Source organism: Lytechinus pictus, chromosome 7 (genome assembly GCF_037042905.1).
Source record: "Lytechinus pictus isolate F3 Inbred chromosome 7, Lp3.0, whole genome shotgun sequence".
In the NCBI taxonomy this organism is placed as follows: Eukaryota; Metazoa; Echinodermata; class Echinoidea; order Temnopleuroida; family Toxopneustidae; genus Lytechinus; species Lytechinus pictus.
The window spans coordinates 22,366,249-22,438,337 of NC_087251.1; the positions used below are offsets into that span (position 1 = coordinate 22,366,249).

General features: G+C 37.1%; 2 protein-coding genes and 1 long non-coding RNA gene across 7 annotated transcripts in view; 1 reads left to right on the top strand and 2 right to left on the bottom strand.

Moving 5' to 3' along the window:
- The first annotated feature begins 7,680 nt into the window (after nucleotides 1–7,680).
- On the top strand, nucleotides 7,681–12,678 carry LOC135154734 (uncharacterized). Of its 2 annotated transcripts, none has more exons than XR_010294120.1 (4): nucleotides 7,681–7,745; nucleotides 9,607–9,708; nucleotides 10,125–10,243; nucleotides 11,702–12,420. It is a non-coding gene; the product is annotated as an uncharacterized LOC135154734 (long non-coding RNA). The 2 variants fall into 2 exon arrangements; XR_010294121.1 differs by having other exon boundaries at nucleotides 7,698–7,749; nucleotides 11,702–12,678.
- Nucleotides 12,679–29,041: 16,363 nt separating this feature from the next.
- LOC129265910 (calmodulin-like) lies at nucleotides 29,042–45,569 on the bottom strand. Of its 3 annotated transcripts, XR_010294122.1 has the most exons (7): nucleotides 44,763–44,853; nucleotides 41,585–41,618; nucleotides 37,490–37,633; nucleotides 31,619–31,742; nucleotides 30,792–30,907; nucleotides 30,295–30,404; nucleotides 30,203–30,220 (listed from the first exon to the last, which is right to left on the bottom strand). XR_010294122.1 is itself a non-coding variant. In XM_064102217.1 (6 exons), exons 1-6 carry the CDS (start codon nucleotides 44,763–44,765, stop codon nucleotides 30,361–30,363), a joined length of 465 nt encoding a protein of 154 aa, XP_063958287.1. In that variant the 5' UTR covers nucleotides 44,766–45,569; the 3' UTR covers nucleotides 29,042–30,360. The 3 variants fall into 3 exon arrangements, 2 of the variants coding, with proteins under 2 accessions (XP_063958287.1, XP_063958288.1); XM_064102217.1 differs by having other exon boundaries at nucleotides 29,042–30,404; nucleotides 44,763–45,569; XM_064102218.1 differs by lacking the exon at nucleotides 37,490–37,633 and having other exon boundaries at nucleotides 29,042–30,404.
- A 23,535-nt stretch (nucleotides 45,570–69,104) lies between these two features.
- Nucleotides 69,105–72,089, bottom strand: part of LOC129264744 (calcium-binding protein LPS1-alpha-like) — a 17,065-nt gene continuing 14,080 nt past the window's right edge. For both annotated transcript variants that reach the window (XM_064102219.1, XM_054902683.2), the window contains exons 7-9: nucleotides 71,890–72,019; nucleotides 70,806–70,921; nucleotides 69,105–69,597 (exon numbers count right to left, since the gene is read on the bottom strand). In XM_064102219.1, coding sequence (XP_063958289.1) covers nucleotides 69,554–69,597; nucleotides 70,806–70,921; nucleotides 71,890–72,019 — 290 coding nt within the window. In that variant the 3' untranslated portion in view covers nucleotides 69,105–69,553. The remainder of the gene's footprint in view (nucleotides 69,598–70,805; nucleotides 70,922–71,889; nucleotides 72,020–72,089) is intronic.

Genomic DNA, 72,089 nt, shown 5'->3' on the forward strand with positions numbered 1-72,089 from the left:
AGAGGAAATGAAAATAAATCAACTCTACAATCTACTAAAAAAGTGCTCTGAGAGGATTTCGGTGGTCACAAAATGAGCTTGACTAAATCCGGATGAAATTAGCAGACTGGTTTATTTATGACAGAATTTAATCCTGTTTTACTGAAGATGTACAAAAAATTGTGACAATAATTTAGTGATATATTATTTTTTAAATGTAATATATTATTAATGAATGTTTTGTATATTTTTTGTTTTTATTATTTTATTCTACTTTTGTCATAATCTATTAGTTTACCTCTATTTTGCTGTTACTCCTTGAGTGTATTGTATCGGATCATGGTTTCGTTGGCATGACTACCAAATTGTTCGCGCACTTCATTTGTATGCGCGTATCGAGTGTGGACGCTTGTCAGAGTTATCAATAGACAGAGTGGCGAAACCGGAAGTGTGCTCTGATTGGTCCGATATTTTATGGAGCCCCAATTAGTTCCCTCTGCCATATTTTCTGCGCTTGTGATCTTCTGCTTAGTGCATGCCTCCGGAAATTTCAATAAACTACACGTTTTCTCACATTTAGTGATAAAATACCTCGACACTTTCAACTCATGGATATATTTTCAAGACGCCAATGTGAGTATTTTAACATATAAAGTTACCTTTTTGTAGATACATCTGGTGTTATTTTGCATAAATCGGCTTCCAAAATAATGTCGAAAAAAGTGTTTGGTAAGAGAGAAAAATTGCATTTTTTCAAGTTTTGTGTAATCATGTTTTGCACAAATCACCTCAACGTGTTGAAAATAGTGTTTTACAATGACTGTCAAGGTTGAATGATCTTTTAACAAGTTGTTTTATGTTATTTTGGGGGAAATCAATTTATTTTCTACCAAAAACAGTTCATAAAATTTAGCATATGGGACTACCCTTCATAAGACCCTAGCCAAAGATAAGGAGCTGCGCCGCCGGAGCTTTCGGCGGCGGAAACCTTAGCCCACTCTATAGGCCGTAGGCGGTTAATTGCAGGGATGGCGCCACCAACTCAACGGGTGAAGGCACTTTTCAACTTAGTCTAATTTATATTAGACAGGAATAACCGTCATTTCTGGGATTTTATTAAACAATTCGTGACATTTTCTTATAATCCCCATTTATGTATTGATGAGTGAGCCAACACAGTCCAGCGGAACAACCAAAATACAGAGACTGAAGCTTTTGGTCTAATCTAAAGTTAGATCTACTACTTGTCTTAATCTGAATTTTACTAATATTATATAGATGGAAATATCCCATTAGAGGGGAAAATATCCCTATATATTTAGACTATTTTGTTATTAAGGCCAAAGTGTTAAAACTCCTGATTTTAGAAAACCCGTATGCCTAGGTCTAATTTAGACCCTAAGACTAGAGTTAATATTAAGACTGAAGGCAGCACTGCATGCAGTGCAGTTGAGTTGTTACATTACAATTTTTAATCTAACAAAGGAACTGCAGTGCTCGAGTCTATTTACTCTGGACTAGGGTCTAGTGAAGATCTATAGTAGATGTAGACCTAGTCTAGGCCTATTAGATAAAAAAAATCAAAGTCCAAGACCAGAGCTTACCTATCAAGACAGCCAATGATTCAATTAAGATTACTTTATTAATGCAAACAAAAGAAATGATGATTCAAAGTGCTTTGACCTGTGTCCTCACAAGCAATAATGGATCTACATCTACATGTACAAATATCAGATTTGCTGCATGTATGGACCTAGTAGGTCCATGCTGCATGTAACCCATCTGTGTTTGGTGTGTGGTGATTGTCGTGAGTTCATCTAGCTATTACTATGTTAGTACAAGTTCAGGGCCTATACTGACAGTACTCACTACCGTACCTTTATTCACTCATAGAGTACGTTAGCTTTGTGTGATTAATTCAATATGTGTTAACGTATGTATAAGCTTTAACCTTATAACTGTGACAACAACACTTGCTTGGACTGATGACGAAAATGGCACAGGTCTAATAGTCACATTATGGATTATCTGCTGGTAATTGTACTTGCTCACTAATTTTGTTATCATAATGGCATGTGCTTTTAAAGGTCATGCAATTAAGGTAATGACTTCAGTGACTACAAGTTTTAAGCATCAACTTTGGAAATGACTAGCTGAACAGAGTTCCGGGAACAGAGTTTATTAATTTAAAGGTGATTTCTGAGTCATAGACTGTAATCAATAATTATTGTTTTCTGGGGTTGCCACGCAGTCAAGCTTAGCTAAAAGTGGCAACCCCTGCAACCTTCTAAAAATCATATTTGGTTTATTTGAAGATTTATGTCATTTGTATTTTCTGATGTTATGTTTTATTTATTGTAATTATTGTATTATAATTTTTTTTTTGGAAAAATTAATAAATAAGTAAATGAAATGAAAAATATAAATATGTATTAATATAAAATTCAATTTGTTCAATGTTTTGCTTGTCAGTTATCCGTATATTATTATTGTGTTTTTTTGTTAATGTGTTTATGAAAAAGTGTTGCAGAAACCAATAAATGAAATGAAATGAAATATCTCAGCTGATAATGTTTTAAAACAATTTATCAAGGAATGAATGTTAACACAATCAAAAAATAATGCAAGATCGAACTTAAGTAAAATATATGTTCAATCCCCTTTGTAATAACTGTGCAATTTTGAAAGAATGAACAACTTTATATTGATATCAATTTTATGTATAATTGTTTTTTTATTTTCATAAATTTGTCGTCATGGTATTTTCCTTTTTTTCCACAAATGCATCATGTCATTGGGACTATTGTATTACATTTTCAATAAAATTTCCTTGTCATCACCTTATGTTGCAGGATGTACATTTTTATTTCCATATACCCATCTTTTTTAGGTTATATCAAAATGCATTTCAATATAGTGTCTGTTATTCAAATTTTAAATTCAGTTATAAAAAATCTAGTTTATTTAAAATCGATTCAACAGCCTGAATGTCTAATTCACTGCATGTGATAATGTAAATGGGAAAATTGAAAAATAAATTGTTCATCCTTATTTTTTTTCACCAAGATGTGATTTTCCAATTGAAATTTATTTCCATTTTTATTGTCATTCTAAATAGGCTTATATATAGGATGTGCACGCGCAAATCAAAGTTATTTATGATTATAATCAGTTGAGCTTTAGTGGATGTGAAGGAGGGAGTGGCATAACACAATATTACAAACAAAGTATTGTTTGGATTCACCTTCTTGTGCATAGAGAAATGTATTTCTTACATGGAAATCACTTATGATATCTTATTGTTTTCTCTTTCAGATAAATCCTTTCAGGTTATGTAGTCTAGTTATTTTGTCTCTCATTTTAAATAATCGTCCTTGATTCTGTTAAAGCTATAAGCTTTCCATCTTATGCATTACAAGCGTTTAATTAGTTGAGACTCTGTTTTTCTTTTTTCCTTTTTTCATTACACAGTGTTACACCACACAATAGAAAGGGAGAGGGAAATCGGAGAACAGAAGAGAGAGAGAGAGAGAGAGAGAGAGAGAGAGAGACCCAGAGATGAGAGGGGCAAAGAGAGTGATAGATAAAGGGAGGGGTATATTCACAACTAAAAGATTATTGACAGTTTTCACCATTTGCCAGAATTGTCAGATTAAATCAATCAGAGGGAATGGAATGAAAATGTGACAACTATTGCCAATCAGCAAATTCATCATCAAGTGAAATCACGATTACTATAGGAAAATAAAAAAGTGCCGAAAATACACTGTAAAAAATAATGAGTAAAATTTTACCACCATGATGGTAATTATGTGTCCAACCTGTTTTGGAAAGTATTTTACCATGTTTACCCAATGCAGGAAGCATATTGTCCGGTGAGGTTGAAAAATAATAAGCAATTACTTTAGAATGGGCAAAAAAATCACACTGGATAAATAAAAATGCCCCAAAGAAATGCCAGATGTTAGATGGACACATAATTACCCTCCCACATGGCTTACTTTTCACAAAATTTTTCTATAGAGTGCAAGAGTTTATCATATAGATAATAATTTCAGAATGAGCCAAGATGATTTCACTTAGAATAAAAACATGGCAGCCGCTGATGAAAGTTAGGATATGAACAACTATAGATTACATTTCTTCAGATATTTACAAGATATGATAATGATGATCGGGCGCCACTGGTTGATCGCCCCTACTTTTTATTAAAAAAGTTCAAACAAAGAAGAGAAATTAAGTAATTATACCCCTTATTTTTCGATTGATAAAAAGTTGATATAACGCTTGGGTCCTTTGTCCCCTATTTAAAAGAAGATAGTAAATTTCAAAATTTATTGATTAGAATCCACACATATTGGATCATTCTCAATATAACATATGATACTTTTGATAGTGATGATTAGGGGGGGACAACTGCCTCAACTTTTTTTAGTTAAAAAAGAAGAGAGAGAAAGAAAGCAGGATATTCGCCGCCCTGATGATGATGGTAATTATAACGATGACAATGATCATAACAAAAATATTGATTTCAATGATAATAATTAATAGTGACAATATTGATCGTCATATAATAGTAATAGTAATGAAAACAACAATAAAAAAAATAATTTACCAATAACATTCCCCTTTTCGTTATACAAAACATCAAGATAAATGGTTAATTTTAATGTGACATAAGAAAGGGTAAGGTTGGTTAAATTTTTGAATAAAAATATTCGGACTGTTAAAATTATTCGAGATCATGAAATTCGATCTAAGTACAATATTCCTATTTCCATTATTGATTGACAGTCAGTGCAGTGAAAATAGTGTAAGCTAGGAGTTGTCACCTGGGCCCGTCCCCCTAAATCACCACAGATCAATAGCCCATTTTGTCAGGGGACTATATTAAATTATGCTCTAACTTTTAATAGAATATATCATTTGAAAATATTTCAAAATATATGCTTTTCCTTTATATTTTGTGATCACTGTACTTTTTTTTGCTCCTTAATTGTTTATTTTCCACGTACGATACCGGTGGTGTGATTACAAAATTTCAATGCAGTGATTCAGAAGAAGAAAACTGCCCCCCCAGGCCGGGTGACCAGACGTCCCGTATTTCCTGGGATGGTCCCATATTTTGCTCCTTTATCCGACAAACCCCTCCCGGGACGTCTATTTGTCCCGTATTTCAGTATATTGAACAAAATGTAGTTAATACATTTAAAAGTGACGAATGTTCATCAAATAACCAACAGATAATCGATTACTAAACTTTTGCAAGTTTTTTATTTTTTTTAATTTTTAAATATATTAAAAACACACCATATATAATAATTATTTTTGTCAGATGGTTGTTTTTGTTTGCTGGAAGTTTGAATTTTTCCTCTTTCTTTCATTTATATTCTTCTTTCTTCATTATTCTATCCTTCGCGCTGCTGACACTTTTTTGTTCCATCTATCTTTATTTGTTATCTTTCTTTCATGATCCTTTCTCTCGCTGTGTGTTCATTTTTCTTTCGTTCCTTCTTTCTCTTATTTGCATTCTTTATCAAATTTTCTTTTTATTATTTCCTTCCTTCTTTCTTTCTTTAAACTGTTCTTTGCTTCCTTCTCCATTTCTCTCCTTTTTTCTTTTTGTTCTTTTTCTCCTTCCATTATTTTCTCTTCTTTTATTCTTTCCTCCCTCTCTTTTCTCCCTAATTCTTTCATTCTTTATTTTTTTCCCTTCTAATTCCTTTCCCTTATTCTTTCTTTCCCTTCCATCCTTCTTCCTTCCCTAGCTTCGCGATCCCTTCCTGTTTTTCTTCTTTTATTGTTTCTTTTTTTTTCAAAGAATGAAGGAAACATTTCTCTTTCCTTCATTCTTTCTTTCCGCTCCTTTTTCTTACTTTATTTTTTCTTTCTCTCCTTTATTTCGTCTTTCACACATTTTTTCATCTTCCCTTCCTTTCTTTTTCTTTCTTTCTATATTCATTTCAAAGAATGACGGAAACCTTTTTCTCTTTTTTATTCTTTTTTATCCTTTTATTCTAACTTTTTTTATTTTTCCTTTTTCCTTCATTTTCCCCTTCATTTTTTATTTCTTTATTCTCAATTAATATATTTTCCTTCTTTCGTATTTTCTTTCTCTCCTTCATTCTTTCGTTCATCCTTCCTTCCAATTCTTTATATTTTTTCACAATTCTATAACACTGTGTAGCCTTCTATGTTGATTTTTTGTCGATTGTCCCGTATTTCATTTTGTGAAATCTGGTCACCCTACTGCCCCCTTCCCCCGAGTTTTCCAGTCAATTCAATTCAATTCAATTCATTTATTTTCCATTAAAAACTCAATCAAAATAAATACATACAAAATTCATAAATAAAAATCGGAAGGACCCCAAGAAAAGCATAGCTTGCGAGGATGGGGGCATTATGTCTTCAGCATCACCTTGTTAATTTTTCGTGTTCCCATATTCCTTATTTGCCTATTGCCTATTTTCCTCTTTATTTCCATTTTTCATTCATCGAGTAAATCAAGTCTTCTATAATTCATCACATTAATTTTCAATAAAAAAGTGGAATTCATCTTGAATAATATTATTGATAATGCCAGACAAACCGAAATGGGGGATCTATCATGAAGCTCTAAACCAAAGAGAAGAAATTACATTAGATTCATTATCATTTCTTCCGGACCTAGGCTAGTTTGTCGAAAATCAATTATGATAATAGCGATGATTGCCAAATCAATTGCATGTGCGCGCAGAGGGAACTAATCAGCCCCCCATGGCTGACCTTTGACCGCGCGTATCCTGTTTTCAGTGCGCGTGTCGCCACTCTGTCTATTGATAACTCTGACGCTTGTGTGTTGCTGCCCTCTACGTTCGTTGGTTATGACATCCACCAGAATACCGACTTTATCATGTCTCTGAGATAAGATAATATGGAGAAAAGACAATGTTCAGAATACCGCCCCAGGGTACGCCGCTGCCTATAACGTCATCCTATGTGGTCGGTTTTGGGATTACATGCGTTTGTATATAGACAAGATTGATAATTTTATTGTTTTCCAAATTAAGAGTTTGATCTTTTAAGGAGAACACGCACAGAATAATATTAATAGTATTTACAGGCTATATTGAAAAAACCCAAGCTCTGGAACTTATTTTGGTCAAGTTTCATTTGATGTTTATTTGGCGCAGCTTTATGTGCATTGGGTTCGTATTTACCTGACATAGCAGTTGAAGCCAAATAAGTGGGAAAAGGAGCAAGAAATCACAAATCAATGGGGAAAATCTGTGGGGATAACATCAATAAAGCATATCAAGTCCTTTTACGCCTTTTTGGACCCCTTGCGCGCGCCAATGCTCAGCGGCGCACGCACAGTCGCACAAGCGCAGCCTGGTGATATGCATATTAGGTACAGTACGCGCCCGGCCCGAATATGACAACTTGTGCCATTGGCTTGTGGTCTGACCAAAGACCTTATAATATATTACTAGACCGAAAGCTGCGTGCGCGTTCAGCACAAAACAAATGAGATTAGGCTCCGCCTACCGCGATCATTTGAAGACAAAAATAAGCCCTCATTGACATTCATGAGCATGAAGATATTCATAATCCGGCCTTTTCATTGGCTAAGAGCGTCATTAATACGCGATTTCCCCGATTCTTTGTCATCGATACTAGTGGTATCGTGTTACAGAATTAATTATTCATTTGACCTCATTACGTCATCTAATTTATTCATTACGAAACTTTTCTTTCCACACAAAAATGGACCTACAAACACTCCGGTGAGTACGTATAAATTGATATAACCACATTAATTCTGTGGACTATTTACACATTTCACACTGTATTTTGTGATCTTAGGTTATTTCTGTAACTAATTAGAGAGTTTGTTATCATTCTTCTGTTAAAGAAAAGCAGAATTTGGTCTTTGAAATTGAAGTTAGATTGTCATCGTCGCCCGGCCCAGTGCAGCCTGTATGTTGCTTTTCAGTGGTTATGCCGCTGTGTCAACCACATGTATTTTGTACGGGCTCCTAGCCGGCTGGGCATCGAGAGAAAATCGGGCCGGGAGCCCACGATTGATCAAAACAAGAAGAATGAAGCTTATTTTTGTACACTGTATAACGTTAGATCTAGAGGAGATCTGCATCTATCTTCAGTAGATCGAGACTCAGTCAGGAATACTGTGAAGCGGAGTGTGGAAGAAGATATGCCTGTCATCATTGTTTCAATCCTCACTAGATTCTCGTCAGTTTCTATATCAAATTTATTTTGCATAACTTCAGGCTTCTTCTGCATTTAGCCCCCACCCATTTTAATTCTTATTGTTATTTATATAGTTAGACTCGGTATTAGAAATAACATGCTGCTCTGCATGTTTGTCTCACTCTTATTATCAATAGATCAAGATCTAATTTCTGGTTAACAGAGCCTAGTCTTTCTTCTTTATTTTACTTTATCAGTTTATGTTACTTTACTTTTATCCATCGATGCTTGTACGTAGATCTATCTGGGCCTACCTAATTCAAATCTAGTCATCTAACTTATACTTTCCCAACCCTCGACACGTACCCCCAGGGCTTAGGATCTAGGTCTCTAATTTTAGGCCTAGATGTAGGTATGGGCCTAAACGACTACATTTACATGAGTATGACTGTCGGTTACCCAGGGAGCTCCCGCCCGCGCAGCGGGAGCTCCCTGGGTTAGACTGTCGGTGGACCAAGGACTAGATCTAGATGATAGATCTACTCTCGGTCAATAATGGCAATGAAGGTTTAGCCAGGAATAAAAGTCAGACATCAAAAATTTCTAAATCGATATACATCTAGGTAAAGTCACCGAAGGGTTAGCTTTACATTGATCTAGGTCTAGATCTAGATCGAGAGTCTATCGATAGTCTAGATCTAGACCTTATTTAGATAGGGCCTACATGAATGCTGTCACGCAGCACTGATTCTGGTTGGACTAGATCTATACTTCCTTACAAATAGATCTAGACCTAGTGCATGAGATTATGAAATTATGTTGCTAAAATCAAATGAACTAAGTAAGATTCGGAATAAAAAGATGCAGATTTTTTTTTTTTTTTTTTTTTTTTTTGGGGGGGGGGGGCAGACATGTGAAAAAAATTAGAGAAACCTGACATTCAGAAAGTGAGGGCCCGAACCTACCAATATTGCCTAGGGCTGTTTTTTGCATTTTCTAAAGTAGAATTGAAGGATTTCATGAAATTCTTTTTTTTAATGAAGGTTTTCACATTTCAGCTCCCACCCAAACCCCTCCCCCTACACTGTTAGAAAATTTATTCTTAAAATAAAAGAAGTTCCTGCAGCAGAGGTTGAGAACACCTGTAATTTTACCAGATTGCATAATCTTACATTATATCATGTAAAATTACAGGAAATTGGTATTTGGTGTATGGAACCTTACAAATTTCCTTACATAAAACACCATTTTCCTCTTTTTAAACAGACCTGTTCTGTAGAAAACTTCCTGTTTTATGAATTTACAGAACGATTTTGTTATTGCTTTCTGCAAAATCTTGTTTTTTTTCTGTAAAATCAGGGTTTTTTTAACAGTGTACATACGGCCATGAAAGAGATCACTTGACACTTATTGTTCTCTCTTTTCTTTCACAAACAGGTTGAGTTTGAAGAACAAGAAAAACAGTAGAGGTCTACCCAGTACCTATGGTTAAACATGATGATCATAAGTGCATGTATCATTTTGCAGATTCTCATCCAGGTATAAAAGTTAAACTAACCCATAAAAATTACAGATACATTACATGCATTGAAATGAATGTTAACCATGTTTACATTAAATAAAAATAACCTGAGCCACTGCTAAGAGGTAGGATCTATACTGAATATACACTTCTTATATATACAGGCTCTCGACTCTCTCGAGTCTAAAATAGAACCAATGCCAAAAGTTATGTACCTTGGGCAAATTTATAAAATAAGGTCATGTCCTTGATCTACTATTATTTAAATGGCCTTTTTATTTCCTATTTGTTTATAAACAAAGCAATATTTATTTTTCATGTTTTATATTTCAGAAAATTCATTTTATTCATTCTTTAGTGTGATATTCATATTTCATATTTGTAGATTTACAATTTTTTTAAAATCTTATTATTTTACATTTTGTCCAATAAGATGATGCAGCTCTACAACTTCCATGGAGGTGATTGATGATGATAAACAATTGGTGAAGTAGGCCTAATAGAACAGTGATAGGACCACAAAGAGAAATACAACCTACAGCAGTTATATGAGTGAGTTAATAAGTGATTATTTTTAATAATGGGGGGTTTTCACAATATTTTTAGGCAACAAATAGACCTGCCTTTGAAGAAAACATTTCAATTCTGTTTTTGTCTCACCTGCATAGCAGAGTGAGACTATAGGCGCCGCTTTTCCGACGGCGGCGGCGGCGGCGACGGCGGCGTCAACACCAAATCTTAACCTGAGGTTAAGTTTTTGAAATGACAGCATAACTTAGAAAGTATATGGACCTAGTTCATGAAACTTGGCCATAAGGTTAATCAAGTATTACTGAACATCCTGCCTGAGTTTCATGTCACATGACCAAGGTCAAAGGTCATTTAGGGTCAATGAACTTAGACCATGTTGGGGGAATCAACATCAAAATCTTAACCTAAGGTTAAGTTTTTGAAATGTCATCATAACTTAGAAAATATATGGACCTAGTTCATGAAACTTATACATAAGGTTAATCAAGTATCACTGAACATCCTGCATGAGTTTCATGTCACATGACCAAGGTCAAAGGTCATTTAGGGTCAATGAACTTTGGCCGAATTGGGGGTATCTGTTGAATTACCATCATAACTTTGAAAGTTTATGGATCTGATTCATGAAACTTGGACATAATAGTAATCAAGTATTACTGAACATCCTGTGCAAGTTTCAGGTCACATGATCAAGGTCAAAGGTCATTTAGGGTCAATGAACTTTGGCCAAATTGGGGTATTTGTTGAATTACAGCCATAAATTTGAAAGTGTGTTGGTCTAGTTCATAAAACTTGGACATAATAGTAATCAAGTATCACTGAACATCCTGTGCGAGTTTCAGGTCACATGATCAAGGTCAAAGGTCATGTAAGGTCAAAGAACTTTGGCCACGTTGGGGGTATTTGTTGAATTGCCATCATATCTCTATAAGTGTATTGGTCTAGTTCATAAAACGTGGAAATAAGAGTAACCAAGTATCACTGAACATCTTGTGCGAGTTATAGTAGTTTTCAAAATCAGCACTGCTGCTATATTGAATCGCGTGATGCAGGTGAGACGGCCAGAGGCATTCCACTTGTTAGGTTATAGATAGGTGTCGTTTTTATTCGCAGATCAAAATATTCTGTGCAACAAAACATCATCTTTAATTCTGACTATTATATATAATTTATATATGTTAATTTATATATTCATATTTATGGGAAATCTCTGACATTTTTTTTTTATAGAGTACATGTAGTTATAATGGAGAGTGGTATGCAAACTGCATAGAACAGGTTTAAGTGATATGCTTTGTAGAAGTACAAGTTTATAATTAGTAGAAGTAAGATTTCCTATGTTATGTGATGAAGAAATTTATATACCGGTATCGGCGGTATGTATAGTCTTACTTTTCTTAAAACATTTATGTTTTACAAATCATGACAATTTTAATTTAAATTCATTGATTTTCTTTCTCTATTTTTTTCAATCTGCAGGACTGGTGTAACAGATGTTTTCACTCAAGAAACCCAACAAATTGAAAAGTGACTTAGCTTAGGAAGCACTTGATAAAGATGGAAAAGGTTTTTTTTTTTCAAGTCCAATTTTTTTTTTTTTTTAATTATCATCACAACCCCAAATTCATGAAGTATGAAATTTCCTGTCGATTTTCATTAAAACTGGTTGCAAAAGGAAAAGCTATAAACATACAAATAGGAGCGGCGAAGTGAAGTTGAAAGTAGGGGGGGGGGGGCACAGGGAAAATGCTGTATTATGTGAAATTTTAAAGAAGTTGCGAGAGAGCAAAATTTTGACATTTTAAAAAAGAAAATCCAATTTTGTGATAGATTTCGACAAAATATTCAGAATGATATATTTCACCCTTTTTTTTTTTTGGGGGGGGGGGCAAGATTCCTTCAAGCCCCCCCCCCCCCCTCCATCTGTAGTGTACGAAACTGCTTATCTACCCCCACTCACATGAATTATTAAACTTAATGCACAAAGGATTTCCTTATTGTTTTCTTGTTTCAAAGGGCACTCGTCATTCTTTAGGAGCACTTTTCTTGGGTAAAAGGGGGCAGTTATTCGAGAAAGGGCACTTACAAGAAGGCGAGGGGGTACTTTTTAACACTTAAAACGGGCCCTCATGATGAAAGGGCACAGAACACGTTCGGGGGGCATTTTTTGGTAAAAATTTGCACACAAGGAAGAGCACTTGGTAACACCGTCAGGTGAAAGGGACACAGTTCACGTTCGTGAGGGGGCATTTTTCTTACATAAAATTAAAGGCACTTTTCAGTGCTTCAAAAAGTAGGGGGAACTGTGCCACCCAGGATCGCTGCCCCTGCATACAAAAAACATTTTTGTTCGATTCAAAGTATTAACATACGCTTAAGAAAAAAAGTAAGGCTAAATCCTCTGATAATGTGATATTTTTTCTGGCTATTAATAAAATTCACAACTAACCAGAAAATGCCTTCATGTCTTTCATTTGTATTCATATAGTATTTGTACAGAGCTAAAATGAAAGGGATTTGGAATTGGCAAAATTCAAATGAGATGGAGATCGAGAGAGAGAAAGAGTGATGAGAAGGGCCGGGGGTTGAAAAGAGATGAGAAAGAAATGGAGGGGCACATATGAAGAGATAATTTAGAGGGGGGGGGGGTAAGAGAGCACGAATGGTGGGAAGTAGGAACAAAGGGGTGGAAGAGAAATTAGACGAGAATTATGGTAACCAAGAGACAGATAACAAGTGGGAAAAGAAGAAGGAAATATATGTAGGAGAAAGGCGGCACCAAAATAACGTGAGTGGGAAAATTATTAAATGGAAAAACAGAGCAAGAAATGCTGGAGAATAGAGGGGACAGGAAACGTATTAAACATGATAAACTGGGGCCCGTTTCATCATGAGTTACAAGTATGGTAATTATGATTGGTTATATATAGCCGTTCCCATCGTAGTTAACTACGATGGTAACTGCTATAAACAATCATAATCTAGGTTACCACGGTAATCACAATAACAGCGATGTTTAAATACTAGTAGCTGTAATTCATTATGAAACGGACGCCAGATGAAGAAAACAGGCACGGGGATCCTTGAGGGCCGGGGCCGGCCCCTTACGTATTATACCTTGAACAAAAGATTTTTTTTTTTGCTTCTCGAAATTTGTAACAAGAAATGTACTATATTAGTGGTGACAGTTATTTTTTTCAGTAACCATACTCAACCAGTGAAAATTACCATCAAATTGTAATAACCATGTTCTGCCCCCACCCGCCCCCCCCCCCTAGAAAAAAAAAAGAAAACAAGACTTTTGGGTCAGTGCAACAGCCCCCTTTGATCCGTTCGGCGGCCTCTGCCGGCTATTCAGAGTCTAGATTCAATTCAATTATTTTATTTTCCACTTTCAATTTCATATTTACAATTATGATACAATTGACAAAGTAACATTAATCACAATTGAAGTACATACAAAAATTGACAACATTATAAAATTACAATAGACAATTATCAAATCGAAATATAAATGATTGAAAGGGAGGGAGGGCCAACTGAAAAGCAGAGCTTGTATAATGTAGGCCCCCCTAATATTGATTAATTAATATTGATTCTTTACATTTGTTAAAAACTAAGATTGCTGTATATCTTAACATGCGACAATTTGGGGATGGCAAAAGCACTTGAGACCTCTTTAACTAATCACGACTTGAAGACTACTCTTTTCATCTTCCCTTTATAGGCCTATACGACACAATACAAACAATGCTTTGTTTTTAAGTGATATCGATTGTGATATCGATACTTTATTGAGCGCAATGTATCGTCTCAGATTTGCGCTTGCTTGATTCGCTGAATCCTTCGCGTCACGAGCGCGTAACAAAATGAATACATTAATTAATTTGCCAAGTTGACCTTTGTCATTGCGCTGATGTGCGTATTGTCTAATACACGTACAAAACCACAGTCGACGAGGGAGCATCGTACGAAATTAATATTAATGAGGGCTTATTTTAGCTTCTAATGGATTAAACAAAATGGCGGTAGCTTCGGGGGCTTGGGTCTGACACATGTTTATTTAAAGCTAAAACGCGAACGCGAAGTTTGACCAATGAACATCATTCTTACATCATCGTAAAGCTGAGAGAAAACTGCACAATGACTCGTGGGAACTAAGCTGTAAGATACCATCAAGCGAAATTGGATCGAGTGGGAAATCGTTTGTGGTGACATAAAGTAGGATTTTACGTTGAGTTTCATCCTATTTTTGATATGAAAGGGATGTTTTTGACCCCAAAACGCGAATGTAATTAACATCTTTGCAAAAATTTCAATTATTTAATGGAAATAATATGATATCATCAGCATTATATCATTGGAACTAACTTTTTTCATGAATGACAAAATTGTTAACAAAACATGAAATTTCCAATGGTGTTTCCATAGAGTGGTAGACAAGCGCGGAAAGCACGCGCAGTTAGTGTCCCATATGATTCGATATGGACTAAGTAGTTACAAAAGAATTTTTCTCTTTGCAATTGAATTCGTAAATTTGAAAACAATAACCTTTTTACATGCACAAGCATAATCACAGCTGTATCCCCGTAAGGAGAGTGGTAAAACCCTATACTCGCAAATAGCATAATGGTACTCATTTTCGAATTTGAACGTTTATAACAGAAATACTCAGCTGGGAAGAAAGAAAGAAAGAAAGAAAGAAAGAAAGAAAGAAAGAAAGAAAGAAAGAAAGAAAGAAAGAAAGAAAGAAAGAAAGAAAGAAAGAAAGAAAGAAAGAAAGAAAGAAAGAAAGAAAGAAAGAAAGAAAGAAAGAAAGAAAGAAAGAAAGAAAGAAAGAAAGAAAGAAAGAAAGAAAGGAAAGAAAGGAAAGAAAGGAAAGAAAGGAAAGAAAGGAAAGAAAGGAAAGAAAGGAAAGAAAGGAAAGGAAGGAAAGGAAGGAAAGGAAGGAAAGGAAGGAAAGGAAGGAAATGAAGGAAAGGAAGAAAGGAAAGAAAGGAAAGAAAGGAAAAAAACAAAAGAAAGGAAAAAAAGGAAAGAAAGGAAAGAAAGGAAAGGAAAGAAAGGAAGGAAAGGAAGGAAAGGAAGGAAGGGAGGAAGAAAGAAAAAATGAAGAGCGGAAAGAAGAAAGGAAGGAAGCAAGAAAAATGAAGAACGGAAGGAAGGAAGAAGAAATAAAGGAAGAAACAAAGAAGAGGAAATAAGAAAAAAAAAAGAGACAGGATTTTTGATCCATTTAATGTGTATGAAAAATAATAAAAAAGGAAGTACAATTAAAGTGGGGACAGTGTGGCATTTTGGGCCTTAAATGACATAATTTCCATGTAATGATGTATATAGGCATTGTGATTATCATGTCGGACACGCTTCTTTTTTTTTCATCGAAATTCCTTATTCTCACTCATTAGTATGATTTTTATGAAATATGCGAAGCTTGTTTGCAAGCCTCGCATATATATGTATAATAATCATCATTTTCATCATTATGAGGAATATAGACTAAAATACCCGACACAAAGGACTGACGAAGCGAAAACTTACCACAAAACATTGATTGTGGACAAAGAACGTTTTTTCATAAAATACCGAAAATAGCTGTTATGACTAAGGAAAAAAACACAGAATTTTATACAGACTCGCATACATGATGCTTTTACGTGAAGTACACTTCTTAATGTCATATCACGAGGAATACATTGAAATCCATACACTCAGATTAAATTGAAACTATGACGACAGTTTTTTTATGTAAAAATATATATGCCCATCAATTAAGCTTCGAGCTCGCTCGCATGACAGATTCTTTCCATAATGTTGGGACTTCATTTATTACCCTTCACAATGCAATCAGGCGCGGTTTTAAGGGGGGCTTTTTGGACTGAAGCCCCCCCCCCAAAAAAAAAAAAATAATAATAATAATAATTTATTAATACAGTATACCATTCATGTCGTCAAGTGCTGTAAAATCAAAGTTTTTACTATTGAAATTCGATTTTTTTTTCGCTCGGTCGCTAAACGCTCCCCCGCAAAATATCATCTAAATGCAGAATACATTAATGCTCTCTTAAAGTGTGAGTATGGGAAATCAATTATCTCCTATGATACAGTAAACTGCCTTGCAACTTTTTTTTAAATCAACATCCCTATATACTCTACCCACCACGAATATAACAATACTAAAGCCATAAACTTGAAGTTTTAACTCTCATTCCTTATATTTTTCTTAGAAAATGACTCTGTCGCTATATACTCCCTGATTGAGGCTAAACTTATTTAAAACATAGTTTAGAGTCAGGAGTGTCGATCCATGTTTCGGATTATGTCCAAAATTTTCGGTGCGAATAATGCAGATATTTGCAAGTGAAGCACACCAAAAAAATGTTTATTAGTATTTCTAAGTCAAGTTTGATGGTTTTATAGCACTTTTAGATGTTTCTTCAATCACTTTTTTTTTCAATAGATTCATAAAGGTTTAATTTTGTCAAAATTATTGGGCAGGGCAAATCGATATGTTTGCCGCATCACCAATATTTTCATGGCGATCGCCCCTTGCCCCGCCCCATGATAGAAGCAACATGCAGAATGATTTGACTCTATTCTCTACAGTGCTCTATTGTGTAGACTTGTGTTTTACAGGGCAGTGGGTGATTTCAAGTTCGGTGTTCGGTGTTGGTGTTGGTGTTGAGAGCGTAAAAAGGCCGCTGAACCGAGCTCCAACACCGAGCTGGGTTCAGAGGAATGATACCGATTGCGTTATCGATAGCACATGACGTCACGCCTCTGCGCTGCGCTGCTAAATCATCTCAACTTCACGCGAGAAGTCTCGACGACGAAAATGAAATCGGAGAGAAATGCATTAAATTCTCATCGTACAGAATACCAATGTTTTAATTAATTCAAGAATTCGAAAGAGTGAACATTATTCTTCATCAAAATATATACAGCTCAAATGATTTGTACTCATCTTAACTGTAAAAGCTCATTTTACGGGGATGTTTCATCGTGTTCGCCGCCTGTTCACGAGCTTGAGATTGCCAACACCAACACCAACACCGAACTTGAAATCATGATTTTCCCAATCCCTGGGGGTTGGTGTTGGTGAATGGGGAAATTGCACGTAGATCGTCAACACCAGCCGCAGTGCTGGGTTCAGCAGACGACATTAGACACCAACATTCAACACGAACTGCCGGAAATACGTCATATTTTCCGAGGTCAATCCCAACACCAGCCTGATTTCAAGTACGGTGTTGTGGCTGGTGTTGGTGTTGTCACAACACCAACACCAGATTTCAACACCGTACTTGAAATCACCCAGTGTCATAAGGTCGTATTCTTTTGCATTATATATGCATGTTGAATATCCCCTTCAGTAATTTAACGATGTTTTGATGTACATTTATTTGGAAGTTCATAAAGTGCTCAAAATGCAAGGGTTCACTTCAAAAAATTTTCTCCCTGGTCACTACATTCGCTCGTAATATTTTCAAGAGGTGTCACCGACATTAAAATCCATCTCCTTCCATGTTCTATTATACCTATTTACCTTCAAAATTTTGAGAATATTATTCTTTAAAAAAAAAGAACACCTGGAGAGAGTAACAGCACAAACTCGTTTCCGGATATCCAGTCCTACCCCCCTTTTCATTAAAAGCCCCCCGTTACCCCCATCTCACTAGATGGCGATTCCACTGCGATCGTCAAAAATCGACAAAGCGTGGTATAACGTAGCTTGATCGTGCCTTTATCTTTTCAATCTTCTCCGTCGTACCTTGATCTTTTCTGAAGCGGCAAGGATCGCCACCATCTTTTTGGTCGCCACAAAATTTGAACATGTTCAAAACTTACGTAGCGAGATCGCGGAGGTGCTAATACCCCCATCTCACTAGGAAGGCGATCGTGGAGACCATGGCGATCTGTGTAAATCCCGCAAATCGTAGCAGAATCTTCCTCGAATTCAATTTTTAGCCTGCGAGACGATTGCACTGCAACTTCTATGCGACCGACCTGCGCTGAAGGCGATGGTAATACGCTGAAAGTACGACGATGCCACTTTCTTGCGACGATTCGAGGCAGATGTGATGCGCTGCTTCTGCGATCAAAGCGATCGTACAACGAGGCTCATACGCTAATTAGGACCTCGGTACGGTGGTGCTACGAATGAAGCGATTATGTTACGTTCATGATGGGCTCTTGAAACGATTTCAAGCAATCGGCATACTAATCGCGGCACATGACACATTTTTCAGTCGATTGCCAACCTCCGACCAACATGGATGTTCAGAATTTGGTTGGACTTATACATCTTGGCATTCTAAAAGAACATCAGTTAAAAGTTGAATGCGAGGACAGGAGAAGGAGGAGGCCAAAAAGATACAGGGTCCGATCCTGGCTGTCACCTAAGTCATAATATACAATATTTTTAAAATTTCATTCAAAAGATGTCGATGAGCCTAATAGTTAATATAAGGGATGCATCCAGAATTTCATAAAAGAGCATAAAAATCTTTGATATTCTGTTTATTTTTTTCCACAAAGTTTGTCACTCAAAAATATTTGGTAAATTCCTTTCAAATTTGCTGACAAGAAGTAGTCTACTGATGTGAGAGCACTCATAAAAAGGGAGGGGGAGGGGGGCACAATGCCAGAATCTCCCTAAAGATTGCCTTTCCCAATCAATACATTAGTGATCGAATCATTAACAAAATTTGATGTTGTCTACTGTCACTGTGGTTGGAGTTCAATTTATTTTCAAAACATAATCAATTTATTTATTTCTGCAGAGGTAACCCATTTCGTCATCAAGACATGTGAGCGTCTTTTTTTTCTCTTTCCAGCTGGCTCAGCAGTGAGATTTTCATCCTCCTCCTGTACCCCCTCCTCTTCCTCCTCTACCTCCTCCTCCTCTACCACCATGACCACCACATAACCCCTTGATCTTCCTCTTCGACCGCCGGCCTAAGAGGGGTAGCTTGGGCAGCTTTCCCTTTTCTGGTCCTTTTTCTGGGAGGTATGTTTGAAAACGCCGTGGTATCGCCTCGTAATCTGTTGCAAATATGATAATCCGCCACCATCGGCACGGCGTTTTATAGCAGCGCGGACGGTTGTTGCGCAATCGCTGCCCAGTCATCAGCGGCGCAGCAAAAGCGCAACGCGAACGCCTGTAGCGGGCTGAGAACGTGTGCCACATGCCACCCAAAGAAGGAAGCGTCGTGGTGGAAGCTGTGTGAAGCGTGTCGTAAGTTTTGAACATGTTCAAAATTTTGTGGCGACCATAAAGATGGTGGCGATCCTTGCCGCTTCAGAAAAGATCAAGGTACGACGGAAAAGATTGAAAAGATCAAGGCACGATCAAGCTACGTTATACCACGCTTTGTCGATTTTTGACGATCGCAGTGGAATCGCCATCTAGTGAGATGGGGGTATAAAGCGCATCACAATTGAGTCATGAGCGTATTACAAACGACATATTCGTAGCTGTAACGGAGCCCCAACGCATAAAGCGTAGTATAAGCGCATTAAAAGCGGCACCGATCGCCCGTGGTTTTCAGGCCCGTTCCCAAGACAATTCTGCTACGCTGCTTCCGTTTACAAGGCGACTCGACACGCTTCACACAGCTTCCACCACGACGCTTCCTTCTTTGTGTGGCATGTGGCACACGTTCTCAGCCCGCTACAGGCGTTCGCGTTGCGCTTTTGCTGCGCCGCTGATGACTGGGCAGCGATTGCGCAACAACCGTCCGCGCTGCTATAAAACGCCGTGCCGATGGTGGCGGATTATCATATTTGCAACAGATTACGAGGCGATACCACGGCGTTTTCAAACATACCTCCCAGAAAAAGGACCAGAAAAGGGAAAGCTGCCCAAGCTACCCCTCTTAGGCCGGCGGTCGAAGAGGAAGATCAAGGGGTTATGGTGGTGGTAGAGGAGGAGGAGGTAGAGGAGGAAGAGGAGGGGGTACAGGAGGAGGATGAAAATCTTACTGCTGAGCCAGCTGGAAAGAGAAAAAAGACGCTCACATCCCGGGGGGGCACTCAGTATATAATGCATAGTGGGTATGTGCCGCGGAGGGGACCCCCATTTTTACACTCAAATTTCCGTTCCGAGGCATAGCATTTTTGTCTTATTGAGAAAAAGAACAAAGAAAGCCGCTCCAAAGCATAGCATTTTCTTCTTCTCGAGAAAAAAGAAGAAAAAAAATCCGCTCCAGGGCTTCGCATATATTCCGGTACGCCGTGCCGGTCGCAATTTTGGTGAAAAGCGGCCGCAGCTCGCTGTCCGACCATCGCCTCTGCGCTAGCGCGCCCGTCAGTCGTGCCGCCGGGCTAGCTGCATGCACGTTCCATAGGGATGCATACGCACTCGCACGCAGGCGACCCGTTCCAAGGACCCCCGTTTTCACAAACATTTGTAGTTCCGAAGCCCGTTCCGAGGACCCTCCTTTTTACAATTCGCCCGCTCCAAGGCCCCCGTTTTTTGTCTCGCCCGCGGCACACCCCTACCACTTTTTTGGTCGAGTGCCCCCCCCCCGGGGCTCACATGTCTTGATGACGAAATGGGTTACCTCTGCAGAAATAAATAAATTGATTATGTTTTGAAAATAAATTGAATTCTAACCACAGTGACAGTAGACAACATCAAATTTTGTTAATGATTCGATCACCAATGTATTGATTGGGGCATTGTGCCCCCCTCCCCCTCCCTTTTTATGAGTGCTCTCACACCAGTAGACTACTTCTTGTCAGCAAATTTGAACAGTTGAAAGGAATTTACCAAATATTTTTGAGTGACAAACTTTGTGGAAAAAAATGAACAGAATATCAAAGATTTTTATGCTCTTTTATGAAATTCTGGATGCATCCCTCATATTAACTATTAGGCTCATCGACATCTTTTGAATGAAATTTTAAAAATATTGTATATTATGACTTAGGTGACAGCCAGGATCGGACCCTGTATCTTTTTGGCCTCCTCCTTCTCCTGTCCTCGCATTCAACTTTTAACTGATGTTCTTTTAGAATGCCAAGATGTATAAGTCCAACCAAATTCTGGACATCCATGTTGGTCGGAGGTTGGCAATCGACTGAAAAATGTGTCATGTGCCGCGATTAGTATACCGATTGCTTGAAATCGTTTCAAGAGCCCATCATGAACGTAACATAATCGCTTCATTCGTAGCACCACCGTACCGAGGTCCTAATTAGCGTATGAGCCTCGTTGTACGATCGCTTTGATCGCAGAAGCAGCGCATCACATCTGCCTCGAATCGTCGCAAGAAAGTGGCATCGTCGTACTTTCAGCGTATTACCATCGCCTTCAGCGCAGGTCGGTCGCATAGAAGTTGCAGTGCAATCGTCTCGCAGGCTAAAAATAGAATTCGAGGAAGATTCTGCTACGATTTGCGGGATTTACACAGATCGCCATGGTCGCCACGATCGCCTTCCTAGTGAGATGGGGGTATAAATGCCCTCGTCTACATCTATAACACCCATCAGGCCCTGATGCGCGTTAAAGGACAAGTCCACCCCAACAAAAAGTTGATTTGAATAAAAAGAGAAAAATCCAACAAGCATAACACTTAAAATTTCATCAAAATCGGATGTAAAATAAAAAAGTTATGACATTTTAAAGATACGCTTAATTTCACAAAATAGTTATATGCACATCCTGGTCAGTATGCAAATGAGGGAACTGATGACATCACCCACTCACTTTTTCTTTTGTATTTTATTATTTGAAATATGAAATATTCTAATTTTCTCCTCATTGTCCTGTGAAACAAAGTTTTATTTCTCACTGAACATGTGGAGTTACCATTGCTTAACATTATATTGTTCAGTCAAGTTGGTCCTTATTGTCATATTTGACAATAATTCAAACAATAAAAAACAAAAGAAATAGTGAGTAAGGGACATCGATTCTCTCATATGCATGTGACTAAATTGTGCATATAACTATTTTGTGAAAAATAAGCGAAATTTCAAAATGTCATAACTTCCTTATTTTACATCCGATTTTGATGAAATTTTCAGCATTATGCTTGTCTGATTTTTCTCTGTTGATTCAAAACAACTTTTTTTCTGAGGTGGACTTGACCTTTAAAGATGAAAAATTCACAAGCATTTATAAAATGTGATTTTTTTTTCGCTCGGTCGCTATTACAAATATGTGTTATGGGGGAGGGGGACTAGCTGCTTAGTCAGTATAAGTCTACACACAATAGGCTATTTTTATTGTACTGAATAAACCAACGTCTAGAACCGCTCCTGAATGCAATGTTACAAGGAAAACGACGAATGCACTTCGGAAGACACAAAATTATTGAAATATCGGATTTTAATACGAAAATAGGAAACTTTTCAAGCTTGTTCTCTGCGCGCGCTCACATTTCCTCGTTTTCAATGTACTTCATATAAAAAGTCTCGTCCTATCGCCTGTCTTGATTAAAAAACATTAAGATGGTAATTTCGTATGCATAAGTTTTTATTGTCCAAAATGCCCTTTGGAAGTCTCATAATTCTGGAGATTCCGGAAGCTTCACCCGAACTGGTATCGCACTTTATTGTTTCGACTCACAATGGATTTTGAGAAGAAAACAAGTGTACAAATAATTTGCCATTGCTTGCCATTTAATTCCATACGAGGCATCAAAACACAGGCAATATGCCTAAATAACATAAAAGGTAATGAACATCAACACAATCTGAATAATGTCGTGAGACATAACAAAAGACTACATATGCATTAGAACTGTGGCATACTGAAAGATATGGTCACGTGAACACCAGGAGGGTAGTAACTCCTCCCTGGGGCTGTTGATCACGTGACCCACCCGCAGGATAGTAGTTCCCACGGGTATTTCCCCTAAATTTTGGTATAACCAACATCTTTGGAGCATATACTTTGATATTAATATTGGTGATCTGTCAGGTTTCAAACAATTTGTTTCTGAACACAAACCTTCTATATATAAGGCTATCCTTTCATGCTCCTTACCATTTACGTGTAACAACCAAAATCAGCCACATTATGTAATATGCTTCATTAAGTCTGAAAATACATATAACATGTACATCTATATATCCATACTATGGTTGTATCCGCAACTATCTGTGCACGCTTTCTTGATAAACGCTGTAATTGCCCGCCCAACCTTCCAACCTTATGCAGGCCAAAGAGCTACGTTCAGATTTCCTGTGCTCCTAATTACCAACATAAAATCAATATCTCTCCCAACCTCCCAACCAATGCTGACATCATTCTTCCCAACCTCCCAACCATGTCCTGTTTCACAGGAGTATCATAAATCTTGATAGACAAAATTTCCTAAACATTTCCATGTAGCTAATTCGCATCATAGAGCTCAAGGACCCAATGTCTCTCCCAACCTCCCAACCATTAGGTGATGTCTCACAGGAGCATCATAAATCGTGATACACAAAATTTCCTAAACATTTTCCATACTCCTAATTTCCATCATAGAGCTCAAGGACTCAAAGTCTCTCACAACCATGATGACACAATTCTGCCCAGCCTCCCAACCATAATGCAGAGCCGCCAACCTGAACAAGAACATTTCAGTACTGTATTTTCAAGGCTGAAAATCATTATTTTGGTGAGGAAATTAGTATTTTCACAGGAATGCCATAGGACAACACATAAACTGAAACTTAAGAAATCAGTATTCTTCTCTATTTTCAGTACTAAATACGGAAAATCAGTACTACTTGGCAGCTCTGATAATGTAACGTCCCACAGGAACATTATAAATCTTGATACACAAAATGTCCTAAACATTTTCCGTGCTCCTTATTTGCATCATAGAGCTCAAGGACTCAATTTCTCATCCAACCTCCCAACCATGCTGACATAATTCTGCCCAACCTCCCAACCATACATTAAAATCTCACAAGAATATAAAAAGTCGCGAAACACAAAATTTCCTATTTATTTTCCATGCTCTTAATTCCACCAAAGAGACTCAAAACTCAATGTCGCTCCAAACTTCACAACCATGCAGACATAATTCTGCCCAGCCTCCCTACCGTGGTGTCTCACAGGAACATCATAAATCCTGATACACAAAATTTCCTAAACATTTTCCATGCTCCTTATTTGCATCATAGAGCTCAAGGACTCAATGTCTCTCCCAACCTCCCAACCATGCTGACATAATTCTGCCCAACCTCCCAACCATAGACTTAAATCTCACAAGAATATCATAAGTCGTGAAACACAAAATTTCCTAATTATTTTCCATGCTCTGAATTCCATCAAAGAGACTCAAAACTCAATGTCGCTCCAAACCTCCCAACCATGCTGACCTACTGTCGTAATTCTGCCCAGCCTCCCAACCATCATGTCATATTTCTTATGAATATCGTAAATCGTGATACACAAAATTCCTGGATATGGTTATTCTCAACAGTAACTCAGCTCTACGTGTAAAGTCAGTTGGTGTGGTAACACACAACAATCATTTATTGTTACACTGCAATGCTCACAGTCATGTAGCCCCCACACACTGTAACCTCGTGTGTCTAAATTTTGTACTGACGTTAGGTCCTCTCCTCTAGATATTATAAAATAAAACCCTGATATCATAAAACAAAAATACATAGGGTGGGAGGGGAGGGAAACTTGTTGCCTCGATGGGATTTCAAACTGCAATGGCTTTATACAAGCACATGTCATTATAGAGCCGGGGTAATAGTATGGAGCGCTTAGAATCATTTGTATTAAGCGCGATATGAATGCTGCATATTATAATGCAAGTTCCCCGCTGTGATTAATTCACATGATATGCAACTAGTGATCAGATGCACGTTCTAACTCAATTTAAACTATTTACATAGTTAAGCACCTGACTTATTCTTCAATAAAGCTAACACTTGTCTCTCTCAAAATTTTACTGATCACTAACAATGATCATTACCTTACCAAAGTAGAAATAGGTGTTAATTCAGTATAAGTTCTTTATGAAGGCTTGCCGCATGGTGTAGATGCAGATTGGCTACATCTTGCATTTAGTAGATATTGCTTGTCATCAAAATATCAACGTTTTATGACATACAGTATAATATATCATAGAATTGCTATATTTCAAATTTTTATGCAAATAATCATTAAAAATTTGATGTTTAGTGTAAGTGGACCACCATGTGGGTGTACTGGGAATGCTGGATACATTATATACACAACAACAAAAGTAAGTCCCCCCTTAAACAAACATCAATAATTTCCGAACCAATGCGAGTTTTTAATATATTTTTACATGAGCGTGTAGGTAATTTTATAAGCTACCCTCTGAGTAAATGTTATGGACCTATTTCACTTCATGCTTCAGTAGGCACCGTCAGAAGGCAAAAATCTCCCTTTTCAAAAGTCACAAGCCAAATATCATGACTTTGATTCCATTTTATTGGAACCAATTCCACATTCTCATCATAAAAAAATTGTCAGAAGGCTTGTAAAATGTACTCTCTAAAAAACGATACAACTTTTTTGGCTAAATTTCACGGTTGAATAAACACAAGTCCAAATTTGCTATAATTGGATTTTTTACACATTTATATCAATAAAAATGATAGAATATGATGACAGTTATTTTTGGAAGAGTTTCAAAACAATATTCATCGTTTCACGGTTCAATGAACATTTATTGAAAACAAAAAATACGATTTTCAAATATCTTAGGCAAGTATTGGTTCATTTTGAGAACTGAAAATGATCTTTTCTCAACTTTTTCGTTATGTTCACGACCAATTAACATGCTTCAATGATTCAAAGGCGTTTAATTAAATATCCACGCTTGAATGAACATGTGGAATGCGATTAGCTCTTTTTTACGTTATTGGAAAAAAATGCAATTTGCTACAATGGATATCTGTCACAAACCTCCTTGCATAGTTCATTTGATTTGATTTTTATGAAAATCCCGATGTTTAATGCATCAGTGAGCACACAATATTCGAAAATTATGCAAATGAGAAGAAAGTTCAAGGCCTTGGCCCCACTCTGTGTCGTATCGAATGGTTATTTTGATGTGCGCGCCTTTTGGATAGTGTTACTCTGAAGCCATGTACGAAGTTTCATGAAATAACTATTGGCAGAAGTAACAAAAACCGTCCATGAAACAAACCTTCGTTTCATATTTGTTAAAATTATGACTTCGTTTCTCATAGACCTGTGTACATTATGGGTGCACATGTTTAAGAATAAGTAACCCCTTATTCAATATGGTGGAACTTTTTTTCACGGCTGTCTTTAGCAATGTCATTTGGCAGTAATGTTTATCAACCTATGGGCAGAATTCTGTGCAAAAATGAAATCGATTTGTCTATTTATGGATGAGTGAGCACGCATCAAAGTGGAAAAATTGGTATTTTCAATGTCACAGACTAATTTTAAAGGGTAATAAAGTGAATATTGGGGGCATATTCGGTTTCAAATAAGACTTTAATTCCTATTGTTTTTATCATCCATCATTTCTATCACCACACACTTTCCAAACTTTAAAAATTTTCATGGTTGAGCGAGCACATTCGAAAACTTAGGAATAAATACTCTTTATACTGCATAAATGTATTATTTTCCTAACAATTTCTCATGATCAGTTTAATTTATGGACAAATCAGTGATGGGTCCAGAATTTTAAAATGGGGGAGGGGCCTATAATCGGGGGAGCCACCAACATTTTCAAATTTTAACATGATCTAACAAGTTGTAGAAGATACAACCATAAACCCCTATGATGATACGTTACAATACAGGGGCCGGGGAAGGGTTTTCAAAGGGGGGGGGGGGGGGCTGACCATGCAAAAAATCACAATCGTATGGTCATTTCTACATTTTTGTACATGCTTTTGGAAAAAAGTGGGGGGATGAAGCTCCCCGCCCAGCCCCCCCCCTCGCTTCTGAGGCCCCTGCAATATATTGTGCTCACTCAACCATGAATATATGATATCAAAATTGTGTGTGGAGTGGTTAAATGATGGATAGTAAAACAGCATAATACCATAAAATTCACCTAAAGACAACATTTGCCCAACTTTGTATGTGCACAATCTGAAAAACGACTCTTGTGACTTTCAAAAATGGTCATTTTTAATTCAATCTTTAATTACTCATGCATGACTCAACCGATCAATCTTATTTTTCTCCGGGAGTTGCTTAATGAGTGTAGAAAACCATCTACGGAATATCATATCTCAAAATAATTCCGTTCAAAAGTTACAGCAATTTGATTTAGGGGGGACTTACTTTTTTTGTTGTGTATATAACACAAAAATTAAGATTTCGTTACTAGCTCGAAAATTGACCCTAAGATTAGTTTTAGGAAGCATTACAAAATTCAGTGTAATTGTAATTTTGTTATTTTGACGTACGATTTTTTTTATATATTAAATCTCCTGAATAAAAAAATAAACACGAAAGATGTGTGCTGTAACATTAATGATCAGAAGGAATATTGAATGATAATGCTTGATTAGTATTTTCTATGTTTGATAAAGATAGAGACTTTATGAATGGATACCTAACCATGCTGACTAAGCCAATAGACCATAACTCGCCACGAGTCCCAGGAAGGGGGGCGGAAGGTGCGGGCGTCCGTAAGATATGAAAATACCCTGAATGAACCCCTGTATAAGCCTTTATTACCAATTACGCACCCTGCACCCCAGTTAAATGAGCGATTACTTTTTTGTGTGCTTGTCAAGCTTTTCTGGTGACGAAATGTCCTTCATTTTGGACTGATGACCTTTTCCTTTTAAATTATTTTTAGCATGTACAATTTTTCGGGCATTAAAAGTCCGACTCTGGATCCGCGCCTGTGTGGTGTCCGTAATAGAAAAGAGAAAAGCTGACACCAGAACGAGCTGAAAATCCCTCTTATTAACTGAATTACACTCTAATCCATCCCCGCCTCCCTCCCAAAAAAAAAGGGACATAACAACCGAGTATAGGCCTATTATTCACATCCGTCATGCATCTAACCCAGCGACATGTGAAAAATGACGTGAAATTAAATATTTCTGATTGACAAATGTCTTTTGGACACAAGGACGACTGTTACGGCACATTTTGGTAAATTTACCAAAATGCTCCTTAACAGACGGCCATTACAAAAGCATAAAAGATGATGGTACCATAGCAAGCTGGAATTATTTTGCTTGAAAATGTTAGCCGACACACCTCATAGAAATATGTTGAGATGTTACCTCGAATACCCCTCCCCACCGAACTATTGATATTTTAACGAATATCTGAACAATTAGAATAAAGAAATACATTTAATATTGACTTGGCCAGAATCAAAATCCTCAAAAACAGTTTTTAGGGTATTTTATTGTTAATCAAAAGCATTTCAGATTTAATTTTGTTGCTGTAAGTTTAGAGGAATTAATCCAATATGACCGATAAGGGATATAATTCTCCCTTCAGGAATACTACACAAAAATCAAAGGATTTTACCCAAGATTATCATTAAACTTTTTTAAATTACTTTGAAACCATAACAATCTCGGTCATTATGGTTCAAAGATTATATAGAGCTCGGACGTTCAAGTATGAATATACTCGTGAATCTGTGCTCTTTCTGATCGACTTTGATATAAATGTATATAATATCTACACATATATATATAAATAAATAAATAATATATATATATATTTATATATTCATATTCAGAAATATAAAAAAAAAATTGGGGAAGGGGATTTATATTTGGCTTCATTTTGTCACTGATCATTACTATCAGTCACAAACAGTCATTCACACTAATAGACAAAACAGACTACGCATTTCAATGAGTGAATTATGAAGAATCTCGTTCTTTTATTGTGAAGTTAGTGAAGATTTTAAATAGAGGCATGCTCCATAAAGTTTATAATGATGCTTCACATTAATGTAATAAAGAAATGATATATATTTGTAGCTAAACTATGAAATAAAATATGTGTGAGGCCCACAGGGATAATACGTGTCTATCACCCATTCGCGCGTATCAACGTTTTATTTAGTGCTATAGTATTGAATTCGCACCAAATCAATTTCAAAACGGTAATCATTCTTGGTGAAGTTTTTGAATTGCTGCCTCCATGGTTTCTCTGCAACGTGGACTCATGCCATGTATATTATATGTCCATGCAATTCAGCCTGCTCAAATGTGTACAAAGTTTAGCACCGCTATACATAAACCTATTTTATAACTAATAAGTGGGTAATATTTTGAAAAAAGACAGCATTGCATCGCCCATCCCCCCTCCTTCCCACACACAGCAAAAAAAATTATACAACGCTGTTTAATATATGAACCTTACAGCAATTGTTTAAACAGTTTAAACAACTGTAAACAACTGTTTAAATCTTAAGCAACAAAGTTTAATTTTCAATATCTAATTTTCAATAAATTAAACATGATCCTGTAACACAAGGAGAAAACAAGCCGACCCCATCTTGCGTTTTCCTCCTTTGATTTGAAGAACGAGGCTTAGATCATGAAAAAAAAAAGAATGTGAATAAACCTTACATTACTTTACAAGCGAAGAAAATAAATTTGTTAAACAAATACTGTAAGGTTCATATAGTAAACAGCGTTGTATAAAATCTTAAACAGCGTTTTTACTGTGCACTCTCCACGCCAAACTTTTACTATTGTGTATTTAAGGTTAGAGGTCATTCACAATGGAGATAAAAAGAATTGACAAATATTTATTTAAAAAAAAAACAGGGTTGTAGAAATTATAAAGTTTTATTAGCCAGATATAGTACAATGAACATCTAGAGTAGAGCAATTTTGTACTTAAAAATTAGATTAATTCTAACTGAATATAATCGGAAGTTCTAAGAACTAAGAGATATGACCGATAATGGATATAATTCTCCCTTCAGGAATACTACACAAAAATCAAAGGATTTACCCAAGATTATAATTAAACTATTGTTTTTTTAATTACTTTGAAACCATAACAATGTAGTAAATGCATCAGATGCGGATGCAAATGATATATCGAACATAATCTTACTATATAGTAAGATTTTGTTGATATATCATTTGCATCCGCAGCTGATGATATAGTCATTCTGACTCTGGTGTTTTAGTGTTGGAAAGCAGGCTTGGGCCGTTCATCGTCTTTATGAAGTGGAAAGTAGAACATTCACCAACATCTGGACGAATTCTGAATTGACGAAACAAACAACATAATTACCAATCTTACCTGTTATATATCAAATTGGATGTTTGAACCTTAAAATTTGACATGATTATGTGCGAGAAAGGTAAATGGCCAAAAAAACTACATAGGTCACAGGTTATGTAAAAATCTTTCGGACCTCGACCTCAAGAGTGTAGGCATATTTGTTAAACGTAAGAAAACGAAATTTTAAAAATGAAAAGCGAAGGAAATACACTTTCAGACTCGGAAATGGTCCTGTAAAAAAAGATTATGAAGTTTCTATGAAATTACACTGCGATGTCGAAATATAGAGCAAAAAAAGCGGTCGTCAGTGATTCTCCCAGATATACATGAACACTTCTGTTCATCCCTTCATACTCAACTACATACCTTCATAGTTGACCAAACCGTCACCATTCTTGTCACATTCCTTGATCAATTGATCAGCTTTCTCTTTAGACATGTTGATACAAGCCTCGCCCAAAGCCTCTCGCAACTCCTTAGCACTGAGCAAGAAAATAATCAATTATTATTTATTAAAATATTTTCAATTTCTTAATTGTTATCAGCATCATCATCAAAACAGATGGCTTATGTGTAGTGTGGAAAGTAAAACGATTCAAGCAGTACGCCTGTTTGACAACTAAAACAGTTTTCTAATGCCTATTCCACAAAAAAGTCACCTTTTTTTCTTTATGGTCGGAAGAGCTCGCTCGTCACCCCCAACCCCCTTCCCATCCCCGGATCCGTGCAAGGTGATTACAGATAACTAAGAGTGGGTAGCTTGGTGGAGTTAGCTGAATCATCAAAAATATAAATTGCAAATACAGAAACTGAAGAAAATAATTAAGAAGAGGAAAAAGGGGGAAATGGAAGGAGAAGGATCAAGAATAGGGGGAAGAATATATTATAAATAAGAAGAAGTAGAAGTAGAAGTAGAAGTAGAAGTAGTAGTAGTAGTGGTAGTAGCAGTAGTAGCAGAAGAAGAAGAAGACGAAAAAGGAAAGAAAGAAAGAAAGAAAAAAAGAGGGAGAAGGGAGGAACAAAATGAAAGGGAAAAAGGGGGTAATCTATCCCAAAATTAGATTTTTGTACTTAAAGATCAAACTTTTTGTTAGCTCGCTTTTTACCTCGCAACCTTTACAATTTTCTCCCGCTACGCCAAGTCTGGGCCCCCTCAAAATGTCTGCCCCTTCCCAAATCTCTGTCTAGCTCACCTGATACAACCGTTGTCATCTTTGTCAAGTGTTTTGAAACATCCTCGAATATCCTCTTCACTGTATGTGGATTCCGCTTGTGGTATCATCATCAAAAATTCTTCAAAATCAATTTTTCCGTCGTCTAGTAGAAGAAAATATCAAAAGTTTCAATATGAATTCATGTTTTCTGGGTTTCCGTTCCAAATAAAAAAATATACCAGGGGCAACATATATAAGCGGGCGGGAAATGGTGGGGCGGCTATGGACGTAACATGCATATACGGCTCCACCTCCCCAAGAAAAGAGTGGGAGGACAAATTATTTTATTAGAAGGCATATAATATAAAAAGTTATCTATCTTTTCACCAATGATTCCACGCGCACGATTAAATTTGCAATTTCCCTATGCATAGCATTCAAGAGTGTTATAGCTTTCTGAAAGAAAAAAAATATTTGCAAATGTTTGTAAGAGGTTTGATAGAAATTTGACAAGCAAAAAGAGGGCTTCACTACAAACTGAATGTCATTTTGGTTACGAGAAATTTGACTCCAAATTTGACAAGCCAAAAAAAGGAGTTTCACTCATTTTTGTAATATTTTTCAATTTCTGAACACCTAAACGAAATTACAGGGGCTGCTGCTAATGGAGAATAACACACGCAGCACAGGAGGGGGGGGGGGGTGCCTTCATTGACGAGTTCATCATGACAAGAAACACACGTGTAAAAATGGTATATATTTCGCTATGAAGGCTACGTGTTCAGGTCGAACAGTAATGTGCAAGTACAAGTGTGCTCAACAGCTATTTATTTCCTATGCAATACTTTTATGTACATGCACACATCTAGGATAATAAAATGTTTTAAAGTTTAAAGAGATGTTAGTATCCCGCAATTAGTAACCATCTGGAATAAAACTATTGGAAGTTGGTTTCAACTGATTTGAGTAGATATAGGTGTCAACATTTACCCCAAAAATCTTAGGATGAATACGGGGTGGGAAAAGTGGTTTTTTCAAGGTAAAAGGTCAATGACCTTTTTAAATATACTGTATAATGGTATCTCCCAGATAAAATATTACAGAATGGTGATCATGGTGTCAAAATGCTTGTAAGAATCTGTGCATTTTGACACCATGATCACCAACCTGCGCCTTTTCATCTCAGAGATACCATTATACAGTATATATTTGACCTTGAAAAAATACTTTCCCACCCCGTATTCCTTAGTTTTTTGGTAAATGTCGACTCAAATAGTTGAAAAACCATTTCCAATAATTTTATTCCAGATTGGCTATTTTGGGGTCTAATTTAGGGATACTATGTCTGATCATACTATCTTCAAATGTGCTCAATACCTGGACTATATATTAAGCAGTTTAATTATCATTAAGTGGTGTTAAATTATCATTGTATTTGATGTTTTTTACCTGCAAGTATTCATGAAAGTTATATAAGGTCATGAAATTTCTGGAAGGGATTAACATAATATTTCATCCCATTTTCATGGAATCAAATCAAATACAAAGTTAACTGCAAGCTTACTCATCAGTTGTATTTGTTTGCTTCTCTGATGTAAATGTAACTCAAATGTGCATATATACATATTGGAAAAAAATTGCCGGGAGATAGTGCTGTTAAACTATCGCTGTAGGCCTACTCTGGTTCAGGGGGGTCAAATTAAGGGAATACTTGTCAAGGGTACCGTTTTGCTTCCAATACTTGTTAAGCGGTGCATATTCAGAACATCAAAAGAATACTTATATGGTGCTTCTCGAAACCCCATGGACCGTGATGGACGCACATGATATCTACTCGTCAATGGATGCACCCCTCCCCCTCCCTCACGAAAATATTGGGGGTGCTTCAGCAGGGCTATACTGTGGGGCCCTAATATACGTGCGTGGAATATTAATTAAGAGGAAACCCTGATCATATTTTTTTTATAAGCAGGGGTGGCGGGGGGCCTTAAATTCCCCGTAGGAAAAACAAAATGGAAAGTGCTATTTCTTCAAAATGAAATGTGCCCTTTAAAGACCCTTTTCAAAATGAAATATCCTTTTTGAAGTATAATACAAAATATATTTTCGGTTCCAAAATCGCACATTTTTAGCTCGCGCTTTGCGCTCGTATCAACTATGTTTAGTAAAGCCCCTTTCACAATTGACGTATTACCATTTGCGACCTTTGGTCGGCTGCAACAGGCATCAATTGCTATTCATCTCATAAGATCGCACAGAGGCTTTCACAAATGCAAAAGCTGTCGTCAGTGGCGTACCTGTGATTTTTCACAGGGGGGGGCAAAACCGTCCGCCAAAAAATTTGACAAGGCAAAAAAAAAAAAAAAGGTCTTCAATCACAAATGTACGGAGCCCGGGAAGGGACTTGGTAAAAATATTTTTATCTCGTTAAAACGAGATAGTTATCTCGTTTTAATGAGATAGCATCTCGTTAAAACGACATAGTATCTCGTTTTAATGAGATAGTATCTCGTTAAAACGACATAGTATCTCGTTAAAACGAGATAACTATCTCATTAAAACGAGATACTATGTCGTTTTAACGAGATACTATCTCATTAAAACGAGATAACTATCTCGTTTTAACGAGATACTATGTCGTTTTAACGAGATACTATCTCATTAAAACGAGATACTATGTCGTTTTAACGAGATACTATCTCATTAAAACGAGATAACTATCTCGTTTTAACGAGATAAAAATATTTTTACCATGTCCCTTCCCGGGCTCCGTAGAAACCACAACCTTAGAAGAGTTTAATTTAAACCCGAATTCAGTATACGTAATTTGTTGAGGGAGGAATGCCCTTACCCTATTTTCTCTAGGTTTTATTTCGGAAAAGTTTGATTTGTGTTATAAAAGACAAAATTATAAAATTATCTTGCCCTTTTAATTTCGTGCAGTTTATATTACAATTTTTATTATTTTTTCTGCCCTCTTTTATTTATTCTTAACCCCTATTTTGTAATACCGAGGAACGGTCGCATACATGCAAATGCAACGGTAGCGCAATGTTGTAAGCCGTGTTGCGATCGGTCTTGCAACAGTCTTATTGCCTATATTATAATCGCACCCAGTCGCAAGACTGGTCTCTATAGATCGCTAGCACATGTGCAACTGTTGTACGACCTCCAGTCGACTAAGTTCAGATGCGACCAGTCACGACCATCGCGAGTTCGTGCGATCGTCTACAACGACTGCGAGTACTCGCAAGACACCAAGAGATCGATCGTGCAATAAGAAAAAACTGTTGCAGGCGGTCGTAAACTGGACGTATACGTCAATTTTGAAAGGTGCTTAAAGCCCCTTTCACAATTGACGTACGACCTGTTTACGACCACCTGCAACAGTTTTTTGTTGTTGTTGCACGATCGATCCCTTGGTGTCTTGCGAGCACTCGCAGTCGTTGTAGACGATCGCACAAACTCGAGGTGGTCGGAGGTGATCGAGAGGTGGCACAACTAAGTATAGTCGCATTTACTCGACTGGAGGTCGTACAACACTTGCACATGTGCTGGAGACCGTACAGAGACCAGTCTTGCGACTGGTTGCGATAATACGAGACTGTTGCAAGACCGATTGGAATTTACGGCCTACTATTTTCCACTACCGTTGCATTAACATGTATGCGACCGTTCAGCCCCTTTCACAATTATCGTCCGACCAGTTTACGACCGCCTGCAACAGTTTTTTCATGTTGTTGCACGATCGATCTCTTGGTGTCTTGCGAGCACTCGCAGTCGTTGTAGACGGTCGCACGAACTCGAGGTGGTCGCGACTGGTCACATCTGAACTTTGAACATGTTCAAAATCCGAACGCGATCAAATACGATCGATTCACTCGCATCAGGCCGTACCCGTGGTCGTACCATCGGTCGGGCGATCATCGTGCGAGTGTTGTTCAACGTTGTACGACTTGGTGCGAGAGGTGGCACAACTAAGTAGTCGCATTTACTTGACTGGAGGTCGTGCAACACTTGCACATGTGCAAGCGACCTACATGTACAGAGACCTGTCTTGCGACTGGTTGCGATAATAATATGGGCCATAAGACTGTTGGAAGACCGATCGCAACGGCTTACAACATTGCACTACCGTTTCATTCGCATGTATGCGACCGTTCCACTCGCAATCTCTCGTGCAACACTCGCATGTGATCGCACGAGCACAATAAGAGCGCGCCACAACTGGGCGTTGTGGCGTGCGCCTGTAATCCAAGCTGTGGGGAAGTTACAAATTGATGCAGAGGTTCGAGGTTCGAGCCCTGGTCACGTCTTTCGGATGGTGACGTTAAAGGTCGGTCCCAGACGTAAATAATCATATCTGATTGATACACGTCTGACAAAACTCAAATACACACAGAGCATATGCGACTTACTCGTGCAATGGGGTTTACTGGTTGTTTTTGTTGTACGACAGCTGTTGCAACTGTGAAAGCCTCTGTGCGATCTTATGAGATGACTAGCGATTGATGCCTGTTGCAGCCTGTCGCACGACCAAAAGGTCGCAAATGGTCGTACGTCAATTGTGAAAGGGGCTTTAGGTACTCGATGTTCTTGGTTATAAAATGTGCTCAGAATTTTCAGTTTTTAAGTTGGAATATCACAAGTTTTTGGCTCGCATCAATTATTGTTTAGTGAGGTACTCTACATGTTCTTGGTTACAAAAAGTGCTTAGAATGTCCAGTTTTCATATGGGAATATCACGAATTTTCATCTTGCTCTTCATACTTGCATTACTTGATTTGTGAGATATGTATCCCATTCATCAGTCACTAAATTCTTAAGTTAGATACACATCTTTTTCATAACAAAAATTTCTCGGAATATTTAATTTTCATGGCTTATTTCAGGAAATGTTTAAAAGTTTGAGCTCGCGATTCGCGCTCGCAAAGATGCCATTTTAACAGTAATCAGCGCCATAATTGACCAAGAAGAAATGTTCACAACTTCAAATTTGAAATTTTCTTTAAAAAAAGCCTGAGTATATATTTTTTTAAACAGAAATCACTTCAAAAAGGCATTGCTCAACTTAATTCCTACAACACACACAACTACTTCACGCAAATGATCTCATGGTGAAAATATCAGTTTGCTCCAAAATGCCAATTATCACATATAAGTGCCCTTTGGGGGCTTTGCCCCCCCCCAAAAAAAAAAATACGTTCCATCGCCCATGCTTATAAGCATCATACATGCTTCACAATAAGGCGATCAATTTTCCATATTTTCAATTCCCCCCCCCAAAAAAAAAAAATGCAAGCTTACAGTTTTGTTGAAAATCATATTAAATTCACCAAAATTGTGCAAAGTATCCTTCAATCTCACTACAAAAAAGGTGTCACTGTGGAAAGCTTGCAATTTTCCTCGAAATAAATTTTATAACTCGTATTGGACCCCCTGGACATATTCTCAGTATATACAGACCGAAGTGCCATCGTAAATTTGTGACTTGAGCCCCTCCAAAAAGATGGACCCCCTTCAGCTGTTTGCCCCCCCCCCTTCCCTGTGATATATTCTATAAAGTAAAGCAATCATAATTTGTGGTAAAGAGTAAACATTCATAGTCAAATCAACACCTCACAGTGCCGGGATCATCACTTAAGGACGAACCATATGGATTATGAGTGCTACCTACTTGCCATTTTGAAAGAAATCTTACTCATCCGTTTTCTTATATTTTTATAGTGAACTACAGGTCAATCATGCAACTAGATAGGCAAAATCAGAAACAAGCATTATTTTGTATCATAATCATAGTATGCATGTCATATGATCGTGAAGGGGTGTCTGGAAGAGTTACATGTATATGTATACAAGTTTCACTCATCAGTTTGCGATTCCTGATATAAATCTTCGTTATGGACTTACTGGTCGTATCGGCTTTTGCTACGTAAACTTTAATTTCCTCCTCAGTTAATCCACATCCACATTGTTCCAGCGCAGCAAACAGCTCTTTGCTATGGATAGAGCCGTTTTGATCACTGTCAAATGATAAGAATATCCCCCTGCAAACTACAAAAAACAAATTAACGATTTCTTATTTAGTACACAGTATAAAGGGAAATTGGGACTTAATCCAAATTTCACCATGACGTCAAGTTTGCTTTCCTAAACGAAAGCCATGGAAACCTCCCAAAGAACTCACGGCCAAAATCCATAAAGAATAACGAAATTATGGTTCTATCAAGTTCTCATTTTGTGACGTCATATGCCGACAACGCCCTTATAATCATATAATTTGATTATTTTTAATCCATCAGAATTCTCAGAAAATTCATTAATTATTTGCTTTTGCATAAATTATATCATCAGACAAGTCAGTAAAACAAAATCAAGCAAAATTGTCATCCGTCAATTACACGGTAAACAAAATTTAATAACACGTATGAATTTCTTTTCAAAATGTCAGACACATACACAACATCGATTTCTATACAAATTATCATCATAAACATTACAAAGTAAAACAAAATTAAACAACATGACTATAGATTTCCACAGAAACGTATTACTATAACAACCGATCGATTACTGCGAAGAGATAAACATGTTTAAACAATCAATTCTTATAACAGTATTCAATTTTTCAAACAGAAAATATTAAAGGAATAGTCTCCCTAGCAAATATCTAATTTAAATTAGAGAAAAATAAACCAAACTTCATGCTGTTAATAACCTCAAAATAAGATGCAAAATAAGACAGTTATGGTATCTAAAATCTTTGCTTAATTTCACAAAACAGTGTATCACTATTTGCTTTTTATATTTTGTTATAAGAAGTCATATTTCCATTTTCTCCACATTATTCTTCGAAACAAGAATTGACCCCTCCCAGAATTCAATTGCCATTTTAATTTAATAAAGTTTTTCCTTGTCAAATCAGCAAAAATTGAAATATTGTGTTATACAAACAATAAAACCTAAAAGAAATACAAAATAAATAGTTATCATTTGCTCCTAACTGCGTTGTGTACTCTAAATTACAGGGATTTAAAATAAGTCCAGATGGACTGTAGCTAGGGACCAATCGATTTCTGAATTTAGTTTTAATCCTAACGACTTAAATTTAAATCTCAAATGATTTAAATTTAAATCTTTCGAGATTTAAAAATGAATCTTAAGGATTCAAACTAAATCCGGAATTCGATTGGTCCCTAACTACAGTCCATGTGGACTTGTTTTAAATCCCTGTAATTTAGATATAGACAACTATATCTCTTTTTATTCAAATTAACCGTTGTTGGGGTGGACTACCTCATCAAACGTTAAATATTCAGTTTAGATTTTAATGAAGACATTTCAATTATCAAAACAATGCACGCGAATAAACTGGTAAATGAGATTGTATAAAGTGTTTTTACTCCATAAAAATGGGAATCTATTAGATTTAAGACATATGGGGTAGGTGCTCGCATGTGACGTCACAGGGTCGAAATTTCAAAATTGTGAATAGTTTATCTGATGGCTTATCGCCGGACCTCCATCATTGTGCTTTTATATTTTTTCTGTTTTATTAAAAAAGGACTTGATATCGGGATGAACTTCCCCTTAAAGGAGATTTGTTAAACAACAGAGAGACGTGTGACTAATGATTCATATTTGAGCGTTCTAGATTTGCTGTTATATATTTCAATCTGTCCTAATACCAGACTATTATTTCGTTTCTTTGTTCACGTCAGTGTTGAAATCAAGGCCCAAACCATCAAGGCCGAGGCATAGAAATCCAAGGACAAAGGCCAAGGTGTTATATAAGAAAATTATGATATCAAATTGAATATTTTTCATACGCAAAAAATAAATGCATAAGACTAAGATATTTGATGAGCTGAAGATTTCTAATTCTATGAACCATAGGGAAGGCGGGGTAAAATGAGCAATTTTTTGCGTTTTAATGCATTTTAGGACTGATATGACTAAATAATCTTGTAGAAATAAGTACCTAACCTTAAAATCTAATTCTTGTGAAATTTTCTACCCCCCCCCACAATGAAATGCACTGTAACCTTTGAAAAAAATGTCAAATGGCTTAACTTGCCCCACACGAGGGGTACGTTAAGCCACAAAAACTATGTACGAAAGCTACGGGACAAGAACCATATGACAATTTTGTTTAGTCTTTTCACTTTCTATAGTTCTCTATAAACACTAACATCCTCTACAAGTAAAACTTGTGAATTTGATTCTTTCTGCCTGCATACGTGTTTTTATATATACATTACCATATGAATTACCATGGCTCAACTTGCCCCATGTTTGCCCCATGTTTACCCCAGGCCGAGCTTCATGTGATACGACAAGAATGAGGATCCACACCTGGACTAACAATATTGTCGTCTTTTGTCCTTATCACATTTAAAGATGCATGTGGGTAAAATGCAATTAATATCTATATTTCACACTTTCTAACTTTTTTGGGGCTGAAATTTGTATTTTCCCTTTGAAAAACTACTTACTGTTTCAATGTTGAAAACAATGTGGTCGGTTAAGGGTTATGCAATGGGATATCAATATCCCACACTCACAATCACAATGTCTGACTCATTCATAATTGGCCTGGGGTGGTGGCTCAACTTACCCCGCCTTCCCCGTATATATATTTTTCACCTGTAAACGAGACACAACATACTATAATACAGGAAATTAGGGGAATCGGGGAATTTTTAAATGTGGTTTCCGACAAAACAGTGGTCTTTGATTAAATAGGGCCCATAAATTACATGAGTCATTTTCGGAATTTGTCTATTTTTTCCATGGACATTCAGGTGATATGAATTCGCACGTGTCCTCACACTTTGGTCTATCATGCTTTTATAACAGGTCTGTGGGCAATAATGTTCTTAGAAAATTCTCATGATTCGTATAGAGTAGGCGAGTGAGCAACTGAGCACATGCACAATGAAATTATCAAATCCATCTCAGCTAAATATTGATAGGAATAAATTTAGAAAAATAAACAATAACGCTTACAATGTCATAAAATCTGATATAATGTGAAAAAGTAAATGGCATTTTAAAGAAAATTATTATCATTTTTGGTATCCAACCATAAAGTGTTCCTCAAAATAATAAGAGGAACTCGGGTCCCGTGCATTCGTCATTCGGTCAATCAGTGTGCTCAGATTTGTTTGCTCATTTGTTAGGAATTGTGACATTCATGGTTTTCCATAATTATGATTGAATCATTGGATCAGTTGCTATCGTTTTGGATGAGGCCCAGACAATAGGGAGTTTCCGCAATCACTTCGCACACGCTTCTATAACGCAGAGAATCTTTTGTCAAAAGCCCTTCAATGATAAAACAGACTTTGTCGAAAATCGATGAATCAAAACAGAAGTGTCGTCCTGGGTAGCGTTTCATGAAAGGATTCGTCGGACGTTTTATCCGACAAGTACCATTTTATCCGACAGTTACTATAGTAACATTGCCTCTCGGCCAATCAGAATCAAGGAAAGATGTCAGATCTGACAACTTTTCGGACGAAAATGTTGATGAAACGCTGGACTCTGGACAAATGACATTTTCTGAAATTTTTCGTTCGGTCCGAATCTTCGGACGATTTGCTGTCTCGATCCTTTTAATTTAGAAAAAAAACCTCTCAGCTGTCCTTTGCGATTTGACTTGAACGTCAAAGGAATAATTGGTGCGTTGTAGAAAGCGTCTTCGAAGTGATTGCAAAAATACGCTATTATTTTTTTGCTCATCGACGTATGGAGGATTCAAGTCAGAGTAAATGTATTGAAAATGCCCGTCAAATAACAAAGGCAGTTGGGAGGTCTTTGTCGAAATTTGGTGAACCGCAACAGCCAGTTTCGTCCTAAGCTACTTTCGGTGCTGAGGAAAAATTGCAATTATGTCGTTCCTCCAGAACTGCCGTTTTGATATTCATCAATTTTCGAGAAAGACCTCTTTGTTTTGCTTTGTCATGCTGGACATTTTACAACGTACTTTCAAATGTTACTTACTTTCAATTTCTTCGGCTGTATAAAGAGAAGACGCCTGCATTGGAGCAAGAAGAAAAATAAAACGAAATAAATTACTCTAATTTTCATATATTTCTACAAATGCAGACTCTCTATGATAAAATATTGAACATTTTCAAGATATTCCAGAAGGTAAAAGCGGGTTCAAGAGAAATGTTGATTGTGTATATTGACTCCGATTATCTCGCAGAGCGAGTCAGACAGACCAGACCTAAACATACTGATCAAGCTTGATGGTGGAAGGTCAGTAACCTTCGGAAATGGAAACCGAGCACGCAACCAGAAAATAAATATTCGCCTTAAATATTTATGCGTGTTTAGTTTATCAGGGAATTCTTATTAGCAATTTCCGGCTCTCACAAGGTGGTGTAGGAGGGAGAGGCCCCCTTTTCAGAATTCCAATCATATCTTTTTAATGCATAGCAGTAGAAAAGTGATTAGATGCCCAATACCAGATCGTCACTAGACCTACATTAATCAATAGAAATATGAGGACTAATCATATTCATTTGCATATTAATGAGCGTCAGGAGCCTTATTTGCCCCATCGAAATGAGGCAAATGAGGCCAGCCCTTGATTAAGAAACTATTTTGTGTTGCTATAAAGTAAAAATGGTTCAGTTGGTTTGATATACAATCACTGAACATTTAATAGTATATCACAGGATTAATATTTAATTATTTTCATAAAGACCCCATTTAAAGATTTATTTATGAATGCTATCCAATAACATGGAAAGAAATATTGTCAGATTATGTTTTTAACTGTCAGTTATATTATGTTTCTACAGTCATGTTCTATTGGAAATAGTATACGTAAGCAAGTGTGGAGATATCTTCACTGCATTTGTATTGTTTAACAGAACTGATGTAACCATATACAGTACTCATTATGTTTTAATGCAGAGGGTCTCATTTGCCCCATCAGGCATATGAAGTTCATAACTAGGCTTCCAGTCAAAAAAGAGGGAAAGTGGCGACTTTTACTAAAGTATTAGCATGTGTAACAATGCCTTAAAAAGGTAAACTAAGATAAAAGCTGATATACATCGATGGATGGGTACAGTACATCGCCACTAATTTGAGGTGCTGCTGAGTTTGTGCTCGTCAAATGGGCTATGAGACATTTGTTTATACTCGAGATCTGTCTCAAATACCACACAAACAGCATTCCGTTGACACTGATAAACTTGAGCAGTGGGCTAAAAACTAATTGGGGCCTTATTTACCCAGGGCCTCAATTACTCAACTCTCCCCTACATATTTATCTGAAGATGTGCAGATTGTGGTAAATTGCCAATCGTCTATATACCGCAAACTCGTCCACTTACCGAATAGTCTACTTTAATGCCATTCCGTCCATCAACATTTCGTCTAACAACCATTTGGTCCAATCATCACTTCGTCTAATCACCATTTCGCCTATGACCATTTCGTCTCATAACCAGTTGAGCTAGGCCTATATATATATAACATTTCGTTTTCATTAATTTTACACAATACACTTAGTCGAAGTGGATCAAATAAAATGGTATATAAACTAAATGGCTATTGGACCAATTGGTTATTAGACGAAATGGTGATTGGACGAAATGGCAATTAGACCGTGTGGATAGTGGACGAACTGATGGTAGACCAAATTATAGTAGACGAGTTGGCAATTGGACGAATTTGCAATAGACGAATAAGAAATAAATCCAGATTGCAGTTAAAATCTCAAGTTGACGACAAGGGTTCTGTTGCATAAAAGCAGGGGCGAGTTGGGAAGGGTAGGAAACTCAGACACATGCGTTTGAAAATCTATCGGAATACAAAGGCATTCCAATCACTGACAAAGCACTCAACGTGGGATGATATCCCATGTGGCGTGCCGATGTTAACCCTTCGGAGCCGTATTCACTACTTTTGTCTAGAAGCATTGGTTTGGATAAATTTCTTTTGCAAATTTCAAATAAGTTATGGACAACAAAAAGTAAAGCCCTTGTGATATTTTCATGCAAAAATAATACAAAAGATTCGTGAAAACAAGACATATATAAAAATGTTAAACTATACTTATAAAATTGACTAATTTCAGCATCTTCCGACAATTAGCGCCATTAGAGCTCACTCATGAAATTATGAACATAATTTGTACAGTAATTTATGCGTGTTCTTGCGTGAATCTGAGATAATTAACTTTTAATATTACTCGAATTATGGTTCTTTCTGTTCGCTGATACACATTATACCCATAAAATGTACTGATGCATCATTACGAACTGGACAAGCCAATTGGAATCTGACTTTATCTTGTTGCTCCGAGAAACTGTCGCCTGAAAAAAAAGTGCCCATTATTGACACGTCTGAATGTGATTGTTGAGACTTCTGTTTTATCTTGTCGTCGATACCATTGGATGGTAAAGTTTCATAATGGCACTCAAATAGTACGAGGTCATAATGGTAACTTTATTGCAACGGGGCCCTTATATATAGCAACACTGAAATCCGGTAAAATAGAGAACATCCAGTAGCATTGATCATAAAAAGTGGGTGTATAGAACGTCCCTCGATCTTAGAATTGGAATGCGATGCAGGAACAGTGACATCATGGTGAATCCCATGATGGACCTATTACAAAGGTCCAATGATTATCAAGGAGAGGTAGGCCTATATTTTGTCAAAATGGAATCGGCAACTATTCATTGTGACAGATCAAAGTGATACACAAGTTGAACGCGTAACGCTTTATCACCGAAAAACGCTGTTTATCGAGTGAAAACAAAGTTTATCGAGAGAAACTATGTTTATTGGGTGACAAAAATATGCATGGATAAACTCTATATTTCGCTCGATAAAAATTTTCGGCGATAGAAACCGTATTTCGCGATAAACACTGCATGTAATTCGCGATAAACTATAGACAAATATGAAAAGAATATTATTCAGATGACAATGACAGCCACAGCTAAGTGATTCATTAACTACCCGATGAATGTCCATTTTTATAGGTCTATGGTGGAAGAACAATTATCAACTAGGACTATGAAATAAAATGGTTTGAAGATAGGCCATTTTTACATCTTCGTAATTATACCCGACCTGCATGGAACATTGCATCGTAAGTCATGTAGGCGAGGAAAATAAGTTTTGAATTATGATTCCAACTTGGTGAACTTACCATCTTAATAGACTGGTTTTACTCTGCAAACCTAAAGACGAAATCTGTCTGGACCTGTAGCCTAGGCTGTATTCTTGACTTGTGACAAGGGTGTGGTGCTTACTTGGAGTTTTATTGAATGGGTTCAATGAGTCAATGCGTGTCGAAATAAATGCTGTGCAGCGACGCATTTACCGATCAGTACAAAATGTATTCGCCAGAAAATAATATAGTCTAAATAATAGATATCTTTCCGTTGAAAGTATGTTGTAGGACAATGACGAAGTGTATTAGCATTCACCTCAATGGGATTAGTAAAGGCAAAGTGATACAGCATTAAGAGTTGAAAGGATCAACATTTTATCAAGGAGATGTATAGGCCTAATCAGCCACTCCTTCTTTAAAAAGGAAAAAAATCTGTACAGAGCAGTCTCACTGTTGATTAATGCGATATATTACTACGCCACACGACATGACCACTAAAGTGGTGATGACCATGGGGCCGATTGCACGAGAGGGTCTTTGCAAGAACAGTCTTCCGTGTCGCCCATGTACTATGTGTCATGTGAAACGCATATCAAATAACCTGCAAACATATTTCATTCGTCCGTTAAAGTAAACAAAATTTTTGTTTATAAAATTATGTGACATCTCATGAAATTGAAAAAGAAATGATTTAAAAAGCTGGCTAAAGAATTTTATTCGTTTATCATAAATTTCAGAAATATCCCGCATACACTGTACACCGCGTCATAAAAGATGGGCGACACGAAAGACGGTCCCTGGAAAGACCCTGTCGTGCAATCGGCGTCTGCATTGTCCAAAAAATACAAATCAACAATGCAATTCGTTTGGTTAATTTGAGATCCTTAAAGGGCTAGCGGCAAACTTTGGTGTGTCTGCTGACCATAATCTGCTCATAATATTTGATCAGAGAATTGCTCATAATTCCCGCCCCCATAGCGCCACCTTATGGGCACTGTTGCATAAAACATGAGAAAACTCTGGACATTTCTCACCACACACGCTACAATCAGTCAACTGAAATTTGAATGTAAATACCTCACTCGAAGAGTATTCAATATATCACTTAAAAATGAATTGGTGGTTTAAAATAAGTAGATTTGCCTTCCGTTTTAAAAGAACAAAATAAATAACAAATAGAAAATAACAAGAATTCTTGTCATTCTGAACACTAGAAGCTAGCCAGGTCCTAATATGAACATTATTATTGACCCACTGATAATACTAGAGTAATATTTGAGATTGTTTTAGAGTGCATCGTTTTTGTGTTAAAATCAATTGCGTAATAACCAAATTTTGCTACCGGGTTTTTTTGGGGGGTGGGCGGCGGCGGTGGTGGTAGTAGAAGTCGTAGTAAAAGTTTTCATGACAATCTAAAAACTATAAGCATAATCACAAATTCTTGCACCATCAGCCTTACTCCTTTACAAACATCATTGTTAAAATCGTGCATTGACGAGAAGGATGTCGAGAGCAGGGGAAAGGTGATGCGGGTCCCCCCCCCCCCACACACACACAGGCAGCGGCGCTCCCGTTGGGAATAATAAGACTTTTCGCATCAATTCCTTTAAAAGTGCAAATCAAATCACAATGGAGACCTGAGAGGCATTTGTCGAAAGTTGGTGGACCGCGGGACAGCATCGGAATCTCTTGACTCTGGACAACGACATAAATTGCAATTGTTTGTCCCAGGGGTGGATCCAGCCTTCGCCAATAGGGGGGCCATATTTTCCCCGATCGGCCGCTCGAAGATGAATCTTTGTTTTTTTGAAGGGGTATTCCTAATAGTTACTTCTTAGCTTTATTCTTATAAATCAACATATATAATAATGCGAGCGCGAAGCGCGAGCTAAATTTTTTTTGTTGAAATTTTATGTATTTTTCCTAAACTTTGAACATTCTGGGCAATGCTTGTTATCCTGAAAAAGATGTGTATGCAATTAAATAATAACAACGAACGCAAAGCGCGAGCAGAAATGTACTGATGGAAAAGGTACCTGTTAAAGACTGCTTGCAGTAAGCCATGAAGGCGTTACATATTTTAAAAGTCAAATAATGCGAGCGCGAGCTGATTTTTTTTGGGGGGACATTTTTACCTAAAGAATTGAAAATCAAAGCACTTTTTTGACTTATTTAACAGATTTAACTAAACAATCACTGGCGTAAATCCCGGGGGGATGGGGGGGATATATCCCCCCCCCCACTTTTCGAGGAGGGGGGATGGCCTGTACAATCATCCCCCCACTTTTTACGAAAGAAATAAAAAAAAATCACAAGAGATAATTGTTTTATTGGTGAAAATTCTTCCTAAAATACCGCTTAACAAATAAAACAATATTATTGAATCATAAAATGCAAATAAAGAGCCAGTTCACCATTTCCAAACGAAATACTTATGTCCTTATTATAACATTGAAGAGAAACCCCCGTTTCTTCCAATTCATCAATGTTGGGGTCTTTGGGAAGGGATTAAGATGGAATGTCAAAAAATTTTGAATGTAATCTCTAATAAAACCATTAAACCATCATGGGGTAAAAAAATAATAATATTGGAGGGGTATTTGCCATATGGACATACAGTGGCGTAACTACGGGGGGGGGGGGGGCATGGGAGGCACATGCTCCCCCCATCGGCTGACAAAAAAAACCGGGGAAATGGGGAAAAAGAGAAAAGAGGGAGAAAGGAAAAGAAACGTAGTGGGAAAGAAGAAAGTATTATTCATTATAATGTTATATTATATTATAATTATGTTATGTTACATTACATAAGAAACATTTTTATCATAACTTTATGAAACATAATTTGCCCAGGGCCTACGTCTTCATTGTTCCTGGTGCTCGAATTGTCTGTTCAACGATAATCCTGTTGTACTAAAACATCCCGTTTTCAAGTCAATATAAACCAAATATATTTCCTAGCACTTGAGTTATCATTGTTTTATGTAGTGACATAGGCCTATGCTTCTTTTACATGACTCAAAAAGTGATTGCCCCATGTTAAGGTCTTCGTATATATAAAAACATTTCCTGTCCGTGATTACGTTCGCATTAGTGGATTGGTGAGATATGTCTGCTCTTCATGAATTCCTAAAATCAGTCCTTAAAATGTCCCTTTTTCTGATATGAATATCAAAAATTTTCAGCTCGCGCTTCGCACTCGCATCATTTGGTTAATGAAATACGTATGGTCCAAGTTAATTCCTACAAAGAAACCTTAGAATGCCCCACTTCAGGTCTGAATTATCTAACTTATCTAAATTTTCTGCTCGCGCCTCACGCTCGCAATATTTGATTAGTGAGATGCGTATGATAATCATGATTGCAATGACTACAAAAAGTGTTTCATGTGTTCAGATGTAATTCTACTAAAATCAGCAAGCGCTTGGCACTCGCATTAGATGACTATGGTGAGATATGCATACTCTTAATGGATTCCTAAAATATATTCCTTAAAATCTCGCTGTTTGGGGTCAAAATATACGAAAATTTCAGCTCGCGCTTCGCGCTCGCATTGTTTAGCGAGACAGGTAACTATCATGATTACGCAAATTTGATTATAATGTCCCTTTTTAGGTGTGAATATTAAAAAAAATTCAGCTCGCGCTTCGCGCTCGCATAATTTGATCAGTGAGATACATATCCGTTCAATGACATTGTCCTTAAAATGTCTCTATTAGGTCAGAATAACTAGCAACTGAGCGCGCTTCGCGCGCTCACTCAGTGATTCAAAGATTTTGCTGGTGCCCCCACAATGCCGTGACCCACGGTACGCCACTGTGGACTTATCAATTACAATTCCTTGCATATCTAAAAACATGATTGCAAAAAAAATGCCAAAATATTTCAGTCATCCCCCCCACCCCTCAACACGGATTTACGCCAGTGTAAACAATAATTGATGCGAGTGCGAAGCGCGAGCGGAAACTTTCGAGATTTAGACCTACTGAAAGACACTATTCATGTTTTATAAATCATGAAAAGCATGAGTAATAATTGGGGATCTTCCTTACATTAATAATGCGCGGCGCAAAGCGCGAGCAGAAAGTTTTTATATACGTTTTGAACTGATCGAAAAGGTTAAGGGCTGCTTGCACTTAGCCATGAAGACGTTGCATATTTGCACATGTGGAGCGTTGTAGCCCAGTGGATTAGTCTCCTGACTTTGAAACAGAGGGTCGTGGGTTCGAATCCCAGCCATGGCGTAATTTCCTTCAGCAAGAAATTCTTCCACATTGTGCTGCAATCAACCCAGGTGATGTGAATGGGTACCTGGCAAGAATTTATTCCTTGAAATGCGTGTGCGCTGTAATCTTAGTAATTACGGCTGCCAAGCTACAGCTGGGGTAATAATATCCAAGTCCTTTGGAAGCACATATATAGAGACATTATTAATAATGTGATATGCGCTATACAAAAACTGTATATTATTATTATTATATTTCAACAATCAAATTATGCGAGCGCGAAGCGCGAGCTGAAAATTTTTGACATTTCTACAAAGAGAATGGAAAATTTTAATCAATTTTTGTAATCGTGAACAGGATAGCTATATAACTAAACAATTTATGCGAGCGCAACGCACGAGCTGACACAAAAATTGAGATTTAGACCTACAAATTCATGTTTTGTAAATCATGAAAAGAATGAGTAATAAGGGATCTTCCTCCTTAATAATGCAAGCACAAAGGGCGAGCAGAAAAGAAAATGATATTGTGATCTGAAACTGGCAAATGATTTAAATAGAGAACAAGCTGAGAATCTGAATAAACATGCGCGTGCGTGTTTCATATTTGATTTATAGGCCTTCTAAATACAGCCTTTATCATGAAAATCAAAGCGAGCGCGAAGCGCGAGCTTAAACTATTTGATATTCCGATCTGAAAAAAAGAGTCAATTTCTGCTCTATATTTCAAACACTTTGTAGGAAAATTGTGAGGTGGATATGAACTGCACTTAAGAGCTGATATTTTTCATTATTATTACTTTAAATTTTGACATCCTTAGGATATATATGTCATCAGATATGAAAATGATGACTATCTTTCTATTAATTCCTCTTGCTGAGCGCGAGATGAAACAAAAGGGACAATTTGAATTTTAAATTAATATCTTATTCATTAATGCCTAATGAGGGCGCGAAATCTGATGATATTATGGCCTGAAAACTGTACATTTCAAAAACAGCTTTATAATAAACAATTCATGCGAGCGCGAAGCGCGAGCGGAAAAAATCAAGATTTATACCTAAAAGCCAATCAAAATTCGAGTGTGCAGCGCTAGCTGATACGTTTTGACAATCAGACCTGAAAAGGGATGTTTTGAAGCTTTATGGAATACACGATAGGCACCTGCAATCAAAATTTGCGAGCGCGCAGCGCGAGCAGAAAATGTTAATATTCAAACCATTAGACATTTTTACAGAACACTTTTTAAAAATCAATTTGTAAATCACACGAAATAATGAAAGTTCGATTTCCGAGGTGAAACATGTTTTGTATTATTGACTTCCAAAATTGATATTTAAGCTCCATATATTAAGACCACCTAACAGGCAATGTGAGCGTGAAGCGCGAGCAAAATTTTATATTGCAACGGGGCCAAGCTTCGCGCTCGCATTATTATATATGTTGATTTATAAGAATAAAGCTAAGAAGTAACTATTAGGAATACCCCTTCAAAAAAACAAAGATTCATCACAAGGGCTTTACTTTTTGTTGTCCATAACTTATTTGAAATTTGCAAAAGAAATTTATCCAAACCAATGCTTCTAGACAAAAGTAGTGAATACGGCTCCGAAGGGTTAACATCGGCACGCCACATGGGATATCATCCCACGTTGAGTGCTTTGTCAGTGATTGGAATGCCTTTGTATTCCGATAGATTTTCAAACGCATGTGTCTGAGTTTCCTACCCTTCCCAACTCGCCCCTGCTTTTATGCAACAGAACCCTTGTCGTCAACTTGAGATTTTAACTGCAATCTGGATTTATTTCTTATTCGTCTATTGCAAATTCGTCCAATTGCCAACTCGTCTACTATAATTTGGTCTACCATCAGTTCGTCCACTATCCACATGGTCTAATTGCCATTTCGTCCAATCACCATTTCGTCTAATAACCAATTGGTCCAATAGCCATTTAGTTCATATACCATTTTATTTGATCCACTTCGACTAAGTGTAATGAAAATTAAATGTTATATATATATAGGCCTAGCTCAACTGGTTATGAGACGAAATGGTCATAGGCGAAATAGTGATTAGACGAAGTGATGATTGGACCAAATGGTTGTTAGACGAAATGTTGATGGACGGAATGGCATTAAAGTAGACTATTCGGTAAGTGGACGAGTTTGCGGTATATAGACGATTGGCAATTTACCACAATCTGCACATTTTCAGATAAATATGTAGGGCCGAGTTGAGTAATTGAGGCCCTGGGTAAATAAGGCCCCAATTAGTTTTTAGCTCACTGCTCAAGTTTATCAGTGTCAACGGAATGCTGTTTGTGTGGTATTTGAGACAGATCTCGAGTATAAACAATATAATGTCTCATAGCCCATTCGCGGAGGAGCACAAACGCAGTAGCACCTCAAAATAGTGGCGATGTACTGTACCCATCCAGTGATGTGTATCAAATTTTATCTTAGTTCACCATTTAAGGCATTATTACACATGCTAATACTGTAGTAAAAGTCACCACTTTCCTTCTTTTCGTTTGACTGGAAGCCTATGAAATTTACATGCCTGATGGGGCAAATGAGCCCCCTGCATTAAAATACAATGAGTAGTGTATGGTTACATCGGTCTTTGGTTACATCAGTTCTGTTAAACAACACAAATGCAGTGAAGATATCTCCACACTTGCTTATGTATACTAAAAGTGTTCATTTTCGATTGAACATGACTGTAGAAACATAATATAACTGACAGTTGAAAACATAATCTGACTATATTTCTTTCCATGATATTCGATAGGATTAATAAATAAATCTTTAAATGGGGGCCTCTAGGAAAATAAGTAAATATTAATCCTGTGATACTAGTAATGTTCAGTGATTGTATATCAAACCATCTGAACTATTTTTACTTTGAATATAGCAACACAAAATAGTTTTTTAATCAAGGGGCCTCATTTGCCCCATTTCGATGGGGCAAATAAGGCCCCTGACGCTCATTAATATGCAATTGAGAATGATTAGTCCTCATTTCTATTCGGTAATGTAGGTCAAGTGACGATCTGGTATTAGGCACCTAATCACGTTTCTACTGTTATGCATTAAAAACATATGATTGGAATTCTGAAAAAGGGGGGCTTAGTTACCCCCACTCCCTCCTACACAGAGCCGGATATTGCTAGTTAGAATTCCCTGATAAAATTAAACAAGCAGAAATATTTAAGGCGAATATGATTTATTTTCGGGTAGCGTGCTCGGTTTTCATTTCTTTACTGACCTTCCACCATCAAGCTTGATCAGTATATCGGTCTGGGCGGTCTCGCTCTACGAGATAATCGGAGTCAATATACACCATCAACATTTCTCTTGAACCAGCTTTTACCTTCTGGAATATCTTGAAAATGTTCAATATTATATCATAGAGAGTCTGCATTCGTAGAAATACATGAAAATTAGATTAATTTATTTCGCTTTATTTTTCTTCTTGCTCCAATACAGGCGTCTTCTCTTCCAGCCATAAAAATTGACTGTAAGTAACATTTGAAAATATGTTGTCAAATGTCCAGAAAGACAAAGCAAAACAAAGAAATCTTTCTCGAAAATTGATGAAAATCAAAACGGCAGTTCTGGAGGAACGACATAATTGCAATTTTTCCTCAGCACCGAAAGTAGCTTAGGACGAAAGTGGCTGTTGCGGTTCACCAATTTTCGACAAAGACCTCCCAACTGCCTTTGTTATTTGACGGGCATTTTCAATACATTTACTCTGACTTGAATCCTCCATACGTCGATGAGCAAAGAATAATAGCGTATTACTTGCAGACGCTTTCTACAACGCATTATTATTCCTTTGACTTTCAAGTCAAATCACAATAGACAGCTGAGAGGTTTTTGTCGAAATTAAAAGGTCGAGACAGCAGATCGTCCGGAGATTCGGACCGGACGAACAATTGCAGAAAAATGTCGTTTGTCCTGATTCCTGGACGACACTGCTGTTTTGATTCACCGACTTTCGACAAAGGCTGTTTTATCATTGAAAGGCTGTTGACCAAAGATTCTCTACCTGTCTACGTTATAGAAGCGTGTGCGAAGTGATTGCGGAAACTCCCTACTGTCTGGGCCTCATCCAAAACGATATCAACTGATCCAATCAATTGATTCAATCATAATTATGTAAAGCCATGAATGTCACAATTCCTAACAAACGAGCAAAAAAACTGTGCACACTGATTGACCGAATGACGAAGGCACGGGACCCATGTTCCTTTTACTATTTTGAGGAACACTTTGTGGTTGGATACCAAAATTGACAATACTTTTCTTTAAAATGCCATTTACTTTCTCACATTACATAAAACTTTATGACATTGTTAGCGTTCTTGTTTATTTTCTAAAAATTTATTCCTATCAATATTTAGCTGGGATGGACTTAATATTTTATCGTGTGCTCAGTTGCTCACTCGCCTACTCTTATACGAATCATGAGAATTTTCTAAGACATTATTGGCCACAGACCTGTTATAAAAGCATGATTGACCAAAGTGTGAGGATACGTGCGAATTCATATCACCCGAACGTCCATGGAAAAAAATAAACAAATTCCGAAAATGACTCATGTAATTTATGGGCCCTATTTAATCAAAGACCACTGTTTTGTCGGAAACCACATTTTAAAATTCCCCGATTCCCCTAATTTCCAGTATTATAGTATGTTGTGTCTCGTTTACAGGTGAAAAATATATATACGGGAAGGCGGGGTAAGTTGAGCCACCACCCCAGGCCAATTATGAATGAGTCAGACATTGTGATTATGCCATATATTGATGACCCATTGCATAACCCCTAACCCCACCACATTGTTTTCAACATTGAAACAGTAGGTAGTTTTTCAAAGGGAAAATACAAAGTTCAGCCAAAAAAGTAAGAAAGTGGGAAATAGATTTTATGTGCATTCTACCCATATGCATCTTTAAATGTGATAAGGACACAAGATGACTATATTGTTAGTCCAGGTATGGATCCTCATTCTTCTCCTATCACATATATATATATTGTTTTGAAGCTCGGACTGGTGTATAAGTTATGCCAGCAAACATGGGGCAAGTTGAGCCATGATAATTTACATGGTAATGTATATATAAAAACACGTATGCAGGCAGAAAGAATCAAATTCACAAGTTTTACTTGTAGAGGATGTTAGTGTTTATAGAGAACTATAGAAAGTGAAAAGACTAAACAAAATTGTCATATGGTTCTTGTCCCGTAGCTTTCGTACATAGTTTTTGTGGCTTAACGTACCCCTCGTGTGGGGGCAAGTTAAGCCATTTGACTTTTTTTTTCAAAGGTTACAGTGCCTTTCATTGTGGGGGGGGGGGGGGGTAGAAAATTTCACAAGAATTAGATTTTAAGGTTAGGTACTTATTTCTACAATATTATTTAGTCATATCAGTCCTAAAATGCATTAAAACGCAAAAAAATTGCTCATTTTACCCCGCCTTCCCTATGGTTCATAGAATTAGAAATCTTCAGCTCATCAAATATCTTAGGCTTATGCATTTATTTTTTGCGTATGAAAAATATTCAATTTGATATCATAATTTTCTTATATAACACCTTGGCCTTTGTCCTTGGATTTCTATGCCTCGGCCTTGATGGTTTGGGCCTTGATTTCAACACTGACGTGAACAAAGAAACGAAATAATAGTCTGGTATTAGGACAGATTGAAATATATAACAGCAAATCTAGAACGCTCAAATATGAATCATTAGTCACACGTCTCTCTGTTGTTTAACAAATCTCCTTTAAGGGGAAGTTCATCCCGATATCAAGTCCTTTTTGAATAAAACAGAAAAAATATAAAAGCACAATGATGGAGGTCCGGCGATAAGCCATCAGATAAACTATTCACAATTTTGAAATTTCGACCCTGTGACGTCACATGCGAGCACCTACCCCATATGTCTTAAATCTAATAGATTCCCATTTTTATGGAGTAAAAACACTTTATACAATCTCATGTATATATTGTAAACTGTCCAGGGGGTCTAAAGTAAGTAAAAGAGTTGTAAACATTGACTTTTATATTTAACATGTTCAGTTGATAAAATGCAAACAAATAGCATAAATATAAATGCAATTTAGCAGAATCTTAGGATTCAAAAGGAGGTGGGTCAATCAAGTACAATAAAGACATAATGTTTGAGAGTCAACGGACCCCTCTGTAATACTATTCAGTTCATTTTATTTTCATTCAGCATTGACACAAGGAAAGGAATTGGACTTGATCTATATCTTTCAGTGCGACATTTGAATTGTGTCAGCATATTACTACTGTTATTTCGCAAATTCCATCTAGTCTCCCCTCTTTCCTTAGGGAGCCAGTGGCGGAAAGTGTCAGACTTCAAGAGGGATTCGCCAAATTTGAGACAGGTTTCGTTGCGTCTTATCTCTAAGGTCTCGAGGTTGGTTTGCTGGAGTGCGCTTTCGTATGATTGATAAGAATATCCTAGGATCAATTTAAGTACTCTCTTTTGGACTCTTTCAATGGCAGAAGTGTGTGATTTAGTTAGGCTAGGATGCCAAACGGGTACGCCATATTCTAGTAGCGGGCGAATGTATCCTTTGTAGATCAAGACAAGATCTTGGCCGAGTCACTCCTTCAGGAACTTGTCCATGCGATGCTGAGAACTTCGCTTGAACTTCCTCATAGCAATCCATCTCGTAGGAAAAGGGGGAGGTCAGAATGGACTGGGGAAGTTTCAGAAGCCTATCAAGCAGCTCTTAAAGGATGGAGGCAGTGGAAGAAGGCAGGAAAACCCAAGAGCACTGAGATCCATGAGATGTACCTGAGATACAAGAAAGCATTCAGGAGTAAATTCCGTCAGTCAAGAGCTCAGCAGCATAGAAGGCTTCTTACTAGTATTGAGCATGCATCCAAAGCCAATACAAAGCTCTTCCATCACCTGATAAAGAAGCAGCGCCCTGAGAAGAGCAAACAACTTCAAACTGACAAGCTTCAGTATGATGGAAAGGCATTCCAAGGGGATGCGATGCTTGATGGATGGAAACAGTACTTCATGGATCTGGCTCAAGCACCCCAGGAAAACAGCGTAGATCTGCATTCCCTTGAAACTGGCCATCATGAAAACAAAGAGTATTTGTCATCTATGCTAGCCCTCGTCATCACATCAGATGAGCTGGATGAGGCTATAAGTAGTCTCCAAAAGGGGAAAGCAAGTGGGCTAGATGAAATAACAGAGCATATACAAAACCTTGGAGAAACTGCTATGAGACTACTACTCTTAATATTCAATGTGTTCCTGACTAATGCACACACCCCACTTAGTCTTAAGAGTGGAATTGTGATTCCAATCCATAAGGGCAAAGGCAAGAGCATCCAGGACCCCAAGAACTACAGGGGAATAACCATAACCTCTTCACTCTGCAAGCTACTGGAATTGGTATTGAAGCCTCATCTTGAGCTTTCACTTCACCTGAGTGACATCCCGGATGAACTCCAGTTTGGTTTTCGGAAACAACACCCTTGCATCCTCACATCACCCTGCCTGGAACTGATCATTGAGCTTAACAGCAACAACAACCAGCCTACCTTTGTGGCATTATTAGACGCAGAGAAAGCTTTTTATAAAGTTTGGCATGAGGGATTATTCCAGAAATTAGATGCATCATACATCCATCCACAGTTTGTTCACATGATCAGGTCTTTATACAATGATCTTCACAGCCAGGTCCTTTGGGATGGGTTCATTAGTGAGCCCTTCTATATAGAGCAGGGAGTTAGACAAGGGGGAGTCCTATCTCCGCTACTCGGTATTCATCGACGACCTGATGAAAGTCCTCCGGGAAAATAACTTGGGGTGCAACCTTCTGGATAGGTATTCCGGCCTCCTCGTCCTAGCAGATGACGTCGCACTGATCAGCTCATCACCGAGTGAACTACATGAGATGTTGAATGTTACCAACAGCTACGCCAAAAGTTGGAGGTACAAGATCAACCCTAATAAAAGCTGTGTAGTACCTTCCAACAATAAGGGTAAACATGCAATTCAGCTCCCGTCATGGAATCTCGGAAGTGACACAGTAACGACATCTTCCTGTCATCCACATCTTGGCATCATAAAATCAAGTGACAAGAGAGACCCAGCAGAAAAGATCATCTCGAAAGGCATACAAACTTTCTATGCGCTTACAGGAAGCGGAGCATACACAGGAGGCCTTCTACCACAACACTGTGCATCCCTGTGGAAGGTCTATTGCATCCCTCGTATGCTCTATGAAGCAGCAGTATTACACCTCACGAAAGGGATGGAGAAAAGACTTGATCAGGCACAACATCAGCTGTTCAAGCAAATCCTTGGTCTGCCTAGAACAGCAGCAGATGAGGTTGTCTTTCTTCTCACTAGGCTCCTTCCTCTTCGTTCTCAAGTTGACCTTGAGAAGCTCCTCCTGATTGGACAAGCACTGGATCTCCCCCACACCAGATTTGAGTATAGGACTCTTCTGCATGCTGTAGCCAAGACTACCCCCACTATCAAGTCCTGGCAGCTCATCTTGGACAAGTATAATCTCCCTGACCTTCACTCTCTTCTGCTCAAACCATCTCCTACATCACTTGGAAGAAGATCTCAAATAGGGCAGTTACAAACAAGATTTAAGATGAGGTACTGGCTGCTATTCAATCAAAATCTACTCTTTCGCTGTGGAGGAACATAGATATACCAGCGTCAAACGCACTATACCCCAGCTCCAGTAGCTCCCAGTTTCTTAGACGAGCTGTTGTCATCAGGTCACATCTAGTGAGTCAGACCTATCCAACTCAGTGCAGGCTAGTTTTGATAAAGAAGGCTACTTCTCCAACGTGTCGCCTATGTCATCAAGGTGATGAAGACACCATCCACTTCATAGCTAGCTGTCATGTGTTTGACACTCAGCGTGATGAACTCCAAGTGGAAGTGAGAAAATTAGGCCTTCCTGCATCAATCTGCTCCTTATTTTGCCAAGACTGCTGTGGAGACTATGCTAAGTCCATTCTATCACCTGTCCATCCAAAACTATCTTCTTCCATGCAAGACAAGCTGACTTCTAAACTCTTACTCTTCCTGCACAAAATCCACATCTTTCGTACCTCCTTTCTCTCTTGAATGTGTAAATGCAGTATATCACCGATGCCTATTCTACTCTGAGGAAGTGCTTTGTGCTCTTTGATTATTTATGCAACAATACAGCAACCAGCTGTAGATCTCCGGGATCAGCGGAGGAAGAAGAAGAAGAAGAAGTTGACTTCTTTATAAATGCACATTGCATAACTGATGCAGTCATGGTCGGTTGCCATATTTTCAATAAAATAAAATGCAATCTTACCTTACTTTTGGCCTGGATGAAAGGAAAGTGAACATGTGTCCAATTACTGATTTGCATATGTGCATTCCCTACATTCCATGCAAAGAGTAAAGGAGAAGTCCACCCCACCAAAAAATTAACTTCAATTTAAGGAAAAATAAAGTATTGCAGAAAATTTCATAAGAACTATGATTCAAAATTTAAAAAATTACTATTTTGACATTGAGAAATTTGCCTAATTTTACAAAACAATTATATGCTCATCTTGGTCAATGTGCAAATTACAGAACCGATTATGTGACAAACACACTCTAATTTCTTGTGTTATTTTTTTGTTTGATACATGTACATGACATGTATATTTTATTTTAATTTTCTCATTTTCTTCAACAAATTTTGAGAGGGATTTTAATTCCTCCATTAACATTCGTAGTTTCCATGAATGTAACATATTGTGATTCGATAAAGAGTTTTTATATCAAATTTGCTGAAATTGATATAATAAAATGCAACCAAAATTTAGAAAGTAATGTGATGTGAGTGACATAATCATGCAACTCTATTTGCATACCATTGTTTTGTGTATATAACTGTTTTGTGTTAAAAAAAGGGAAATTTGTCTATTAATTCAAGGATTTTTTGTTGATGTGCACTTGACCTTTATCTCACTTCCCTTCCCACCCCTGCCCAAATAAGTGTAATCAAGAACTTGAAAATGAAAAGTGATTAAAAAGAAGTAAGATTTAATCATAGTTATTAATAGCTCCATGATTTAATAATACAGGCCTAAATAGAAATTCACCTGAAAGTAAAAAGAGAATAAAGCTGGGTAGGAACGGGGAAAGAATATGATTTAAAGAAAAAGCAAAAATATATCCACACCACCCCCTGAAAAAAAAATCGTTCCGGCGGGTTCGATCCAGGTCCCTGCACACGACAAAACATTGTGCTTACGTAAGTCGCCACAGATAGCTTTCATACCGCGGGAGGGGTTTTTAATGATATATCAAATGTTGTAAGTCTGTGCGCCGCTGTTGACCAATCAAAACGCGGCGTTCGGAGCGAGACGACCCACGTGACGCGTCTGTCGTCTGTCATGGTCGAATGTCGGGCTACAACACGCAGGTCTACGGGGATTTTCGGTGGAAGAATCGGACGACGATTCCTTCGTGCGAGGTCGTGATGAGCTGCGACGGCGGCAAGTCCGTGAAGAGTGGCAGGCCCGACACGCGGTGCGATTTTTGGAGCCCGGGCGTGGCGGATCCCGGGAGGAGATACGGTTCAACCGATCACCCCCCTCCGGGCTTAGTGTATTCATGTAATAGACTAGCAGAGCCCGTGGAAATTCCACGGTTTTTGGGGGTGTGATTAAGTTAAATAGAATTTGTTGTAGACAGGTGACAGGTTTATTCAAGATAGGGAAAGAAATAAACATTTGAATTGTTAAAGAGAAGGTTGTGGTTTGAAAGGAATGTGAAAGTTAGGTTTTATTTGAAGTCGTAATTTGTTTTGAAAAATATATGATTGATTAACGGTAATAGTAAGAAAGTAAAAAGTGATAAAGAGTATAGGATTATGGTTAATAAAAGAGATACAGATAAGAGAATTAAAATGCTATTGAAGTTGGACGAATATGATATTTAGTTAAAGTAGCGTTTAAAAATATTGCCCCTCATTTTAACTATAAAAAGGGAAGTTTAAAAAGTATTTGGTTTTGGAGGATTTACATAACCCTTTTATTTACTTGTTCAACGTATTTCATTGCATTAGCTGATATTCATTTTATCGCCCCCGCTTTTTATTTTTTTTAGTTTTATTTTTTTACTTCTTTTTATTTCTATTGGTCCCAAAAAGTAAAGAAGGAAGAAAACATTAAAAAATGACGCAAGTTTATTATTTTATTTATTATTATTTTTTTTGTCCCCTTTATCACTAAAAAAAAAAGGATTAAAGAAAGAAAATGATAAGGAAGTATAAAGGAAAGGAAGGACGAAAGAAAAGAAAGAAGAAGTGAAAGGTAAAGAAACGATAAATAAAAGGGAAAAGAGAAAGAACAAAGTGAAAGGAGTCAAAGGGAAAACAATGTAAAATAAAAAGAAAAAAAAAAGTATGAAAGCAATGGGGGAAAAACAAAGAAGCCGTAGTTGCGATATGGACTGAAGTTAGCGATCATAATGATGTGAACCTGTCGCGTGGACACACAGGCGGCGCGGCGCAAACTGCCCCATCCTTCGCGAGACAGGTTCACATTATTATGATCGCTAACTTTAGTCCATATCGCAACTACAGCGAAGGCGAAGTCCAACTGATAATTCAAACGAAGGCGTCGAGATCGGCTGAAATTCAGGTTATTGATTGATTAGACATTTGGGAATATAAATTATTATATTGTGCCAAAATTAATTGGCGAAAATCGCCCGGTGCGAAAGTGCATTTCAGTTGTGACAGAATGCCAAAATCTCATTTCACGTTCACTTTAGATTCTACACATGATTCAAATCAAAGATCTCGCCATGTTTTATATATTTGTCCTTTTAAACGGTATTCGAATGTGGTTACGCCTTGTTTTTGTTTTCCACAGTAATTATTGCATGTATGAACAGAAGTGAAATATTTGTTGTGAAGCACTGTGTGAATGTTGTGTGATCATGGAGCTATGGTGTGATGGTATTCTAATTAATTCATCATTTTTGTTATAAGACTGTAAACCTGGTGGATGTGAGGGAGTGGCCTGGATGAAAGGAAAGTGAACATGTGTCCAATTACTGATTTGCATATGTGCATTCCCTACATTCCATGCAAAGAGTAAAGGAGAAGTCCACCCCACCAAAAAATTAATTTGAATTTAAGGAAAATAAAGTATTGCAGAAAATTTCATAAAAACTATGATTCAAAATTAAAAAAATTACTATTTTGACATTGAGAAATTTGCCTAATTTTACAAAACAATTATATGCTCATCTTGGTCAATGTGCAAATTACAGAACCTATTATGTCACACACACACTCTAATTTCTTGTGTATTTTTTTTTCACCTGAAAGTAAAAAGAGAATAAAGCTGGGTAGGAACGGGGAAGGAATATGATTTAAAGAAAAAGCAAAAATATATCCACACCACCCCCTGAAAAATAAAATTCGTTCCGGCGGGTTCGATCCAAGGTCCATGCACACGTCAAAACATTGTGCTTACGTAAGTCGCCACAGATCGCTTTCATACCGCCGGATGGCGCGTTTCCGTTTTACACCCTGGCGAAGGCATTTTCCGCAAAAATAGCCACAAAGCGACTAGTGAAGAGTCTACTCACGTCGCTGGTTGCAGCGTGCGACACAGGCGAGCCCCACACCACCGCATGCAATCTGCACAGTTACTGATCATATCAGAGCATAGAGTTCCTCGGCACTTCATGTTCAGAGAGCAGTCATATGGGGTCATATGAGTGAAATCCGAACATGCTTTTGCAGTTACGTTTTTTTAATGAAAAGTTATGAAAAAGTTTTTTTTCTAAATATAAATTATTAACTAAATGAATAGAATGACAGACAAAATATAAATAAAAATAAACAGATACATATAATAGAAAGAAAATTGAAGTTTGATGGATTGATACACTTAGATGCCGAAAGATAGATATAGAAGACTGATAAATAGATATAGACATAGATAGATAGAAGTAGAGAGAGAGAGAGAAAGACAGAGAGATGGATAGATAGATAGATAGATAGATGGGGGGGGGAGAGAACTTGAGAGATGGAGAGATGTTATAGATAGATAGATAGATAGATATATGGACGGATAAAAATAAATAGAGAGAGAGAGAAAAAAAGACAGACAGATGGATAGATAGAGAGAGAAAGAGAGAGAGAGAGAGAGAATCTGAGAGATAGATAGATGTTAGATAGATATAGATAAAGAATGAGAGAGACAGAGAAGATAGACAAATTAACAGATAAATAGATACTGTAGTTACATAGATAGATAGAAGATAGATAGATGGGGGGGGGGGAACTTGAGAGAGGGAGAGATGTTATAGATAGATAGATAGATATATATGGACGGAAAAAGAGAAATAGAGAAAGAGAGAAAACAAGACAGATGGATAGATAGATAGATAGATAGATAGATAGATAGAGGGAGAGAGATAGAGAGAGATAGATAGATAAAGAATGAGAGAGACAGAGAAGATTAACAGATAGATAGATCATGTAGATACTGTAGTTACATAGATAGATAGAGATAGAATTTGAGAGATAGATAAATAAATAGATAGAAGATTGATAGAGAGAGAGAGAACTAGAGAAATACAGATGGATAGATAGAGAGGGAGAGAGAGAGACAGAGAAGATTAATAGATAGATACTGTAGTCACATATAGATAGATAGATAGATAGATATATAATTTGAGAGATAGATGCATAGACGGATAGAGAGAAAAAGACAGACAGATGGATAGATAGATAGAGAGAGAGAATTTGAGAGACAGACAGACAGATAGATAGAGAGAATTCGAGAGATAGATAGACGGATAGAGAGAAACAGAGAGAGAGAAAAAGACAGACAGATGGATAGATAGAGAGAATTTGAGATATATATATATATATATTGGATTTTATTGCAATAAAAACTATCAAAATACAATCACAAGCAGTCAAAGACTGAAATAAGTGAATGTTTACATACAAATAGAATCATAATTAAATATAAAGTAAACATTATAAATACATATCAAATACAATACAAATTCATACAGATAAAAAGAAATGTATCATAAATAAATACAAAAGGCCAAAAGTAAAGTGTCACCAAAGAAGAAAAAAGCGGAATGAAAGATTAAGAAGAAAGAGGTGAGAGAAGGGAAAGAAATTGGGATAAGACAAAGAGAAGGGAAAGCAAGAGGTGGAATTTGAAAGAGAATAGGAGGCAACCTTCAGAAGAAAAAAAAACTCATTATGCAATACAAGACATTTAACAATGGTAACAAGTAAATAAAGTAGTAATTAAATCGAATTGAGCACAAAAAAGGGAATAGTAGAGCTGAGGAAATAGACTCCCGAAGGAAGTCGAAGCAGTGTTGATATTGCACATGAGTAGATTAACATATGGATAGAGAGAAATAAAAGAGAGACAGATGGATAGATAGAGAATTTGAGAGATAGATTTTAGATGGATAGATAGATAGAGAATGAGAGAGACAGAGTAGATAGACAAATTAACAGATAGATATATCATGTAGTACCATAGATTGATTTATAACATAGATAGTGGATAGACAGATATGATAGATATAAGGATAGATATAATATGAAAAAAAGTAATTATGTGTTTTATTTTTCAATATTTTAGCTATTATTCGTTTTCATTCATATAAACGATCATGTGCGATAAAGTAAAAAAAAATCATGAAGCCAACGTATATAGTTCAGCGGAACAACCAAAATACAGAGACTGAAGCTTTTGGTCTATAAGCTCAGCTGCATTTGCACGTATGTTCTGCGGATATCTTCGGTGCGGACTTTTGGATCGCGCTCAGCTGATTATGTAGACAAAGTAACGTAGACGTAGACTCTTCACTAGTCGCTTTGTGGCTATTTTTCCGGAAAATGCCTTCGCCAGGGTGTAAAACGGAAACGCACCGCCGGATGGGTTTTTAATGCTATATGAAATGTTGTAAGTCTGTGCGCCGCTGTTGACCAATCAGAACGCGGCGTTCGGAGCGAGACGACCCACGTGACGCGTCTGTCGTCTGTCATGGTCGAATGTCGGGCTACAACACGCAAGTCTACGGGGATTTTCGGTGGAAGAATCGGACGATGACTTGGGCGTGCGAGGTCGTGATGGGCTGCGAGTGCGGCGAGTCCGTGAAGAGTGGCAGGCCCGACACGCGGTGCGATTTTTGGAGCCCGGGCGTGGCGGATCCCGGGAGGAGATACGGTTCAATCGATCACCCCCCTTCGGGCTTAGAGTATTCATGTAATAGATGCTCAAAGTTATAGCCTAAAGTCCTTGGATCGTGAGCCATGTTGAAACCATACAACTATCACACAATAAAAACGCTGTTATAATTTTTTAACAACGTATTTTACTATATTATGAACCTTATAGCAGTTGTTTAAACAAGTGCGTACAATTTCCAAACAATAAAGTTCAATGTTCAATATATTTTTCCAAAAAAAATCAAACATGGTTGTTTAAACTGTTAAACAATAAGTTTCACAGAGTAAAAAAGCGTTGTACAAAACTTAAAACAGCGTCTTTACCGCGTGTAAATGCCTCCTTATAACCATACTCAACCTGATGCAGCGGATATAAGCTTTGATACAAAGCCAAAATGGGAAATTTGACACAGCCAAATTCAGAGTTAAATAAAAGATTAAACGCGTCTGTGTGTTTAAGAGTAGAAACGCTGTTTAAACTTTTATACAACGATGCTTACCATATAAAACATTACCGTAGTTATTTAACAGTGTGAGTTTAAAGAACTACGCTTAATTTATTGAGAATGAAATATCAAAACTTAAAATTTGTTGTTTAAGATATCAACACTTGTTTAAGCTGTTGAAACAGTTACTGTAAGATTCATGTAGTAAAAGGCGTTGTATACATTTTTAAAGAGGATTCGCTGAGTTGAATGCAAAGTAGGGCAAATTTAGCAATTTTAACAGCATTTATATATGAATCTACGCAATAACAGAAGTAGGGCCTATAACAAATTTGATAATCACAAAAATGTTGTTTCTGTCTTGAAAGATGGGGGATGACTGTACAGCCCCACCCCTCCGAAAAGTGCGGGGGATAAATCCAAACACCCGGGATTTATTTCGGTGATCAGGGGCGTCCTTATTGGTTGTGGGAGAGGTTGATGGGTCGGTCCTAATGTACAATCACATGCCCCTGCATGTCCCTTCTATATTCACGCACATTCGCAAAAGTGGTTGCTTTTACAATCAAGGAATATAAAAGGCTCCATGTACAATCATGGAATAATCATGTGTAATGTAATCTCAAATCGACGATGTCAAGCTATTAGGCACTTTAAGAGTAATCCTACAAGAGAAAATTATCGTGATACACATTTCCTTCTAAAACTCACCATATATGTATTTTGTTCACCCCTCTTCCTATTTTAAGCCCGAGCATCTTTATTACTTACGAAGTATTGGGCATTGGTGTATCAATAATATTTTCATATTAAAATGCAATTGTTTAGACACTGAAAACTCCAGATATTAAGGATATTTGATTTCAAGTGATTATAGATTAAAGAGTGGTGCCCAACCAAAATATCCTCTCCGAAGAATGTGTCAAGGATGGGTGGGTGATTAAAAAGAGCGGTGGAGACATCGGAATATGTTAACTCCTATAGTTTTCGTTGTCCGATCATCCTTCCGGTGCTGCTTGAGAGCCATGGCACGTCCCTGGAAAGCAGATGTGCTGGGATCCTTTTTTTGCTTTTCAAATTTACCTCAGCACCCCAGTAAAACAAGTGGAACGCCTCTGGCAGTTTCGCCTGCATTACGCGATTTGAGCAGTGCTGACTTTGAAAACAGCTATTAAATAATTATTCATAAAAGAAAATACTCTTATGACAATAAAATACTATTTCCATTTACCCAACATGACATTTGACCATGACCATGTGACCTCAGACATGTGCAAAACAACTCGATTAAGCTTATGTCTATGTTTCATGAACTACATGTATAGATCCATAAACTTTCTAAGTTATGATGCCAATTCAACAAATACACCCAGCATTATCAAAGTTCGTTGACTCTAAATGACCTTTGATCTTGGTCATGTGACCTTTGATCTTGGTCATGTGACCTGAAAATTGCACAGGATGTTCAGAGATACATAATTGCTCTTATGTCTAAGTTTCTTTAACTAGATCCATAAAATTTCAAAGTTATGATGACGATTCCACAAATACCCCAACATGGTCAAAGTTTGTTGACCCTAAGTGACCTTTGACCTTGGTCAAGCGACCTGAAACTTAGGCAGGATCTTCAATGATACACTAATACCCTTATGTTTAAGTTTCGTGAACTAGGTCCGTATACTTTTGAAGTTATGATGACATTTCAAAAACTTAACCTTGGTTAAGATTTCGATATTGATTCCTCCAACATGGTCTAAGTTCATTGACCCTAAATGACCTTTGACCTTGATTATGTGACCTGAAACTCAGACAGGATGTTCAGTAATACTTGATTACTCTTATGTCCAAGTTTCATGAACTAGGTCCAAACACTTATGATGACATTTCAAAAACTTAACCCTGGTTAAGATTTCAATATTGACGACGCCGCCGCCGCCGCCGTCGGAAAAGCGACGCCTATAGTCTCGCTCTGCTATATGCAGGCGAGACAAAAATCGTTCCTAGGATCCTGAGCCCTGGCCATCGTACGATGACCAAGGGTGTCCGGACGGCACCAAGTCCTAAATGGCCAAAACACATCGCAACATCGTAAAACTAAGGACGGGAATGTCACTGAGGTATAAGGCATGAGATAAGATTTATTTGTTTGGTCGGCGATTTGTTTTTCCTGATTGTATTCCGCATATGCTCAACCTCCTAATTTACCCTGTTCATATATATTCGTTTGCAGATTAGAACCACATTATTTCAATATATGCATACGAGGTAGTAAAACGAGCGATGAAATATAAGCGATTCTGTTGCAAAAAAAAAAGAGAGAAGAAATCACGTTGTCCATTGGCGAACTAGAGGTGAAAATGTTGTCTGTCGTGCGGGACGTAATTGGGACCTTTCGCAAACCTCACGGACGCTAATATTAGGGTCCCCTAACACAAAAGTTAACGCTTAATCAAACACTTGATTTTTAAGATTGATTGTACATTATAGTTAATAGAATCAAACGTAGAAAACTGCTCTACAATCAATGCTAAGCTTTGTGTTACAGGGGGGTTACAGGCCCTACAGATCTGCTTTTCGTGTGCAAAATTCTTTCCCGCGACACCCGCACCATACATGCATGTATGTACATTACGACTGGTGGCTGGAGATATTCGAAATGCAGGACCTACAATAGATTATAACATGGATAAGAAAGTGGTTTTTCAAACAAATCGAGTACATATTGAGTGAGGAAAAAGTAACTGAATTAAGGCTTAGATATAGATCATTACAGTCCATCGAATCGATATTGCATTTAATGTGGATTATTGGTGGATCTCTGGCAATTGATTCCATGGGTCAAATCACCTCTCCAGCAGAAACCCTTTTGCATGCGTTGATTGTGTATATACACAGCATGTATACGTCTGAACAAGGAGTTACATTGGTCTGAGCACGTACCAGCCGAAATTTCTTTTGTTTACTCCTACACAAACGATATGCCTCTAGCACACAATGTAATGGGCATTATGTTTTACTTTCCCCAGAAATGGGGATTAGATTCGAATTCCCGGGGGGACCACTTCCATTGATGAGTGGATACCAGGGACGACCATGCGGTTTCGAAAAGCACCCTAAACAAGGGAAGCAAGGCTTTTCCAGATTATGAAAATCCATCTCTTAACAAGTATTTAGCTTGTGAAACCCTACAAGTATTGAAAACATATCCTCTTTTCAGTATTTAAACATCGTTTTTGACACCCTTATAACGTTACATAGGCCTATACGTAACGTACTTGCACACTCTTTCCTTTTTTACGCGTGGTCGCGCCTGGTATCCACTCTTCAATGGAAGTGGGCCCCCCGGGCGGCCTCTCGAGCTCTGGGAGGAACCAAAAGTGGCTTTGGAAAGTCGTCCTAAATCGGATATATCGCTGTTACCATAGTAGCAACCAGAATTTTGCACACGAAACGCAGATTGAATGTTTCCGTTCCAGATGCGAAACGAAAAAAAATCTCGTGTCACACAATTTGCATTGCAGGACAGAGTTTTACGACCATGACGACGGGCCCAAAAGTCTCTTCCAAAATCAACTACCGTCGCAAATAAGCGTTCACGTTCTCCAACGAAAGGTCGGGATTATCCTGGACGACGCGCAATATTATGGCATTTTAGCAGTCAATTCACAGACGCTTTCTAAAACGCAGATAATTTTTTGTCAAAAGCCCTACATAACAAAGCAGCCTTTGTCGAAAATCAGTGAATCAAAACAGCAGTGTCGTCCTTGACTCTGGACAATGACGTATTTGCATTTTTTGTAAGGTTCGAACCTTAAGACGATGTACTGTCCCGGTCCACCAACTTTCGACAATGACCTCTAACCTGTCCATTGTGATTTGAAGGGCATTTTCATTAGATTCTGAATGTTGCAGAAAGCGTCTGTGAAGTAGATGCTAAGATCTGCTATTTTCAACTGTAGTTTTCCCATGGACAAAATATTTTTGTTGGTTGTAATTTTTCGCAAGACTGTCCAGTAATAGGCCTACTTTATTTTATCACAAAATAAATTGCATTTCCTCCTCTCTTTGGAGAGCAGGTTGATAAATGTTGTGAAAATGACCCGTTTTTCTAGCACGGAATCGCCCCATATTGTGCACTTTATATTTTAATAATTATTGTTTTAATCTTTAGTATTATTTAGAGTGTTTGATACATGGGGTTAATTAACATTTAATTTGCAGGAAACAGTGATGGCCGTCAGTGAGTCTTTTGTGGGGCTGTGACAATTAAGGTTACCAATCGCTCGTAGTGTCGTGCGTAAATTACGAAACACTTTTTTTAAAAGCTTCCAGAAAATTCATGAGGAATAATCCTCACTCTTTAAAGTTGATTACTTTTGATACAAGCTATGACACAACTGACATAAAAACGAAATACAAATTGTAATGCAGTTTAAACAGAACTTTATTACGTTATAATTATGTTGTTATATTTGTTATCGTACGTATTCCATGTATATACGAAATTATTTCGCTACAATAACGGTACCTTTTCCTTTTTTAAAATCTAATTTTTCAATTTTTAAATCACTTGGAATTAATGATTTAAAGCGCAAATTGCGACACGTGTGTGTATAGTGTGTACAGTATAAATGGGTGCGTACTTTATCAATCATTTCGCATTTGCCATGAGCACCTCCTTGCAGTGTGTGTGGTGTGGGGGAGGGGTGGGGGGTTGAAATAAGGCTAGGTGGTAAATATCTCTTGTAAACACCGTTAACGATATTTAAGACGATATCAGTATTCGCCTCTTAAGTCACCATTGGTTTTATCGTTCCTTTAGTCTCTCTTTCAGTTAGTTTTAGATGTGGAAGTAAGAAATAGAAAACACCATCTTCACTTAGGCAGGGGCATTTTAAGCAGTAACGCCTCACAGAATTCTGTTAGAAAATAAGAAGAATGAATAGAAAATAAAACATTACATTTCATTTTTTTAAAACAAATTGTCAGCGCCAATCACTGACGCGCCTGCAATAAAGAATATTTTATTATAATTATTAATCTGGAATTGTATACCGAAATTTGTCCGTTCATGCAAGCCTCTTTCCCTCTTTGAAAGAAGATGAAAACAAGGAATGTTAAAGGCATGCTGGGAAAGTGATGATAATTAGAACAGAGCAATGCAGTAAAAAAAAAGGTAACTAGGCTACCCATTTTAACATTTTGTAAATGCAATCCGATGTTAGTAAGAATGATAACACTCATTTATTGAATTTTCTGTGAAAATCAGATTGATCTGTTTCTTCTTCTCTCGTCCTGTTCTGTCTTACTTGTGTTACAGGCGTATCCCGTCACAGACTTTTGCTTTCAGGGAATTACGCCTCCTTCTCTTAACAAACGTGTAAACAATAGGTTATATATTTTTACCTTTTTATGAGAAATGATTTTGTGTAATTTATATTGAAGAATGATACTTTTTGAAAATGACAAAAATATGTTAATTTGAATTTCACCTTTCAAAAGGTCACAGTCACCGGTGCTATTTTCAAATTAAGATGAAAGTTAGCAACACGGAGACGTTGATATTATCACACCATTACAAAAGTAACAATCTAGCTTACTTGTAGCTACGCTGTTTTATAATTTTATTTATTTATATGTTTATTCTATCCCGTAAAAAAACACAGTATGATGAAAAGGTCCAATGACAAAAACTTAACATGATTACAATCATTTCAACATAATCGTAGATGAATAACAATAATAACAACCAAACATTATATGAAATATCGAACATAGATATGTAAATACATACAACAGGACAACCATAGTTAACGAAAACCAGTATAATAATTGCCAAGGAGTAAAATTTTGATTACAAGGCTATCAAATGATTAGAGTATTGTGGGGTTTTCTTTATCAAACGTGAAATATTCGGAAGAATATGGAATAGGTAAAGGCAATTTCAAAAGTTAAAGAATCGACCAACGTTAGAAAGGCTGACTGGTTGAGAGCAAAACATATTAAGTCCTTTAAAAAGTAATTATGGTGAATAAAGTAAATTCAATTTTACAATTTATCATAGATTCAAATACTACCCATCCCCGATGGCACATCGATTAAACCAAGACTTCCGTTTATACATTACCTTCGTAGTTAATAAGGCCGTCGCCATCCTTGTCAGATTCTTCAATCAGTTTATCGACTAGCCCATCCTCTACTTTCGGATTAATAACTAGGAGCCCTTTCAGGAGTTCGGTGCGACTATAAAAAAATAAGAAAATTAAATTTCGTTGAACAGTAGTTCAGAGGTTCGACTCTTGTCTACCAATAAAGATGAATACGGGTTCGAATCCATCTCCTTGCTCTTACGTTCCTGTAATAAGAAATTTATATGCTTCACCCTACCTAGGTAAACTACATGAATAACAGGTAAAGTGGTCTATTTAGTCGAGTCGGAAATGGGGGCTCTTCTTGCACCACTATGATATATATATATATATATATATATATATATATATATATATATATATATATATATATATATATATATATATAATATATATTTCAACAACTCTTTTGAATTGTCTGAAGTATATGAATCTTGATGTTCCCATTGCCAAATCGTGCCCCATTGGTTCAAAATTTGCAATTTTGGCGGCATCTTGGATTTTCATGAAAATCAATTATTTTCATATTTTTTGCACAGACAATGTGAAAATCTTAAATGAATACGCATTTTACTATGATTTTAGATAGTAAAAATCGATTGCAATCGCTTTCTGGACAATCCGAATAATGTTTTTTTTTTAATATGAGAATTTATGCCAAACATTGATATCTATCTGTTTTATCATTAACATCAACAGCCTATGCAAATTATCAGCATTCGACACGGAAGAGGATATGCTTCATGAGAGTATTAAGGTCTTAATTTGCTTAGAAAAAAAAGGGCAAATACATTATGTATTACTCGATACTGCGATAAAATGACACAAAAAATCAACCTCCTTATCAAGCCGCCCTTTCACACGGTAAAAAAAAATCGTAATTTGAATGATGATTCCAGTGAAAAATAAGGCTAATGACGAGTATTTCCCACGTGTGAAACCAAACTAGACCATGATTAGAATCACGAACGCTAATCACAGTCACGATTACAATAGCAATCATCATTACAATGATGATTTAGTAAATGTTGTAAGTAGCTATAAAATTGTACATGCTCTCACCATATTTTTCCCTTGCCATCCTTGTCAAGAGATTTGAAATAATCTTTAATTTGATTTTTGGTGTATGATTTCGTCTTCTTCTCCCCCCTCGCCAACAATAGGTACTCTTCAAATTGAACACGTCCGTCATCTGTTATGATTAATAAAAAAAAAGACCTCGAGTCTAATCACCCCAATAATGTATTGAGATTAATGATCCA

Coding starts and splice junctions, on each gene's coding strand:
- LOC129265910 (XM_064102217.1), bottom strand. Junction 37,634..41,584: donor TACAGCCGAAGAAATTGAAA/GTAAGTAACATT, acceptor TGTTTTTTGTAG/TTTGCAGGGGGATATTCTTA. Junction 31,743..37,489: donor AGCAAAAGCCGATACGACCA/GTAAGTCCATAA, acceptor TTCTTCTACTAG/ACGACGGAAAAATTGATTTT.